The following is a 72,089-nucleotide window of genomic DNA, read 5'->3' as shown; positions in this document are numbered from 1 at the left end:
GCTTACGTGTACTCTCGTCGTTTTCAGGTTCCCGCTATCGAAGCGGTCGAAAAGCGCGAAAGACGTTCTGGCAAAAGACTTTTTCCGAGGAAAATTTTGACGCAGAGGGGGTTCCCCCTTCTAGCCCCTGAGGGAGGGTCGGGCTTTGCCGAGGCAAGGCTGACCCTTCCTTAATAGTTAGACTTTATTTGTGTATGTAAAGAAAAAACGAGGTATAAGAATGACTCGAAACATCTTAAGGGTAGAAGCGACGTAGCTGTTGGATGTTCCAAGCGTTGTTGTAGACCTCGCCTTGATCGTTGGCCAGCTTGTATGTTCCGAGCTTCAAAATCTTGGCAATGATGAACGGCCCTTCCCAGGGAGGAGTAAGCTTGTGGCGTCCTCGGGCATCCTGCCGCAACCGAAGTACCAAGTCTCCCACCAGGAAGCCTCGGGGCCGAACCCCTCGGGCGTGGTAGCGTCGCAGAGACTGTTGATACTGCACCGAGTGTAGTAAGGCCACGTCCCGAGCCTCTTCCAGCTGGTCCAGTGAATCTTCTTGGCTGATCTGGTTGCTTAGGTCTTCGTACGCCTTTGCCCTTGGGGAACCGTATTCTAAGTCTGTGGGTAAGATAGCCTCGGCCCCATAGACTAGAAAGAACGGCGAGAAACCCGTGGCTCGGCTCGGCGTCGTCCTCAGACTCTAGACCACCGAGGGTAGCTCTTTCATCCACCACTTGTCGAACTTGTTGAGGTCGTTGTAGATCATCGGTTTAAGTCCCTGCAGAATCATACCGTTGGCACGCTCCACCTGCCCATTCGTCATGGGGTGAGCTACGGCGGCCCAGTCCACACGGATGTGGTGGTCCTCGCAGAAGTCCAGGAACTTCTTCCCAGTGAACTGTGTGCCATTGTCCGTGATGATGGAGTTCAGGACCCCAAAGCGATGGATGACGTTTGTGAAGAACGCCACCGCCTGCTCGGACCTGATGCTGGTTAGGGGTCGGACCTCGATCCACTTGGAGAATTTGTCGATGGCGACCAGCAGGTGCGAGAAGCCCCCGAGTGCCTTCTGCAAGGGACCAACGAGGTCCAGACCCCACACAGCAAATGGCTAGGTGATGGGTATTGTCTGCAGGGCCTGAGCGGGCAGGTGCGTCTGTCTTGCGTAAAATTGACACCCTTGGCAAGAGCGTACAATCCTGGTGGCGTCGGCCACCGCGGTCGGCCAGTAGAAGCCTTGTCAGAAGGCGTTTCCCACGAGGGCTCGAGGTGCTGCGTGGTGACCGCAAGCCTCCGAGTGTATTTCTTGCAATAGCTCCTGTCCTTCGGCGACGGATATGCATCGTTGGAGAATGCCTGAGGGGCTACGGTGGTAGAGCTCCTTTTCATCACCAAGTAAGACGAATGACTTGGCGCACCGCGCCAGTCGCCGAGCTTCGGCCTTGTCGAGGGGTAGCTCTCGTCGGTGGAGATATTGCAGGTACGGGGTCTGCCCGTTTCGATTTGGCGCAACCCCATTCCGCTCTCCCTCGACACGCAGGGCCTCACCTTCGGCGGTCGAGGGTACCTCGGGCTGGGCCGAGGCCTCCTCGGGCTCGGGCGTGTCGTCGATCTTGACGGAGGGTTGATGTATGTCTCTGGAGAAGACATCGGGGGGAACCGTTGTCCGCCCCGAGGCTATTTGTGCCAGCTCATCCACAGTCTCGTTGTACCGTCGAGCGATGTGGTTGAGCTCCGGCCCGTAGAACTTGTCTTCCAGGCGCCGAACTTTGTCGCAGTAGACCTCCATCTTCCGGTTGCGGCAGTGGGAGTTCTTCATGACTTGGTCGATGACAAGCTGCGAGTCGCCACGAGCGTCGAGGCGCCGAACCCCTAGATCGACGGCGAAGCGCAGCCCGTTAACCAAAGCCTCGTACATGGCCACATTGTTTGACACCGGGAAATAGAGGTGCAGCACGTAGCAGAGATGTTTCCCGAGGGGTGAGATGAAGAGCAGGCCCGCACCGGCTCCTGTTTTCATCAACGACCCATCGAAGTACATGGTCCAAAGCTCGGGTTGGATCGGAGTTGTTGGCAATTGGGTGTCGACCCATTCAGCCACGAAGTCCGCCAAGACTTGGGACTTTATGGCCTTCTAAGGGGCGAACGAGATTGTTTTGCCCATGAGCTCCACTGCCCACTTTGCTATCCTACCCGAGGCCTCTCGGCACTGGATGATCTCCCCTAGGGGGAAGGATGACACCACAGTCACCAGATGAGACTCGAAGTAGTGTCGCAACTTTCGCCGCGTCAGAATTACTGCGTACAGTAGCTTCTGAATTTGCGGGTAGCGGATCTTGGTCTCGGATAGCACCTCACTGATGAAGTAGACCGGCCTTTGGACGAGCAGTGCATGCCCTTCTTCCCGTCTCTCGACTACGATCGTGGCGCTGACCACCTGAGTGGTTGCGGCTACGTAGATCAAGAGGGCTTCTCCCGCAGCGGGGGCCCCAAGATGGACGCGTTTGTAAGGAGCGCCTTTAAGTTTTCGAGGGCTTCCTCGGCCTCGGGGTCCAAGTGAAGCGCTCGGACTTCCTTAAGAGACGGTACAAGGGTAGGCCTTTTTCGCCGAGGCGCGAGATGAAGCGGCTCAGAGCCGCAAGGCATCCCATGACCCTATGTACTCCTTTCAAATCTTTGATAGGCCCCATGTTGGTGATGGCCGCGATTTTCTCCGGGTTGGCCTTGATGCCCCGCTCGGAGACGATGAACCCCAGGAGCATGCCTCGGGGGACTCCGAAGACACACTTCTCGGGATTGAGTTTCACGCCTTTCGCGCTCAGACACTTGAATGTCGTTTCAAGGTCGGAGAGGAGGTCGGAGGCTTTCCTCGTCTTGACTATGATGTCATCGACGTAAGCCTCGACCGTTCGGCCGATGTGCTCTCCGAACACGTGGTTCATGCACCTTTGGTATGTTGCACCTGCATTCCTCAAGCCAAATGGCATAGTAGTATAACAGTACATGCCAAAAGGTGTGATGAAAGAAGTCACGAGCTGGTCGGACTCTTTCATCTTGATTTGGTGATAACCTGAATAGGCGTCGAGGAATGACAGGGTTTTGCACCCAACAGTGGAGTCCATAATTTGATCGATACGAGGCAGAGGGTAGGGAACCTTCGGACATGCCTTGTTTAGACCAGTGTAGTCTACGCACATCCTCCACTTCCCACCTTTCTTTTTCACATGCACAGGGTTAGCTAGCCATTCGGAATGGAATACCTCTTTGATGAACCCTGCAGCCATCAGCTTGTGGATCTCCTCGCCTATGGCTCTGCGCTTTTCTTCGTCGAAACGGCGCAGAGGCTGCTTTACGAGTCGGGCACCGGCTCGGATATCCAGTGAGTGCTCGGCGACATCCCTCGGTATGTCGGGCATGTCCGAGGGACTCCACGCGAAAACTTCGGCGTTTGCATGGAGAAAGTCGACGAGCACTACTTCCTATTTGGGGTCGAGCTTGGAGCCGATCCGGACTTGCTTGCAGGCGTCGTTGCTGGGGTCGAGAGGGCCGGACTTAACCGCCTCAGCCGGCTCGAAGTTGCCGGCGTGGTGCTTCGCATCAGGCACCTCCTTGGAGAGGCACTCCAGGTTGGCGATGAGGGCCTCGGACTCGGCGAGGGCCTTAGCATACTCCACGCACTCCACGTCGCATTCGTACGTGTGTCGGTACGTGGATCCGACGGTGATGACCCTGTTTGGGCCTGGCATCTTGAGCTTGAGGTACGTGTAGTTGGGGACAGCCATGAACTTGGCGTAGCACGGTCTCCCCAGCACCGCGTGGTAGGTCCCTTGGAACCCGACCACCTCGAACGTGAGGGTTTATTTGCGGAAGTTGGAGGGAGTCTCAAAATAGACGGGCAAATCGAGCTGCCCGAGGGGCAGGACGCGCTTTCCGGGGACGATCCCGTGAAAGAGCGCCGCACCGGCCCGGATCGTGGACAGGTCGATCTCCAAGAGCCCGAGGGTCTCAGCGTAGATGATGTTGAGGCTGCTGCCCCCGTCCATGAGGACCTTGGTGAGCCTGGTGTTGCCGATGACGGGGTCGATGACGAGCGGGTACTTTCCTGGGCTCGGCACGCAGTCGGGGTGGTCGCCTTGATCGAAGGTGATGGGCTTGTCGGACCAGTCTAGGTAGACTGGTGCCGCCACCTTTACCGAGCAGACCTCCTGGCGCTCCTGCTTGCGGTGCCGAGTCGAGGCGTTCGCCACTTGCCCACCGCAGATCATGAAACAACCGTGGACCTCGGGGAACTCTTCTGCCTTGTTGCCCTCCTTCTTGTCGTTGTCTTGGCCTTTGCCATCTCCCGCCGGTGGCCCGGCCTTATGGAAGTAGCGCCGAAGCATGACGCATTCCTCAAGGGTGTGCTTGACGGGACCCTGGTGGTAGGGGCATGACTCCTTGAGCATTTTGCCGAACAGGTTGGCCCCTCCGAGAGGCTTCCGAGGGTTCCTGTGCTCGGCGGCAGCGACAAGATCTATGTCGGCGGCGCCGCGCTTCGCTTGCGACTTCTTCTTGGCCTTCTTCTTCATGCCCCGCTGGGCGGATGCCTCGGGGACGTCTTCCTGTTGGCGTCCCTGAGGCTGCTTGTCCTTCTGGAAGATGGCTTCGACCGCCTCCTGGCTAGAGGCGAACTTGGTGGTGATGTCCATCAACTCGCTCACCTTGGTGGGAGTCTTGCGGCCCAGTTTGCTCACCAGGTCGTGGCAAGTGGTGCCGGCGAGGAACGCCCCGATGACATCCGAGTCGGTGATGTTGGGCAGCTCGGTGCGCTGCTTTGAAAACCGTCGGATGTACTCTCGCAGGGATTCCCCTGGCTGCTGGCGGCAGCTTCGGAGATCCCAGGAGTTCCCAGGGCGCACGTACGTGCCCTGGAAGTTTCCAGCGAAGGCCTTGACCAGGTTGTCCCAGTTGGAGATCCGCGCAGGAGGCAGATGCTCCAGCCAGGCCCGGGCGGCGTCTGAGAGGAACAGGGGGAGGTTGCGGATGATGAGGTTGTCGTCGTCCATCCCTCCCAGCTGGTAGGCCAGCCAGTAGTCCGCAAGCCACAACTCCGGCCTTGTTTCCCCTGAGTACTTGGTGATGGTAGTCGGGGCCTGGAACCGGGTCGGAAATGGCGCCCGTCGTATGGCCCGGCTGAAGGCTTGCGGACCTGGTGGTTCGGGCGAGGGGCTCCGATCCTCCTCACTATCGTAGCGTCCCCCATGCCTGGGTGGTAGCCTCGGCACACCTTCTCGTCGAGGCAGGCTCGACGGTCACGGCGGTGGTGCTCGTTGCCGAGGCGACACGGGGCTGCAGGCGTCGCGTCCCGCGTGCGCTCGGTGTGGACCGAGGCCTCCCGCATGAGTCTGGAAGTCATTGCGCGATGCTCCGGGGGGCACCCTTGCCTTCGGGAGGCAAAGCTTTCGGCCCATCGGACCGCGGCAGCCTCCAGGAGATTCTTGAGTTCTCCCTGGATACGTCGTCCCTCGGTGGTGGATGGCTCCGGCATTGCTCGGAGTAGTATCGCCGCTGCAGCCAGATTCTGGCCGACCCCGCTGGAGGCCGGGGGCAGCCTTGCCCTGGCATCGTCAACGATACGGAGCTGGACGTCCTGGGCCTGATGACGCGCTTCTCCGGCGAGTGCTCGGCCTGCCCACTCCTGCTCGATGTTTTGCCGGAGCTGCACAAGTTTCCCTGCTTCCTCGTCGAGCTTGGCCTGCATCTCGCGGATTTGCTCAAGTTGTGTGTCCTGACCCTTCGCAGGGACTGGGACCACAGCTAGCTCCTGCAGGATGTCTGAAAGGGAATTAGGCTTACACCTTTTTTCCTAATTTATTTTGGTGGTTGAATTGCCCAACACAAATAATTGGACTAACTAATTTGCTCTAGTCTATAAGTTTTACAAGTGCCAAAGGTTCACAATAAGCCAATAAAAAGACCAAGAAAGGGTTCAAACAAAGAGAGCAAAAGACATCCCGAAAGGCACCCTGGTCTGGCGCACCGGACTGTCCGGTGTGCCACCGGACAGTGTCCGGTGCACCAGGGCACTCGAGGCTGAACTCTTCACCTTCGGGAAATTCAGAGGGCGCTCCGCTATAATTCACCGGACTATCCGGTGAGTAACCGGACAGTGTTCGGTGCAGACCGGACTGTCCAGTGTGCCAGCGGAGCAACGGCTACTTCGCGCGCAATGGTCGACTGCAACCGCATTCAATGCGCTACAGTGCGCGCAGAGGTCAGAGCACGCGCGGGAGGCGCACCGGACAGTCTACAGGACCTGTCAGGTGCACCACCAGACAGCCCAGAGTGTGACACTATGAAAATCATTAAATGAAAATAATACATTTAGTTAATAATGATATTTATGGTAATTAACTTTCTCTTGAGTGTTCGTTATTTATTTGCCTTTGAAATGATTTTTGAATGCTCATGATTGATTTTGAATATTGAATATCATTTCTACTTAAATGGAAATCCAAATAAATAATATGATAATTACTAGTTCAAAAATAACTATTTTATTTATAAATAATTTTAGGTTAATTGTTATGAATTTTATGGTTATTTAAAAGTGTATTTCGAAATTAGAAAAGAAAGTAAAAAACGAAAAACCCTAAACCTAAACCCAGCCGTTTTGGCCCATGAAGGCCCATTAGCGCCCCCTGACCTAATCCTAGCGCCGCTACCTTCTCTCCTCCCCCTGCTCCCACTCAGCCGCCACCAGGGACTCCCTCTCCTCCTCTCTCCTCTAGCTTCTCTCTCTTCTCCCCTCCCTGCTTCTCTCTCCTTGGCATCTGACGCCCGCGCTTCCAGCCACCAAGAACCGTGCCGAGCAGCGCCCTGCCCAGCCGCCTGTAGGTGTTGCAACCCCGGCCGCCCGCGCGCGCGACACCGAGCGCCTGCAGCCTCGTCGCGCAGCCTGAGCCGGCCGAGCCCCTGCGCGCAGTCGAAGCCGCCAGCAGCCGTGACAAGGGAACCCGACCGGCCCTGCTCATCCGACCACGACTCCGACCCCGCGCGAAGCCCAAGTGCCGCATATGTTTCTTCACCGCGTCGTAATGAAGTTTAATGAAGCTGTTACTCTCTCCCACGTCCTCTCGCTCCTTCAATGGAGGTAATAAACGCCATTAATGGCTTTGAAGCCGACCGACACCGTTACTCCCTCCCCTCGACGTCTCTCTACCTTCCACTCTCTATAAAAGTCCAGCCACGCCATGGAGCACTCCCTCCCCAGCCGAACCCTCTCCCTTTCTCCCACCTGCTCGCCAGAACTCGTCCACACAGCACCCCGGCACCCGCAACAACGCCACGTACCCGCCGTCGAGCCCCTGCTCGCGCTGTTCCCAGCTCGCCGTCGTGAAGCTCATCGCCGGACCGTCCGCAGCCGTACGTCGTTCGTCATCCGTGGAGCCTCGCCGGAGTTCGCGCCCCACCGTCTGAACGCATCGCCGGAATTACGCCGCCCACCATCGACGCGACCGCGTAGCGCACCAAATGGACCATCCGCGCATCGCCATCCGAACGCCTTGCCTCACCGCGACCGAATCCCTCCATGCACCACAAGGTTGAAGACAAACCCGAAATATTTATGTTCTAAATCATGTTTTGAATTTATTTATAGATCTTGTGAATTATTGTTGTAATTTGGTGATTCGTATATGATTGTAGAGATTTCGTTTTATACGTGTAGTCAAAATCGAACCCCGCGACAATGCTTTAATAGGTGTATGATTTTATAATTTTAAAAATGAGCACGGTCACTATTCACTAACTTAGTGATTTTCATACTAGAAATGTTTATAATTAATTTCGCTTTAGTGTGTGGAGCGATAATTAGTTAGTATTGATATAAGAAATTGAAATAGGAACTAAGCCACGTATTTTCGGACGAATGAAAAATGTATAGATTTTACTATTCATAATAAATGAAATCATAAGTATGGCACTTAAGTACTTAGAATTAGTAAGACATTTATTTATGTAATAATAACCATGATTATGTTATTAAAAGTCTCATTTAGTAAATTACAATTACTTCTTAAAATATTAATGTTAAAGGAATTAAATAAACAATTTTTAGTATACGTATAATTTCTATGTAGGAAGAAAGAAAGAAAACCGAAAGGATAGAATTTTATAATAATGTTAGAATAACCTAATTAGGCACCCATGCTTTTCTAATAAAGAAATTGATAGTTATGTTGGTAAATATAGGTTTCTTATTAAAGAATTAGATAATTTGTTTCTAACTTTAAAATGACCCTTTTTAATAGGTATCATGATTTTGATTCAACAAGGTTCGTTATAGATGTTTAAGTATAGCCGTATTAAATAGAAACTTAAAAGTAATATGTCATATAACTTTTCTAATAATTATATAATGGCTTAATTAAGTGCTCTCATCGTCATAACTAAAACAATAGTTAATAACATACCAATGAATATAATATTCATTTTAAATACCTAGGTCATATGTTTCTAAACTAAATGTAAAGATAAATAATAGAGTAATTATGTTCTCTCATAACCTAGTTAATTAGATTTATATTTGTTTACAACTGGTTATATAGGCTTAGTTAATCATTTAATCAAAATTAGTTCATATTATTTATATATGTGTCACTTAGTTTTTCCTAAAGAATAAACTAAGGAAATTAGTGTTCATGTTCTTTAATAATAATGTTAGTTTGTATACTGTTTTGTATATAGCTTTCTTAATAAAATATATGATATGTACTTTCTAATAAAAATAAAATATAATTGTTGTTCGTTGTCTTTTACATAAAAGTTCATTAAAGCATATATCATAACTTTCCATAAATAGGTGTTTAATAATGATCTTTTCACATAAAACCTATTTAGACTTATATCTTAATTTGTCTTAAGTGAAGGTTTAACAATGAATTATAATACGTTCCATAATGCTTCTAAGATTAATAACATGTTTCGTAGCCCATTAATCTTAGATATAACTTATATGTGTTCTAAAAGGTTAAAAAAATTAATATCGTTATAACGTGTTTTAATCGTCTTATAAACCCTTAATCTGAGACGTATCACATATGGCGTTTTATAAAAGATTAATTTGGTGAACCAAATATTTGTATATTTTAATTAATATATTTTAAGCTCATGTCTTGTTTTATAAAGTATAGATCACACCTTTTTGAAAAGAATATCTTTTTATTATAACCCTTGCGACGTTTTTGAAAAGCAAACGCTCTTTTCGTTAGGCTTTATTTTAGCTTTACGTATGGTGAATGCTGTATGTTATTGAGTGGTGTTTGTTCTTCTTGTTTGTTTGTGTGATATTCAGTGGTTGATCTAGTAGTTAAGAATCAAGATCTATTCCTATCCGTGGAAGAACCTCAAGTTTTCAATAAGCAAGGCAAGTGGACTTCTCCCTCTGCATACTCTGTTTGATCCCAAATAATACATTTAATAAAGTTTACTCTTTTGGATATATATGCATAATTTGACGGGTTACCTATTTAGATAACCTTTCCAACCTTATTCCTTGTTAACCTGGGATTATGATCTAAGCAAGTAGCTATGCTATTGCTACAACTCTAAATTTATGCAGTCACTCCCGCTTATGATATTGATGTTCCAAATGGTAAGTTTACTTTATTGTTGTTAACCTGATGGTTAAACAAGATTATTGCATATTAATTGGAACATAGAGTGACCACCCGGGAAAACAGTGCTACCATGAGAACTATCATGGCTCTGGTCTTGGCTAAATAACTAGGGAAGTCTTATGTTGAGTGCTGGTCGTGGTCGACAGGAACGGGGGCATCTGGCAAGCTCTTATAGTTCCGGCTCAGGCAGATTGGATACGGGCATAGTTCTCAAAGCTTTACCTTGTAGTCTGGACTATAAGTTGGTTACGGTAGGTGTGCCTTATGCAGTTTGACCATTTAAAGCATTTGCGTAATGAGGACTCTAGGGAGAAGCCTCGTAGTGAGACCCTGGTCATTCACCTCGGAAGTGAATACGGGTCTAGCTAACCCAGGCTAGAAGGGAATCGTGACTCATGGGTAAAGATGCGCCACCTCTGCAGAGTGTAAAACTGATATATCAGTCGTGCTCACGGTTATGAGCAGCCTGGACTCCTCACATGATAATTGAACTTGAAGATGGAAATAAATCGAGATCCGATGATCTACCAATGGTTTGCTTAAGTGGTTTCACTTAAGTGTTTTTGAAATACTCATATACCTTTGCTTAATGGGAATACTTGTGATTCACACTTATTAGTAAGACATGTGTTGTTAATAAAATGTTGACCAACTAAAATGCTTACTGCTCAACCTTAGCCTCACCTTGTTAAACCTGCATTAGTTTTCCCCCACATGCTGAGCCCCGACCATAAGTGAGCTCATCCTTGCTTAATTTTGATCAGAAGTTGCAGATGAAGTTATGATGCTGAACTCCATGGATGCTAGTCTAGTGATACCCCCGGTCATCTTCCTGTGGATGGATGTCCTTGTTTCGCTGTACTTTGATGAATAAAGGTTAAGACATTATGTCTGTTCGAAGTGTAATATGTTAATATAATCGTTATTTACGCTTTTATGCATTGTTCTTTTGATATATTACACTTGTGACGTCAACATATGTGTGGAAATAGATCCTGGCACACATATGCTATGCACCCAGCTCTGCCCCTTGGGAAACGGGTGTGACAGAAGTGGTATCAAAGCAATGTGACCGTAGGTCGCTAGATTAGTTAGAAATGGAAAGCCCAGTCAGTCTTTCAAAGCTAGATATATTTTCCTCCATTAAAATTTACTTTATATTAAAACTCGTCTCTTTTATTTTCAACTCTTCTAGTCTGATTTTGGTCTATCAGAAGACTCTACTCGGAAGCACTACAAGATGATCAAGTTAGGATTGTGGAACTTGAAGTGAAGTCTACCGGAAGGAACCCTTTAGAAGCTATGGAAGATGCCCCATTCTCTGTCTTATCCCCGCCCCGCAAGAAGTTTCGTTATAGATCTCTTGGATCTATTACCATTCTTCTTGGTTAGGTTGAAAGGATAGTTCTATAGTGCTAAGTTTTCGACTAGATCGGTAAGGACGATGTTATATTATAGTTGTTTTCTAATCCATAATATTGTTATATAACCCTTGATTTCTTCTACTCTTGTTTTCTTGCCATTGTATTGTCATCCTTGGACAATATCTACCTTGATATATTGAACCCTTTGTCTCTCTACTTCTCTCCTTGATAACGCTTTCTCCCTAACTCACTTTGTACCCTTGGTTGTATCAATTATCCTCACTTTAATTGTTCATGGTTATCTTATTTCACTCTTAGCCACCAACAAATATGTCTTGTCTAATCCCTTGCTATTTCTTACCTGACTCCTTGACCTTATAATATCTTTCTTATTCCAAACCTTGTCTCACCTTTTGTTTGGTTGAATGAGTATAATTGGATTGTGTTGTGCTGGTATGTTTGAATTCATTGTCCTTTGTGTTCATGTATGATTTGCTTCTTGAAATGATTGTTGGTGTATTGTGTGACTTTTGTCCACAATGACATCAGTTAGCTAGGTAAAACCTTAGATAGATGGGTTTTCTCTGCTCTCTATAATCTGTCTTTGCTCAACCCTTTCGTCCCTTCCATTCTTTCATACCCATACAGATGTCAGACCTTGGAATGTCAACTACAAGTGATGTCACTAAATGCAAAGAATGTGGTGTGTTGGCAAGTCAAAACAACACTCTAAATAAAGCAGCTGATGAACAGACATTGAAGACCCAAAAGGATGCACAACCAAACCAACAGACAATTAACCCTGGAACCTGTTGTTGTTGCGAGTATTATGGAATTCCTTGTCGCCAGATCAGTACAAACGAAAGTGAAACTACAAAACAGAAGAACCGGATTTTGTTTTCTGGTATAAAAAGACAATGGTCTCCCCAAGAACAACTAATAGCAGATGCACTATCAAACGATGAATTGTCAGGTATTCCAAAAAGGAAACATCACAAGAATGCCCAGCCCTAAGAAGAAACACATGAGTGTTACATTAATGGATGGACTATTACGTGCACACAGTTTCAGCCTCATCGTCACATCAGGTCCAAGAAACGAAAAGGGAAACATGGAAAAAGTCAAGAGATAACTTCAAGAAAAGCTTGCTATCAATGTGGACGTGAAGGTCATTACTTCCGTAATTGTCCAGAAAAGAGTTCACTACAGATCACCTCCGAGATGAAGCTATCTCAGTCTTCAGACATGGAATATGAACAAAAATGCAGAGAAACTTCTACCAACAACATAAAGACAACTCCACCATGTAACTTATCAAGTCGTGCTTGCTTTGGCTGTGGTGATACCGGCCATCTTGTTAATGGTTGTCCTAAGAAGGATGTGGAGATCAATAAGGTCCAAAAGAAAAGACAACACCCTCAACCTCATGCATCAACAAAGAATAAACAACAGAAAGAGACCACAGGAAAGATAAGTTATGCAGTGACAGGAACCATTCTAAGTGATAATGCAGTAATTTTTGGAACACTGGTCATTCACACAACCATCGCCACCGTGTTGTATGATCCTCGTACAACACATTCTTTCATCAGTGCCCAGTTTGCAACAAAGTATGGTATCTTTAAGTGTCCCTTGAGATCAAGGAAGACCATCAGTGCACCTGAAAGGAAAATGTTAGTAAACTACATATGTCCAAAAGTAAGTGTTAAAATCAACGGGATAGATTTTCCAGCTGATCTCCTAGTCATAGAAACAATGGGAAAGGATGTGATTCTTGGAAAGAATTGGTTACGAAGAACTAAAGCAGTAATCCAACATACTGAGAGAACCATGTGTTTGGAAACCCCATCTGGAGAAAGAATAGTAGTTGAAGATAATCGACCTCCAGCCCTGAAGATTGGTACATCTGACAAGGAAGAATAATATATCATTTAGCTAGAAGGAGTATGTCTCACGAAAAAAATGTCAAGGTGTTGCCCCTTTCAAGATTTGTAATCGTGCTAAGTGATATATGAATAGATTTGGAGAATATCTCGCACCTATTGTGTTTTGCCTCTTTATAAAGAAAATAAAGTATGGTGTCATCTACTATATGCAAACATTGTGATGCTCTATTCTAGTTACCCTAAAGTCCCGCTCAAGTCTTTGTCTCAAATTGTGCTCAAAGAAATACTGTTGGATCAGAAAGATGATTTGGATATCATGCTCTGAAATCTATAAGGTTCAAAAGATCTTTGTTAAGGAATATAACACCTATAAACTCTCAAAGTATGATGAAGCTAGTAGAAATCTAAAACCATCTTTGTTCCTTAACTAATCTTATATTGGAAATCAAAAAGTTGTGTTCGCCCTTCATCTTAATGTCATACAAGCTTCTTATGCAGTCTGTCTCACTAACTCTTTTATCCTCTGACTAGATGATGAACCCCAATGGAAATGAAGTAAATGGTGCCAATGACAATATTCCTACCTTAACAGCTATGAACGAGAAAAATGAGTCACCGAGATATTCGATGAATGGAATGAAGAACAACAAAAGGAATAGAAAAATGTTTGGATACATGATTAGTTCACCTCAACCACAAGCAAAAGCCCCGAAACACATGGATACTCAAACAGAAGAATCAAGTCAGGCTCAGCTATATAAGATACAGACACCCAATCAACCTTCATCCCCTGTTGGTCAAGTAAAGTTGACTCGTGAAGAACTCAAAGCAAGAGGTGCTTGCTACTACTGCAAAAATGAAGGACATCTTATTCGTGATTGCCCCAAGAAGCGTCTAGACCGACTAGAGAAGAAAGCTGCCAAGCATGACCTAAGCAATAGTTCAGAAGACCCACCATTTTATAAGTATGATGATGAAGGTCGCTTAATTAGCATTCATTGCGGAACAAAGAAGTAAGGAAGCTCCTTATGTTTGGAGGAGTTCAATAAGAACTAAGAACTTACAAATAAACCATGTATCTCCTTTGCTTTCGTGCTAGCCTTTCTTAATCTCGAGGACGAGATTTTTTTTAGAGGGGTAGATTTGTGACACTATGAAAATCATTAAATGAAAATAATACATTTATTTAATAATGATATTTATGGTAATTAACTTTCTCTTGAGTGTTCGTTATTTATTTGCCTTTGAAATGATTTTTGAATGCTCATGATTGATTTTGAATATTGAATATCATTTCTACTTAAATGGAAATCCAAATAAATAATATGATAATTACTAATTCGAAAATAATTATTTTATTTATAAATAATTTTAGGTTAATTGTTATGAATTTTATGGTTATTTAAAAGTGTATTTCGAAATTAGAAAAGAAAGTAAAAAAACGAAAAACCCTAAACCTAAACCCAGCCGTTTTGGCCCATGAAGGCCCATTAGCGCCCCCTGACCTAATCCTAGCGCCACTACCTTCTCTCCTCCCCCTGCTCCCACTCAGCCGCCACCAGGGACTCCCTCTCCTCCTCTCTCCTCTAGCTTCTCTCTCTTCTCCCCTCCCTGCTTCTCTCTCCTTGGCATCCGACGCCCGCGCTTCCAGCCGCCAAGAACCGCGCCGAGCAGCACCCTGCCCAGCCGCCTGCAGGTGCTGCAACCCCGGCCGCCCGCGCGCGCGACACCGAGTGCCTGCAGCCTCGTCGCGCAGCCCGAGCCGGCCGAGCCCCTGCGCGCAGTCGAAGCCGCCAGCAGCCGTGACAAGGGAACCCGACCGACCCTGCTCATCCGACCGCGACTCCGACCCCGCGCGAAGCCCAAGTGCCGCATATGTTTCTTCACCGCGTCGTAATGAAGTTTAATGAAGCTGTTACTCCCTCCCACGTCCTCTCGCTCCTTCAATGGAGGTAATAAACGCCATTAATGGCTTTGAAGCCGACCGGCACCGTTACTCCCTCCCCTCGACGTCTCTCTACCTTCCGCTCTCTATAAAAGTCCAGCCACGCCATGGAGCACTCCCTCCCCAGCCGAACCCTCTCCCTTTCTCCCACCTGCTCGCCAGAACTCGTCCACACAGCACCCCGGCACCCGCAACAACGACACGTACCCGCCGTCGAGCCCCTGCTCGCGCTGTTCCCAGCTCGCCGTCGTGAAGCTCATCGCCGGACCGTCCGCAGTCATACGCCGTTCGTCATCCGTGGAGCCTCCCCGGAGTTCGCGCCCCACCGTCTGAACGCATCGCCGGAATTACGCCGCCCACCGTCGACGCGACCGCGTAGCGCACCAACTGGACCATCCGCGCATCGCCATCCGAACGCCTTGCCTCACCGCGACCGAATCCCTCCATGCACCACAAGGTTGAAGACAAACCCGAAATATTTATGTTCTATATCATGTTTTGAATTTATTTATAGATCTTGTGAATTACTGTTGTAATTTGGTGATTCGTATATGATTGTAGAGATTTCGTTTTATACGTGTAGTCAAAATCGAACCCCGCGACAATGCTTTAATAGGTGTATGATTTTATAATTTTAAAAATGAGCACGGTCACTATTCACTAACTTAGTGATTTTCATACTAGAAATGTTTATAATTAATTTCGCTTTAGTGTGTGGAGCGATAATTGGTTAGTATTGATATAAGAAATTGAAATAGGAACTAAGCCACGTATTTTCGGACGAATGAAAAATGTATAGATTTTACTATTCATAATAAATGAAATCATAAGTATGGCACTTAAGTACTTAGAATTAGTAAGACATTTATTTATGTAATAATAACCATGATTATGTTATTAAAAGTCTCATTTAGTAAATTACAATTACTTCTTAAAATATTAATGTTAAAGGAATTAAATAAACAATTTTTAGTATACGTATAATTTCTATGTAGGAAGAAAGGAAGAAAACCGAAAGGATAGAATTTTATAATAATGTTAGAATAACCTAATTAGGCACCCATACTTTTCTAATAAAGAAATTGATAGTTATGTTGGTAAATATAGGTTTCTTATTAAAGAATTAGATAATTTGTTTCTAACTTTAAAATGACCCTTTTTAATAGGTATCATGATTTTGATTCAACAAGGTTCGTTATAGATGTTTAAGTATAGTCGTATTAAATAGAAACTTAAAAGTAATATGTCATATAACTTTTCTAATAATTATATAATGGCTTAATTAAGTGCTCTCATCGTCATAACTAAAACAATAGTTAATAACATACCAATGAATATAATATTCATTTTAAATACCTAGGTCATATGTTTCTAAACTAAATGTAAAGATAAATAATAGAGTAATTATGTTCTCTCATAACCTAGTTAATTAGATTTATATTTGTTTACAACTGGTTATATAGGCTTAGTTAATCATTTAATCAAAATTAGTTCATATTATTTATATATGTGTCACTTAGTTTTTCCTAAAGAATAAACTAAGGAAATTAGTGTTCATGTTCTTTAATAATAATGTTAGTTTGTATACTGTTTTGTATATAGCTTTCTTAATAAAATATATGATATGTACTTTCTAATAAAAATAAAATATAATTGTTGTTCGTTGTCTTTTACATAAAAGTTCATTAAAGCATATATCATAACTTTCCATAAATAGGTGTTTAATAATGATCTTTTCACATAAAACCTATTTAGACTTATATCTTAATTTGTCTTAAGTGAAGGTTTAACAATGAATTATAATACGTTCCATAATGCTTCTAAGATTAATAACATGTTTCGTAGTCCATTAATCTTAGATATAACTTATATGTGTTCTAAAAGGTTAAAAAAATTAATATCGTTATAACGTGTTTTAATCGTCTTATAAACCCTTAATCTGAGACGTATCACATATGGCGTTTTATAAAAGATTAATTTGGTGAACCAAATATTTGTATATTTTAATTAATATATTTTAAGCTCATGTCTTGTTTTATAAAGTATAGATCACACCTTTTTGAAAAGAATATCTTTTTATTATAACCCTTGCGACGTTTTTGAAAAGCAAACGCTCTTTTCGTTAGGCTTTATTTTAGCTTTACGTATGGTGAATGTTGTATGTTATTGAGTGGTGTTTGTTCTTCTTGTTTGTTTGTGTGATATTCAGTGGTTGATCTAGTAGTTAAGAATCAAGATCTATTCCTATCCGTGGAAGAACCTCAAGTTTTCAATAAGCAAGGCAAGTGGACTTCTCCCTCTACATACTCTGTTTGATCCCAAATAATACATTTAATAAAGTTTACTCTTTTGGATATATTTGCATAATTTGACGGGTTACCTATTTAGATAACCTTTCCAACCTTATTCCTTGTTAACCTGGGATTATGATCTAAGCAAGTAGCTATGCTATTGCTACAACTCTAAATTTATGCAGTCACTCCCGCTTATGATATTGATGTTCCAAATGGTAAGTTTACTTTATTGTTGTTAACCCGATGGTTAAAAAAGATTATTGCATATTAATTGGAACATGGAGTGACCACCCGGGAAAACAGTGCTACCATGAGAACTATCATGGCTCTGGTCTTGGCTAAATAACTAGGGAAGTCTTATGTTGGGTGCTGGTCGTGGTCGACAGGAACGGGGGCATCTGGCAAGCTCTTATAGTTCCGGCTCAGGCAGATTGGATACGGGCATAGTTCCCAAAGCTTTACCCTGTAGTCTGGACTATAAGTTGGTTACGGTAGGTGTGCCTTATGCAGTTTGACCATTTCCAGCATTTGCGTAATGAGGACTCTAGGGAGAAGCCTCGTAGTGAGACCCTGGCCATTCACCTCGGAAGTGAATACGGGTCTAGCTAACCCAGGCTAGAAGGGAATCGCGACTCATGGGTAAAGATGCGCCACCTCTGCAGAGTGTAAAACTGATATATCAGCCGTGCTCACGGTTATGAGCAGCCTGGACTCCTCACATGATAATTGAACTTGAAGATGGAAATAAATCGAGATCCGATGATCTACCAATGGTTTGCTTAAGTGGTTTCACTTAAGTGTTTTTGAAATACTCATATACCTTTGCTTAATGGGAATACTTGTGATTCACACTTATTAGTAAGACAGGTGTTGTTAATAAAATGTTAACCAACTAAAATGCTTACTGCTCAACCTTAGCCTCACCTTGTTAAACCTGCATTAGTTTTTCCCCCACTTGCTGAGCCCCGACCATAAGTGAGCTCACCCTTGCTTAATTTTGATCAGAAGTCGCAGATGAAGTTATGATGCTGAACTCCATGGATGCTAGTCTAGTGATACCCCCGGTCATCTTCCTGTTGATGGATGTCCTTGTTTCGCTGTACTTTGATGAATAAAGGTTAAGACATTATGTCTGTTCGAAGTGTAATATGTTAATATAATCGTTATTTACGCTTTTATGCATTGTTCTTTTGATATATTACACTTGTGACGTCAACATATGTGTGGAAATAGATCCTGGCACACATATGCTATGCACCCGGCTCTGCCCCTTAGGAAACGGGTGTGACACAGAGGCCCCACAAGTCAGAGCTCCAACGGTCGAACCCCAACGGTCTGCTGACGTGGCTGGCACACCGGACAGTGTCCGGTGGCGCACCGGACTGTCCGGTGCGCCATGCGACAACACACTTCCAACGACCATTTTTGGTGGTTGGGGATATAAATACCCCAACCACCCCACATTCAATAGCATCCAAGTTTCTACACTTCTACACCTTACAAGAGCTATAACATTCAATACAAGACACACCAAAGAGATCAAGTCCTCTCCCAACTCCACACAAAAGCTTTAGTGATTAGAGAGAGAGATTTGTTGTGTTCATTTGAGCTCTTGCGCTTGGATCGCTTCTTTTCTTTCTCATTCTTCTTGAGACAAACTCAATTGTAATCGAGGCAAGAGACACCAAACGTGTGGTGGTCTTTGCGGGAACTTTGTGTTCCAATTGATTGAGAAGAGAAGCTCACTCGGTCTAAGTGACCGTTTGAGAGAGGGAAAGGGTTGAAAGAGACCCGGTCTTTGTGACCACCTCAACGGGGAGTAGGTTTGCAAGAACCGAACCTCGGTAAAACAAATCATCATGTATCGCTCTTTATTTGCTCACGATTTGTTTTGCGCCCTCTCTCTCGGACTCGTTTATATTTCTAACGCTAACCCGGCTTGTAGTTGTGCTTAAGTTGATAAATTTCAGATTCGCCCTATTCACCCCCCCTCTAGGCGACTTTCAATGTCAACACGAGAAGTAGGCCCAGGGGGATCGTCATCCTCCTGCGTACCGAGGTGGTTGCCTTCATCGTGACCCCCTAGATCGACGTGGAAACATTCGCGACTTGGGCCACAACCTTCATCGTCAAGGCTGTGACCATCATCGGAGCAATCGGAGAGGCAGTAGTCACATGCGGTCATGAGGTCTCGCATGGCACTAGGATCACAGAGCCCGGAGAAATCCCAACCAGAGTCGGGCTCGTCCTCTTCCTCGGAACACGGGGGCCCGTAGGTTGAGACGGCCGTCAGTCGGTCCCAAGATGACCACATATGTTACCCCGGAAGGTTAGGATATGCCTTTATGAAAGCGCTCACCAAAGCGGGGTCGCTTGGTGGATCGAAGCTGAATCTAAAAGGCACAGGGTGGAAAACGGACGGTACCTCTTGGTTGACGGACGGTGACGAAGTCGCGTCGGGGACGGACTGCACCGTTATCTCAGGTACGAGGCTAACGCCCAGGAAGCCCTTCACGAGTGTGCTGGCGTCATCTGTCCGCTTGGGGTTGGCATGTTGCGGGGAAACGACATCCATCGTCATCTCATGCACGAGGACAACGCCCGACATGTCCCCCGCTGGGGCGTCGGTGTCGTCGACTCGCTCGACAGCCGACGAGGCGCCGCCTCCTGCATGGCCACGATTGCCCCGTCTCCTTCTGCAGCGAGGAGAGTGGCGAGACAAACCCGGATGCTGCTCCTCCGCCACGGGGGGAAGACGTCGTTGAGTTCGCCGCCGCCGGGCGAGCTGACGGTCGTCGTTGTCGCTGTCGCGCTGCGGGGGGAGGAGTACCATGTCGTAGCTGCCGTCGAGGGACATGAACTCGAGACTCCCGAAGCAGAGCACCGTCCCGGGCTGAAGAGGTTGTTGAAGACTACCCATCTGGAACTCAACGGGAAGTTGTTCGTTAACACGCAGCAGGCCCTTACCTGGCGTGCCAACTGTCGGCGTTTCGACCCCGGGGGGGTCCCTAGACCGACGAGTAAATTTGTCGCTGCGTGTCCCAGCCCAGATGGGTTGGCGCGAGATGGAACACAAGGGAGAAACACGACTCGTGTTATCCCGCACCAGGGGGGTGCGCTCATAGTAGGGGTTACAAGCGTTCGCGAGAGAGAGAGAGAGAGTGAGCCAGTTCGTCAGCTCGTTCTCCCGCGCGACCCTCTCACATGAAGGCCCTAGACCTCTCTTTTATAGATGCAAGGAGAGGGTCCAGGTGTACAATGGCGGGTGTAGCTAGGTGCTAACGTGTCTGGCAGGGAAGTGCCTGAGCCTGTGTACATGCCAACGTGGCTGTCGGAGAAGTGCTTGAGTCCTGCGTAGGCGATAACGTGGCCGTCGGAGAAGTGCTTGAGCCCTGTAGAAGCACAGCTGTCGGTGCTGCTAGGATCTTGCTGACGTCTCCTTGCTTCCGTAGGGGGCTGAGAACCACCGTCGTCATGGACGCACGCGGGGAGCCATCATTACTTGTTACCGGGGCGAGCCAGATGGGACGCCGGTCTTGTTCCCCCGTAGCCTGAGCTAGCTAGGGGTAGGGTAATGATGTATCCCCCATGGTGCGGTTGGTCCGAGCCCAAGGTCGGGCGAGGCAGAGACTTCTCCTGAGGCCGAGGCCGGGGTCAGGCAAGGACGTGATTCCTCCCGAGGCCGAGGTTGAGGCCGAGCCTTGGGGTCGGGCGAGGCGGAGACCACCTTCCGAGGCCGAGGTTGAGGCCGAGCCCTAGGGTCGGGCGAGGCGGAGACCTCCTTCCGAGGCCGAGGACTAAGGTCGGTCGAGGCGGAGTTTTCTGTTGCGCCCCAGGCTGAACTTGGCTGTTGTCAGCCTCACCCTGGTGGGTGGCACAGCAGTCGGAGCGGGGCGAGCGGCGCTGTTTTCCTGTCAGGTCGGTCAGTGAAAGGGCGAAGTGACTGCGGTCACTTCGACCTTGCCGACTGAAGCACGCGTGTCAGGATAAGGTGTCAGGCGATCCTCGCATTGAATGCGCCTGCGATACGGTCGGTTGGAGAGGTGATTTGGCCAAGGTTGCTTCTCGACGAAGCCTGCTCGAGTTGGGCCTCGGGTGTGCCGAGGGTGCGCCCACTGCCTGAGGAGGCCCTCGGGCGAGACGTAACTTTGTCCGGGACTATAGTTCCCGCCCGAGGCTGGGCTCGGGCGAGGCGAGATCGCGCCCCTTGGGTAGACGAAGCCTTGACCTGAATCGTGCCCATCAGTCTCTGCAGGTTGTGCTGATGGTGGTTACTAGCCGTGTGTAGGAGTGTTGGGGGTACCCCTAATTACGGTACCCGACAGATACCAATTGAAATTCGCCTAGAGAGGGGTGAATAGGCAAAACCTGAAATTTATAAACTTAAACACACACTAAGGCCGGGGTTAGCGTCAGAAACAAATCCGAGTGCGGAAGATTGTTTCTCTTGCCACGAGTTGCTCAAATGATGCGGATGACGTTTGGGAGCAAACTCAAATTAATATTGGCAAGGAAACTTTAGAGAGAGGAAATAGGGAAAACAAATCAAATGGATATCAACACAAGTGGACACGGTGATTTGTTTTACCGAGGTTCGGTTCCAAAGAACCTAATCCCCGTTGAGGAGGCCCCAGAGGCTGGGTCTATTTCAACCCTTTCCCTCTCTCTCGAACGGTCACTTAGACCGAGTGAGCCTTCTCCTTAATCAAACAGGTCACTAAGACCCCGCAAGGACCACCACACACTTAGGTGTCTCTTGCTAGATTTACAAACACTTAGAAATAAGAATGGGAAGAAGAGAAGGCAATCCAAGTGATATGAGCAATAAAAGAACACAAAAGATCCTCTCACAAGCCCTTAAGCACTAGAGTTGATTTTTGAAACTTGGAGTGGATTGATTGCTTTGATTGTGTCTTGGAGTGTTGGACTTTGCTCTTGCAATGAATGAAAACTTTAGAATGCTTGTATTTTTTGAATGAGATGGTTGGGGGTATTTATAGCCCCTAACCACTTCCTAGCCGTTGGCTGACTTTGCTGTCGATGGGCGCACCGGACAGTCCAGTGGTGCACCGGACACTGCACTGTTCATTGTCCGGTGCACGCAACGTCAACTATCCGATAGGGTTTGGAGCAGTTGAGCATTGGTGTCTTCTGTCCTCAAGCGGCACCGGAAAGTCCGGTGGCACACCAGACACTGTCCGGTGACCTCTGACTTTGCTGCTCTGACTCTGCGCGGCACTGTTCATCACTGTTTATCTATGCAGTTCACCATTGGTGCGCAGGGAGCCGTTGCTCTGTTGGCTCACCGGACAGTCTGGTGCACACCAGACAGTCCGGTGAACTATAGCGGAGCGCGCCTGGTGAATTCCCGAGAGTGGTTGGTTCGATTGCGCCTGGGCCTAGGGCACCAGACACTGTCCGGTGCGCCATTTTTCAGCACACTCTAAGTCCTTTGCTCCAAATTTGATTGTGTCCCCAACTGAATTTCTTTCTTGGTTTATGTTGAACCTTATGCACCTGAGATAAATGACATCTTGACAAACTAGTTAGTCACGTGGTTTGTGTTGGTCGTCGACCACCAAAATCGATTATAGGAAATGATTAGGTCCATTTCCCTTTCACTCTCCGTAAGGACCTGTTCGTTGAGTGACCACCCGGGATAATAGTGCAACCATGAGGGTGGAATGGGACGCCCTTAGCTGATTAATTAGATGAACCTGGGGTGTAGTTGGCTTTGCCTAAGGACCGTCAATGGGGGTCGGGGCGTAGTGCTCGCTCTGCCAAGGGGGGTGCAGAGGTTCATTCGATTTGGTTTTGTTAGTCACCCACCTTGGGGAGGTATACTGCGTTTGTACGACTGGCGAAACCTAACGAGCAGCTATACACCATGGGAGTCTTTGTAAAAGGCTACGTAGTGTATCCCTGGCCATTCACCTCGGTAGTGAAGATCGGGTTTGTACAATCCAGGCTGGAAAAGGGATCACGACTCATGGGTAAAGTGTGCAACCTCTGCAGAGTGTTAGAAACTGGTATATCAGCCAAGCTCATGGTTAAGTGCGGCCTTGGGATCCTCTTTGATTAGAAGACTTTGGATACTTTTATGATGATGTTTAATGATTATGGTTATAATTATGATATCTGGTATGTCCTCTTGGATGGAGTACCTTTGGGTAATAAATGGGTTTATTACTAAAACTTGGCTCTACTATTAGTAATAAATACTTGACCAACTAAAAGCAACTGCTTAACCTTAACTCCACATAAAGCTAGTCCACTTTAGCCAAACGGGACATTTGCTGAGTACGTTGATGTGTACTCACCCTTGCTTTACAAACCACCCCCACCCCAGGTTGTCCCCACTGTATTAAGTGCTTAGTAGGAGATGTTGGCAACATGGAGGACTTTGAGGAGTTTCAGGACTACGACGAGTTCTAGTTTTTCTTAGTGGCAAACCCCTAGTCAGCTGCATGTGTAGGCCTTATCTACAATGTTTCGTATTTCCGCTCTTTGATGATATTAATGACTATGCTATGTATTAGACTCTATGGATGTCTTCGACATCTTGATGTAATAAAAGTACATTTCCTCTATTTACTTTGAGCAATGTGTGATGATGTCCAATTATGTAATCACTGTGTACGTGAGTTTCTGATCCTGGCACATACATGGTTCACATTCGGTTTGCCTTCTAACACCGGGTGTGACAGCTATCCTCATCGTCATTGGGATCCATGGTGGCCTAGAATCGAGCCGATGTCACCGCTATCAAACTCTGACAGCTAGGCTTTGAAGGAAATCATTGGGGATGAGGAGAGACACAAAGGAGTCAGATAGCCGAGTGAGAAGTGAGAACAACCGTCTAGTAGATGAATGGCAATTGTGGTAATTTTCCTCAACTTACTATGGGTAGTGGGTCTTTTGTCAAAAATAAGCTAAAATAAGCACCCTTTGAGTAGCTTATGGGATTATCATAATCTCAAGTACTAGATTATATAATCCTATCACATAAGTTGCATGTTTGTTTCCCCGCTAGCTTATTTATGTTGGATTATATAATATAGATAGATTATAATCCCAAGCAAACATGGCCATAGTCTAAATCTTAATGATCATATTGTGTAAAATGGTACATGCACACATGAACTCACTGAATACATGGTGGGAGAATAAATGACCTTGGGTTTGAAGAATATGAAATTGAACCTTGAGTACCTAATTGCATTCTCCATGTCCTTCCATGTGTCCTCCAGACATGCAATAACCATCCACTGCTTTGGAGTCTGTGGGAGCAGAATTGTTTTCACGAAAACCCGACATTGAGGGTATATGTCATCGACGAGATTATACCCATGGTTATACTTTTGGCCATTTATCGTGAAATTCACATTAGGTGCTTCACCCTTGAACACATTAGTGAACGTTGATGAATGGTTGAGCGTGTGTCACATCGTTGTTTGATCCCCACCACCCAAAAAAACATGCTAGATCCACAAGTTATACGAGGCAACCGTCTTGAGCATAATTGCCAGGGATCCAAAGCCCCCTTGTGAACTGTTCTCTCCATCTAACGGGACAGTTCCTCCACTTACAGTGCATGCCATCTATACTCTTTATCATACCAGGAAATCCCCTTTCCTCCCCCTTAGCTAACAGATACCTAAGGTCATCAACAATGGGACAACGACTGTTCTCTACCCCAAAACATACAATAACACCTCTACATAATAGTCCAAGACACTCTAAGACGGTATTTTCTCCCATTTTGATGTATTCATCGATGGAGTCAACAACGCTACACAAGCATGTGTTTTGGTGGGGGAGAAACTACTATGGTTGAGTGCATGGTTTGAATAGTGGGTAGGGGGAGTGCTCACCCAACCTATCTAAGACGTGAAGGAAGAGACTCTTCAAGATGTGATACCTTCGATAAAAATAAAGTGGCATGTAGACATATGGGTCATTGATGTAGTCTTGCATCAACCGGTCGTGGCTAGATATATGATCGCGGTTGATGTATCTCTGATGTTACCTTGGTGGCCTCCTCGACGTGGAAGACTCGGAGGCAAGCTCTATCGCCTGTTGCATTACAGTTTCCTGCAAACAACTTAAACAACTCTTCTTTGACCATGTCAATGTGCGAGCTGGACGAATATATCTCAACAATGTTTGATTCGAATAAAAGGAGTGTGAGAGGACTATGAGGATGTGGTAGAGAAATTCAAAGTGTGAGCGATGTGAATGAGCTCAAGCACTTCTATATTCATAGACTAAGTTTCAGTTTTTTCTAATTTTTATGTTTTTATGAAATTTAAAGTTGAACGAACCAGTCAAAACACGCCATGTGACACTAGGTAGTCGATATCAACCAGTGCCACAACAGTTTGATCGAGTGATCGATCCATATCTACTGCACGATTAAGTCTAATTAGTGTATGATTCGTTCCTTTTATGTTATACTCCATCTATCATAAATAAAATCCATTTTAGCATTTTAATTGGATTCATACAATAATTGTTATATATGTTTTGTATATGTGTCTAGATTCATCATCATCTAACTGAATGTAGACATAAAAACTAAAAGCTAAAACTAATACTATTTTGAAACGAAGGAGATATTAAACATTTACTAATCATAAATTAATTAGGTTTAATAAATCTATCTTATCATTTAATTTTCATCTATGTAATTATTTTTATAATTAGACTATATTTAATACTTATATTTAATATTCAAATATACACTGCTCGAGTAAATCAAACACCACCTAAGAGCATCTCCAAGAGACTAGCTAAATAACTTGTCAAGCTAAATTTTAGGTTAAGTAAAATAATTTTCTAATAGACTAGCCATCTAATTCGTCAAGTTATCCGACTCTCTAAATTAGTCTTTTCGCTAGCTAAGTTTGGCTAGTCATTTCGGCTATCGAAACTAAATTGGTTGTTGGAGAGTTAATGAAATATATGGAGTGTAATCTTTATTTTATGAAGAGGTAAATCCCTTGGAGTTGCTCTGACTACGGAGGCAGTACTTTGGCCAAAAGAAGTCAAATTGGCTTGAGCCGAGGTTCAGCCGTTCAGGTCGCCGACGCCGCGCACGTCCCATCCGATGGCTGCCGCAGTCCACCTCCGGCCTCTCCACTCGTTCGCCTTCCCTCTCCCCGCAGTGAAGGCCGCGCCCAGCTGGCTCCCGCTCCAGGCGAAACCCGGCGCGCGGAGGACGGGCAGCCGCGTTGCTCTGCTCGTCCCCTCCGCGTCTGCCCCCGCGCCAGCGTCTCCATCTCCCTCGGGCAAGGATGGCACCACTGCGTCGGCTGCGACAAAGTGGGTGGAGTGGATCCCGCGCGCTGCGGCAGGCGCTGGGTCGGCAGTGGGCCCCGAGCAGGTGCTCAGGCTCATCTCTGGCGCCGCGGCCACGCCCATCTGCCAGTTCGTTGACAGCCCGCGAACCTTTCTCCATTCCGTCGACCCGCGCGTCAAGCTGGTACGTGACATCTGGCGTCCCCGCTTACCCCTACACGCGTACTGGATAAGTGGATAGGCTTACCATGCGGTAGGAGTGGGCGGGGAGGGTGCATGGGTGGTGTTTGTGGGAATGTTGCCGCGAGAGTGAAGCGATAAATAGAATGCGAATGTGTCAATCTATCTGTCAGTGCCCCGTTGCTGTGCTAAAGCTATCGTGATTGGGATGCAAATCAGTGAATGGATTGTCGAGGAGGGAGGCAGGCAAACATTCCCAGCTTGTTGTTTTATTCATTCTCAGCAACTGTGCAAACGTGCGTATTCTCTAGCTGACCTTGAGTCCTATAGGGGGGTGATTGATTCGCTTCATATGCCTCAGCTGGTGGGATGCAAGTTTGTGCTGTTTGGTTTCCTATACCGTTTTTTGGGCCTGGTTCGCGGGATGCAAAAGAGGCCTCTACTCTGCAGATACACAGATTTTAGGCGTTTCTGGGGACCTAGTCTTGCTGGGTGCAGGTGCTTACTCAGCTAATGATGATATTAATATATAATGAGTAAATATCAAGTGTTATTAATATGTTTTAAAAAGTTTAAGACATACAATGATAAAAGAAGAAATTTAAAGAAAGTACTTATACAAAATAAAAACCATAATCATAACTTTGTATTATTTTTTTATTTCATGCAACATATCTTTATATGGACAACCAAACATCATCTCTTCTCATTTAGTCTAAGTATGTACAATTAACCAAGCATGATAGTATTGCATGTGCTCAGCCTGTCCCCTAGGGCCTGGCTCTCAGATACGAGCCAGACACTGCTTGTCCACGAACCAATTACCCCCATGAAACCAACTCCAGCAGACTCCCCCTCCAGATCCCCATTTAGCATGACACACAGCCTGCCCAACAGCAGTCTACGGTTCTCTGATATGGCCATATCATACTACCAACTTTTACCATACCAGTTTTCAGTTTTTCTGCCCCTTTTCTGTATTAACATAAATTTGACCAAAGTTTAAAGATGAACTGAATAATTTGTGGTTTTTGACCTGCTAAAATTAAACAATTCATATCAGTGTTATTAAAACTACGTTTAAACGATGTTTAAACTACGTTTAAATGTCAAAACTCTAATTAGAGTTTGAAATCACGTTTTAGCGTTTTGGCGTTCTAAACTGTAAAACGCAGTGTTTTATGCATTTTAGACCATTAACTATTTTTGGGCCCAGTCTATTAGTTGCTTTTGGGGTTCAATCCAGCTCATGGGTGAAGTTTTGGTAAGCCACTAACCTCTCTGTTTTGGTATTTAACTTCATATTATTGTCCGAAATTATGATATATTGGTATTTTTCCTATGTTGTTTAAAACTACGTTTAAACAAAGTTTAAACGTTTAAAAGTCAAAATTTCACCCATGAGCGTTCCAACGTTTTATCATTTTAATAACCTTGATTCATATACTTCTTTCTGTAGGTGTGGCTCTTGTCCCTTGTTGTCCTACCAGCCAGGTCAAATATTTATATGCGGTTTGGTTTGGTAGTATTCCTGGCCCTTATTTCAATGTGGGTTTTACCAAATCATGTTTGGAAGGTATGATTTTATATTCCATCGAACTTTATTTGCAGAGAATTTATTTGTGCTTAGCTAGCGAATTGTGGTTTCAATTGTCTTCTATTTGTTTCGAGTTTTCGTATGATGCTGATACATGTCGCATATAGCATAACTTTACATAGGTAGTTGCAGCTTATGGTGTTTGGTACGTCCATTCGATGTGTTAGTATCTTTAGTCTGATGCAGCAAAGCTGTGATGTCTGGCTTTAACTTCATCCTTGGTTGCACATTCGTTGTAATGCAGCTGTTCATTTTCCTTCTAGGATTCAGCTAATTATTTAGCACTTTGCTCAGTGGTTTTTGTTCCATCGTATGTTCAACTTTTATTGTGGGATGTGCTTGTTTCTACTACCTGTAAACAAAACCACATTCTCTGTAGGATCAACTTGGAAGGGTTACTCTTCTTTCAGGATTCATATTCATCATGCTGGGATTTGGTGCTGATGGTGCACCTTCATTAGTCCAGATGAGAACGCCTCCACCTTCTGTTCTAGGCATACCGAACATTCCTTGCTCCACAAGTGGGTATTCTTACACAATCTTGAAACTGGGACCACTGCAATTTACAAGGAAAGGCCTATCATTAGCAAGTACTTCAGCAAGCCTCTCCTTTGCAGTATGTCCTTCACTTACAAGTATTTTAGGCAAACTCTTTGGCTTAATCCTTCATTATCTTACACTTTTTTATGCCTTTTGTTTACACCCAACAAATCACACCTGATGGAGAGCACACTGTAGAGTGACTTGGTTTGCACATGAAACTATATAATATGCACTCCCAAATTTGTTGTTTGTATGCAGATATTCCAAAGTGCAAGTCTCTGCTTGACAACAACCACTCCTGAGCAGCTTGCTTCTGCTTTGTGGTGGTTTATGAGTCCACTGAAGCATATCGGTGTGCCAGTGCCTGAGATAATACTTACATTACTACTCTCATTGAGGTTTATCAATTTAGTATTTGATGAGGCAAGTATTTTGTGGTAACCACAAAGTACCTTTTCTTTCTGTCTAGACATATACTCTGCTATTTGAGATCTAACTTTGGAGCCTGATATTGTTCACATATCCAACCAGGTTCGCAACTCAGCTCTAGCGATTGTAGCACGCCGGATAAATTGGAAAAAGCTGACAGCTATGGAAACTATAGATAGTAAGTACCTTCTACATACTGGAAAAAAACTTCCTGCATTTCTAACCAATGGCTTTAAAAGAACTGGTTAAACACTCCCAGAAGGCCAGAACCCAAACACTCTAGACCTGCTAGTTGCTTGTGAGGAGCAGGAATCAAAAACTAGTTTATCGTTGGTTAATATTAATAGTGAATTGCCCACCTCCCTCCACCAGCTTAAGCTTTTAGGTTGAATTGATTGGTGCATGCAATTCAATATGGTCCAAAGGTCTCGAGTTTAAATTCTGGTTAGTGCAATTAAATAAAATAATCGTTGCTCGCTTCTATTTCATGTCCGAGGCCTGAGAGAGGCTCGACGTATAGGGGAATGTTACAAGTGAATTTTCCATCTATCCATCACCTTAAGCTTTTAGGTTGAACTAGTCGGTGCATGCAACTCAATAGTTAATATTGTTGTTTATTCTTATCAATGCACCTGAAATTAACCTACACTGTCCAAAATAATTTAGCAGTAGACTTGCAGTATATGATCTCTTAAGCAACTAGTGAGATGTTTGTGTTCCAGTCTTTCAGCATTGATAATTTTTTCCAAGTAATCTATTCTAGTGATAAGATTGGGGGAAGAATGAGATGCCATGCATTGCTAAAATTAAAAGCAATCCAGTCTTTTAGCCAGCCACTGGGGGAGTTCCCTCTCACGGGGGCTCATCGGCGGCCGGTGTCCTCTACGGCGGGGTGGATGGGTCGCTGTTCCACGGCAGCAGCGTTCCGCCCCCGGTGTCTAGGGGCCAGTGCTCGTCCCCGCCAGCAGCACCACCGACAGCACCCGCGGCATCCGATCCCCTGCCTCCACGATTCTACAAACTGGAGTTCACAACATACGACGGCACTGCTGACCCTGTAAATTGGCTCAATCAATGTGAGCAATTTTTTCGGGGCCAACGCACGCTCGCTTCCGACCGCACATGGCTGGCCTCATACCACTTGAGGGGCACGGCCCAGACGTGGTACTACGCCCTCGAGCAGGACGAGGGCATGCCGACGTGGGAACGGTTCCGGGAACTCTGCCACCTGCGTTTCGGGCCGCCAATACAGGGCAGCCGACTTGCGGAGTTGGGCCGGCTTCCCTTTCAGTCCACGGTGCAGGAGTTCGCCGAGCGCTTCCAAGCGCTTGCGTGTCACGTCGACAGCGTATCCTCGGTTCAGCGGGCGGAACTCTTCGTCGGTGGCCTTCCCGACCACATACGGGTGCAAGTGCAGATGCACCATCCACGGGATCTTCAGACCGCCATGTACTATGCTCGCACATTTGAGCTATGCACGGCGGCCGCACAGCCGGCTCCGACATCCCGCCCCACGCGACACGCCCCTCGCCCGGCCCAGCAGCCACCGGCACGTGCGCAAGTGGGGGGGGCAACCTCCTGCAGCGGCGCATACACCTCCAGGGGGCGCCCCTTTCGTCGGCTCACGCCGGCGGAGATGCAAGAGCGACGCCGTCAAGGGCTGTGCTACAACTGTGACGAGCTATATGTTCCGGGTCACGTGTGCCAGCGCCTCTTCTATTTGGAGTGCGGGGACTACGTCGTCGACGAGGGCACGCCCGCGGCTACCGATGACGCAGGACTGCAGGCTGCGTCCGTCCAGGACCCTGAGGCCGCCATTGCTTTTGTGGTCTCCCTCCAGGCACTCGCAGGCATTCACACAGAGAGCTCCATGGTGCTTCCGGTGATGGTCAAGGGGGAGCGACTTATGGCTCTGCTGGACACCGGCTCCACGCATAACTTCCTCCAGAGTGCCACCATGAGTCGTTTGGGGCTAGTACCCGCCGCAGGGGAGCACCTCAGGGTCACTGTCGCAAATGGTGACAACCTTCGCTGCGCCGGGGTGGCTCGCGATGTGCCCATCTCCATCGAGAACGAGCACTTCTCCATCACGTGCGTCGACCTCGACTTGGGTTGCTTCGACTTCATCCTCGGCGTCGACTACCTGCGGACCTTAGGGCCCATCACTTGGGACCTCGAGGCCATGATGATGGCATTCCAGCACGACGACCACCGTGTATTGTGGCGGGGCATCGGGGGTGCCGACCCTCCTGATCCTCGAGCCTCCGTAGCAGCGGTGGTAGCCGCAAGTGACCAGCAACCCATGCTGGACCGACTTCTTCTTCAGCATGCCTCCACATTCGAGGAGCCCCGAGGCCTGCCGCCGGCCCGACCATACGACCACCGCATCCATCTGCTCCCGAGAACAGCACCGGTCGCCGTGCGACCATACCGATACCCCCAGCTGCAGAAGGATGAGCTGGAGCGCCAGTGCGACGCCATGCTCACCCAGGGGATTATCCACCCTAGCAATTCGCCATTCTCGGCGCCGGTACTCCTTGTTCGCAAGGCGGATAAGTCCTGGCGCTTCTGCATCGACTACCGCGCCCTCAACGCCAAGACTGCCAAGGACAAGTTTCCCATCCCCGTCGTGGACGAGCTTCTTGACGAGCTCCATGGAGCTCGCTTCTTCACCAAGCTCGATTTGCGCTCGGGCTATCATCAGGTGCGGATGTGCGTCGACGACATCGCCAAGACGGCGTTCCGCACTCATCATGGCCACTATGAGTTCCTAGTGATGCCGTTCGGGCTTTCCAATGCCTCGACGACATTCCAGGCCTTGATGAACGACGTCCTACGGCCGTACCTAAGGAGGTTTGTGCTCGTCTTCTTCGACGACATTCTTATCTACAGCTCGTCATGGGCGGAGCATCTGCAGCAAGTCGCCATCGTCCTGAATGAGCTTCGGGCGCACCAGCTCCACCTAAAGCGCTTGAAGTGCTCATTCGGGGCGCCTTCGGTGGCCTATTTGGGCCACGTCATCTCCAAGGACGGTGTGGCCATGGATGTCGCCAAGGTGGCGACAGTCACCTCGTGGCCAACACCGCGCTCCGCCCGGGGTCTCCGTGGTTTCCTGGGCTTGGCCGGTTACTACCGGAAATTCATCCGGGACTTGGGCCTCATTGCAGCGCCCCTGACACGTCTTCTGCGCCGAGACGCCTTCGCATGGGATGAGGAGGCCGCGGAGGCCTTCCAAGCGCGCCCTCACCACGGGGCCAGTCCTCCAGATGCCCGACTTCGACAAGGACTTCATGGTGGACTACGACGCCTCCGGCATGGGGTTCGGCGCCGTCCTACACCAGGGCGCCGAGCCTCTCGCTTTCTTCAGCAGGCCGTTCGCCGCTCGCCGCCTCAAGCTGGCGGCATATGAGCGCGAGCTGATTGGGCTGGTGCAGGCAATACGCCATTGGCGCCCTTACTTGTGGGGGCGTCATTTTATTATTCGTACTGACCATTACAGCTTGAAGTTCTTGCTGAACCAGCGCTTGTCGACCGTGCCTCAGCACCAATGGATCAGCAAGCTCTTTGGCTACGACTTCGACGTCATGTACCGTCCAGGACGCCTCAACGTCGTAGCAGACGCCTTGTCCCGCCGCGACACTGAGGAGGGCAGCACCAGCTTCGGGTCAGCCTTATGCGTGCGCTCGGGGCCGTCTTTCACCTTCATCGACGACATCCGCCGTGCGACGTCGCACGGGGACGATGCTAAGGATGTGCGCCGGCGCTTCGAGGCGGGCGAGCTGCAGGGCCCATGGCGCATCGACGACGGGCTACTACTCCATGGTAACCGCATCTACGTGCCGGGCCATGCTGACCTGCGCCACCAGGCCCTCTCCCTGGCCCACTCCGCCGGCCATGAGGGCATCCAGAAGACTCTACATCGCCTACGAGCGGATTTCTACATCCCCGGCGACCGTGCATTGGTGCGGGACTTGGTGCGCACCTGTACCACATGCCAGCGCAATAAAACGGCGACATCGCAGCCGGCAGGGCTGTTGCAACCGTTGGAAGTGCCCTCGCAAGTGTGGGCTGATATCTCCATCGACTTCATTGAAGGATTGCCCAAGGTGGGTGGCAAGTCGGTGATCCTGACGGTCGTCGATCGCTTCTCCAAATATGCACACTTCATCGCGCTCGGGCACCCCTACACTGCGACAACGGTCGCTCGAGCGTTCTTCGAGGGCATTGTTTGTCTACACGGCTTCCCCTCCTCCATCGTCAGCGACAGAGACCCCGTCTTTACGGGGCACGTCTGGCGCGACCTCTTCGGGATGGCAGGCGTGAAGCTGCTCATGAGCACCGCCTTCCATCCACAGACGGACGACCAGTCCGAGGTGGTCAACAAGGTGCTCGCTATGTACCTGCGCTGCGTCACAGGCGATCGACCCCGTGCGTGGGTCGACTGGCTCGCGTGGGCGGAATACTGCTACAACACCTCCTTCCACACCGCTCTGCGAGCCACCCCCTTTGAGGTGGTCTACGGTCGTTCCCCGCCGCCCATCCTGCCCTATACACCAGGGTCAGCGCGGACAGAGGCGACTGAGACTCTTCTACGCAGTCGGGACGAGATACTTGCTGAATCTCGTCAACGTCTTCTTCAAGCCCAACAGATGTCCAAGAAATACTATGAAGCCAACCACCACGACGTGGAGTATGCTGTGGGAGACTGGGTTTGGCTGCGCCTGCTGCACCGAACGGCGCAGTCCTTGAACCCCCGTGCCAAGCGCAAGCTTGGGCCGCGCTATGCGGGGCCATTTCAAGTGGTGGAACGCATCGGCAGCGTCGCCTACCGTCTACAGCTTCCGGACGGGGCGCGCATCCACGACGTTTTCCATGTAGGGCTGCTGAAGCCTCACCATGGCGAACCTCCAGCAACTCCGGCCTCCCTTCCGCCGGTCATGGATGGACGCATCCTCTCGGGGCCGGAGCGCGCCCTTCAGGCGCAGCAGCGCCGGGGCGTTTGGCGCGTGCTGATCAAGTGGCGCGGCCTCCCTGAAGACGACGCAACGTGGGAGACAGTCGACGAGTTCAAGGCGCACTACCCAGACTTCTAGCTCGAGGACGAGCTGTTTGCGCAGGCGGGGAGAGATGTTATGACCGGCCGCCACTATAGGCGCCGGGCAACAGCATAAAGCATGTAGATAAGGATTAGAAGATAAGATTGCATGCAGATAAGGATTAGAAGATAAGATTTGTTAGAGAGAAGATAGGGATTAGAAGATAAGATTTGTTAGAGAGAAAAGAGGAGATCTATCTCATTAGATAAAGACTAGAAGGGAGTATAAATAATTGTAAGCACCACTCTATAGATCAAGCAGGAACAAGATTGTTCCGGCTTCCCAGAGGGAGCCGGGAGATTACTGTGACCTAGCTGCCCCTTTCCTCGCGCCTCTCTCCTCTCACGCGCAGTGAACACGGCGCCCCGCCGCTGTGCATTGCGCCTCAAACCCCGGCCACTAATCACCCACCACTACAACCTGCGATCAATCCGGGAATCCGCCCCGATTCCTATCACCTACACTGTCCAAAGTAATTTAGCAGTAGACTTGCAGTATATGATCTCTTAAGCAACTAGTGAGATGTTTGTGTTCCAGTCTTTCAGCATTGATAATTTTTTCCAAGTAATCTTCAGAGAACAAAAGAAAGACCTGCATATGGTCTTCATAGACTTGGAGAAGGCTTATGACAAAGTACCTAGGAGTGTAATGTGGTGGGCCTTGGAAAAACACAAAGTAGCAACAAAGTACATTAATCTTATTAAAGATATGTACACTAATGTTGTGACAAGTGTCCGAACAAGTGATGGAGACACCGATGACTTTCCAATTAACATAGGACTACATCAAGGGTCGGCTTTGAGCCCTTATCTTTTCGCTTTGGTGATAGATGAGGTCACAAGGGACATACAAGGAGTTTTACCGTGGTGTATGCTTTTTGCCGATGATGTGGTACTTATTGAGGAGAGTAGGAGTGGTGTTTCTCAAAAGTTGGAATTGTGGAGGCAGACGCTGGAAGCAAAAGGTTTTAGGCTTAGTAGGTCTAAAACAGAGTATATGAAGTGTGATTTCAGTGCCATGGGGTATGAGGATGGCGATGTTAGTCTTGATGGGCAAGTGGTACCCAAGAAAGACACTTTTCGTTACTTAGGATCAATGCTTCAAAAGGAGGGAGACATCGATGAGGATGTCAGTCATAGAATTAAAGCCGGATGGTTGAAGTGGCGACAAGCTGCGGGTGTCTTATGCGACCACCGGGTGCCACACAAACTAAAAGGCAAATTCTACAGGACAGCAATCCGGCCGGCTATGTTGTATGGAGCAGAATGTTGGCCCACTAAAAGACGACATGTCCAACAACTAAGTGTGGCAGAGATGCGTATGTTGCGCTGGATATGTGGCCACACAAGGAGAGATCGAGTCCGGAATGATGATATACGAGAGAGAGTAGGAGTGGCGCCAATTGAGGAGAAGCTTATGCAACATCGCTTGAGATGGTTTGGACATATCCAACGAAGACCTGAAGAGGCACCAGTGCATATCGGAATAATTAGGCGTCCCGAAAATGTGAAGAGAGGTAGAGGTCGACCAACTTTGACGTGGACAGAGGCTGTGAAGAGAGACCTGAAGGAGTGGAATATTGACAAAGAGCTCGCCGCAGATAGGAAGGGGTGGAAGTGTGCAATTCACGTGCCAGAACCCTGATTGATAGTTTCGCTTTTCCTCCTTAATCGTTTGACCTTTTCTTGTGTCCATTTTAGATCTTGCTGGTCCTTGTGGGTTTTATCTCTTTTATGTGTTTCCCCGTTTCGTTGTTTTCGGTTCTCCTTTGCCTTTGTTTCCCTTTTCTGTTCTTTGGGGGTTGAGCTCTGAGGTTTTCATACGGGGTTTCATCTCTAGCCTACCCCAACGTGCTTGGGACAAAAAGGCTTTGTTGTTGTTGTTGTTGTAATCTATTCTAGTGATAAGATTGGGGGAAGAATGAGATGCCATGCATTGCTAAAATTAAAAGCAATTTAGTAGGCTATCTCAAAATGCATACATAGTTTTGAAAACTAAGTTCATAGTGACCAAAACTATATTTCTGCAGTACCTTTTACTCCATTTGTTTATTTTTACATGTTGTATTAGCTTTGTTCTATGTCAAACATTTGTACCTTTGACCATCGCTTTTAAAAACTTTATATAAATTCATGACACATGATTTATATTTTTAGATTAACTGTGATAAATACTTTCATAATATATAACTTGTAAGTTGTATGTTGTGAAGTTATAACATTTTTTTAAAATATGATTAAAGATTGTAATATTTAACTTAAGACAAAGCTAATGTGACATGTAAAAACAAACGGAGGGAATATGTTGCAATTCTTCTAGTTCTGTTGTACTCATTCTATGCATGAGATCTTATATGACAGGAGTCTTGGACTACAATTAATTGCTTTTACATGATATCTGTATGAAAACATTAACTGTAATATCTTATGTGCAACTGTAGTTTTCTTCAGCTATGTCCAACGGATATTTAAAAATATATTTGATCATGCGGAGCAAATATCCAAGGTTAGTTTTTTCTTTCCTTTTCTCTTTTTGTTTTCACTGACTTGAGTTATAATAAATGCATTGTGAGTTGCAAATTCCTAAAAAAGGTAATTTGCTGAACATAGCCCCCGGTTTTGAGTTAGGTATGTATTTTGAGCTGCTGTGCAAGACAAATGACTTTGAAACTGTTAAATACAAGTGGATCGTCGTCTTCCCTTCATTAGTTTAAACTTTTGGATTGAACCGATTGGTGCATGCAACTTAATATGATATCAAAGTTAGAGGTCTTAATTTTGAATTTTAATTAGCGCAATTAAATAAAATAATTGTTGCTCGCTCTTATTCAACATTTGAGGCTTGAGAGAGCCTTGACGTGAGGGGGAGTTGACGTGAGGGGGAGTGTTAGAATATAAGTGATTTTTTCACTTCTCTCCATTAGATTAATATTTTGGATTGAACTGGTCGGTGCATGCAACTCAATAGAAACCAAAACTATTTGTCCCGGATCAAATAAACTTTACAAGTGACGGTAGGATGATACTGTTCTAAATGCGAAAGGGCCTATAGCCGAGTTGGTTAGGTGGTCTGAGTCACACTCCTCATGTCATGGGTTCGACTCCCCATTTGAGCGAATTTTCAGGCTATGGTTAAAAAGATCCCCTCGTCTGTCCCACGCCAAAGCACAAGTCTAAGGCCTGACCCTAGTTGTGGTCGTTCTCACATGGGCTACGGTGCCGCTGTGTATGAGTGAGGCAGAGGTTCGGGGGTTTTATCGACCTGCATGAAAAGGTATTCTTCTTAATATAATGCCATGGGGGGCGGTCTTACCTCCGCAGGCCGAGTTTTACTGTTCTAAAAAATTGCATTAGATCCATGGAACAAGGAATTGCCTTAAATGTACAGGTTTGTTAACTCTTGCTGATATTGGTTCCTGATGCAACCATAAATCATGCCTGTATTTGCTAGCATTCAACTATGTGACTGGCTGGTCCATCTCAAAGTAGAACCAATTATTTACATGAAGCACACGCTAGTTATTTTTTCTAAGTTTAACTGGACACTGGCCAAACTAGTTAGGGATCGCACAATTGTGTTGCACTGTTGGAACATGTCAAGACTTGTGTATAGATCACATACCATCTCACCTTATTGACCTGAAGTTAGCACATTGTGGTAGACGAGAAAACACAAAAAGGATACATAGTCTGAATGAAAAGAAAAGCACTCTTCCAATGATATTGGGAGCTCACAAAAAGTGTGAAACTTGATTATATTGCTCTGATGCTCAGGGCGGTTCCTGACTTTTCAGGGCCCAGTGCAAAATTCGATATGGAGGCTGATGGAATAAGTCTTGAGCATCTAGAGGACAGCCTGCTTTTGACTGTCCTCTGTAGTCCTTTAGCATCTAGAGGACAGCTTGACTGTCCTCTGTAGTCTCTTTAGCATCTAGAGGACATCAGTCGCTTTTTGACTGTCCTCTGTAGTCGCTTTAGCATCTAGAGGACAACAGTCGCTTTTGACTGTCCTCTGTAGTCTCTTTAGCATCTAGAGGACAATCCTGTTGTGTAGTGTGTGTGAGAAGGTGTGGTAGTGCAGCCCCTAGGGCTATAAATATGTGTCCCCAACCCCTCTAAGGGTATGGCATTGTGCAGTGTTTGAGGAAATAAACAGAAAATTGCCCCAACTCATAGTGTCATCCTCTTGATGAGAGTTAGAGTCCCCTTGCTTACAATTGGTATCAGAGCCAAACTATCCTGTAGCCTAAACATCTCTTGCTCATCTCCTTCCCGCGTCTCTCCCCACACTCAGTCGGCAGCAAGAGCTCCAACTGTTCCTTCCTCTCCTGCTCAGACGAGCAACCTTTCGTCTGAGACAGCCTCTTCCACACGCAGCGACCCCTCACTAGCCCACCATGTCCCTACGCTCGGTCACTTCGAGTGCACGGCGCCAGCAGGAAGCCGAGGTCGCCGCGGCACAAGAACGAGAGCGAGCAGCAGCAGCGGCTGCAGCGACAGCGGCGAGGGCAGCACGGTTGGCGGCGGCGGAACTGGCAGCGGCGAGAGCGGAAGTAGAAGCAGCGGAGGCGGCGGATGCTGCACGTGCGGCGGCAACAGAGCTCGAGGTTCTGCGCGGCAGTAGAGCTGGCAGCTCTGCTTCTGTCGACGACAACACCGACGAAGAGCTCAGGCTGGCGAGGGAAGCAGCGCGAGAGCAGGCGGCACAGTGGGCAGCCGCGCATCCCCATGGGGGCGCGCGTGGCGGCAGCCCGGATAGGCGCCGACGCGCTGACGGCGCTCCTAACGGGGGCGCACGCGGCGGCAGCCTAGACGGGCGTAGACGCGCCGGCGGTGCTCCCGGCGGCGGCGACCGAGTCAACGGAGATCGCGGCCTCTACAGGCGGCGCAGTTCTCCCTCCCCGGATCGGTACCATGGTCGCCGCATGGCCCAGGCCATTGTCAGGGACATCGGTCCCGGCGGTGGGTGGCCTACCCTCACCAAGACCAACTACGTCGAGTGGGCCGCGGTGATGAGGGTACGGCTCCAGGTTCGCCACATGTGGGAAGCAGTTCGTTACGACGACGTCGACTACCATGAGGATCGGCGGGCGCTGGATGCCCTCATTGCTGCAGTCCCGCCCGAGATGCAGTTTCCGCTTTCCCAGAAGCGGACTGCCAAGGAGGCCTGGGATGCCATCGCTGTGACCCGCATCGGCAGCGATCGTGCCCGCAAGACCACACTGCAGGCACTTCGCAAGGAGTGGGAGAACCTGGCCTTCAAGCCAGGTGAGGATGTTGATGACTTTGCTCTCCGCCTCAACACTCTGTTGCAGAAGATGGTGCAGTTCGGCGACGACACCTACGATGAGGAGAGAGCTGTTGAGAAGCTTTTCCGTTGCATCCCCGAGAAGTACAGGCAGATTGCTCGCTCAATCGAGTCTCTGCTAGACCTCTCCACGATGACGATCGAAGAGGCGATTGGTTGCCTCAAGGTGGTCGACGGCGACGAACCACAGGCTCTCTCTGGGCCTATCACTATCGGCGGGAAGCTACATCTCACTCGGGAGCAGTGGGAGGCCTGCCAGGGTGACAAGAAGGGGGAGTTCTCCTCGACACGAGGCCGCAAACGCGGCAAGCCGCGCAAGGCGCGTGGAGGCGCCCAGGCCGGGGCGCGAGGACATGCTGAGGGTGGTGCACGTGGAGGTGCCCAAGGCGGCGCCGTCGGCAACAAGAAGCCGGCACGAGACGACGGCTGCCACAACTGCGGCAAGCTTGGCCACTAGGCCAGGGATTGTCGGCAGCCACGACGTGGCCAGGCCAACGTCGCACAGGCGGAGGCGGAGGAGGAGGCCCTGCTCCTGGCACATGCAAGCATCGAGCCATCACCAGCGGCACCGGCCGCAGCGGCACTCCTCCACCTTGATGAGTCGAAAGCACGCGCTTTCCTCGGTGACGGCTCCAACAAGAACATGATCGAAGGATGGTGCCTCGACACCGGCGCCACTCATCACATGACCGGCCGACGAGAGTTCTTCACCGAGCTTGACTCTAGCGTCCGAGGCTCCGTCAAGTTTGGGGATGCCTCCGGCGTAGATATCAAGGGCGCCGGCTCAGTCGTCTTCACCGCCGCGTCTGGTGAGCACAGGCTGCTCACCGGAGTCTACTACATCCTCGCGTTGAGGAACTCTATCATCAGCTTGGGACAGCTGGATGAGAACGGTTCGCGCGTGGAGGTCGAGCACGGAGTCATGAGGATCTGGGATCCCTCTCGTCGCCTTCTTGCCAAGGTATGCAGGAGTCCAAATCGGCTATACATCCTCAATGTGAAGGTAGCACAACCTTGCTGCCTTTCTGCTCGTCGAGACGACGGGGCATGGCAGTGGCACGAGCGCTTCGGGCACCTTAACTTCGAGGCCCTGAAGCGGCTCAGTGCCAAGGAGATGGTACGAGGCCTGCCGTGCCTTGACCATGTGGAGCAATTCTGCGATGTCTGCGTGCTGACAAAGCAGAGACGACTCCCCTTTCCCCAGCAGTCGAGCTTCCGAGCCAAGGAGAGGCTCGAGCTCGTGCATGGGGACTTGTGTGGCCCGGTGACACCACCCACACCGGGAGGACGACGCTACTTCCTGCTGCTCGTCGACGATCTCTCCCGCTACATGTGGGTGATGATCCTTGGCAGCAAGGGAGAGGCTGCGAACGCCATCAGGTGTGTGCAGGTCGTTGCGGAGGCGGAGTGCGGCCGCAAGCTGCGCGTGCTGCGCATCGACAACAGCGGCGAATTCACGGCGGCTGAGTTCGCGTCGTACTGTGCGGATGAGGGCGTTCAGCGCCACTACTCCGCGCCGTACAGCCCACAGCAGAACGACGTCGTCGAGTGGCGCAACCAGACGGTTGTGGGGATGGCTCGGGCTCTCCTCAAGCAGAGAGGAATGCCAGCTGTCTTCTGGGTAGAGGCGGTGGTGACAGCGGTTTACATCCTCAACCGCTCGCCCACCAAGGCTCTCAATGGGATGACACCGTACGAGGCTTGGCATGGGCGCAAGCCGGCGGTCTCTCACCTACGGGTCTTCGGCTGCCTCGCGTTCACCAAGGAGCTTGGCCACATCAGCAAGCTCGACGATAAGAGCACCCCGGGGGTGTTCAATGGCTACGCGGAGTTCTCAAAGGCCTACCGCATCCTTGACCGAAGAACACAGCGTGTGCGCACGGCGCGCGACGTAGTGTTCGACGAAGGGCGAGGATGGGCGTGGGACAAGGCGGTGGACGATGGCACGACTCCGACGTACGACTTCACCATCGAGTACGTCCACTTTGAGGGAGCTGGGGGAGTAGGCAACTCCTCTACGAGCTTGTCTACCCCAGCCCCCAAGTCTCCACCGACTCCAGCGCCACACTCTCCAGCTCTTGCTACAACGAGCTCTTCACCACCACACACTCCAGCCACGACTCCGGCTACAGCGAGCTCTTCGCCACCACGTACTCCAGCACCGACGGTACCCTCTCCGGGAACGTCCTCTCCGACACCAGCTCGTGTCGAGCACGACCCAGTGGAGCTCGTGACCCCTCTGTCCCGCGACGAGGAGCACGTCGACGCGTGCTACGACGGCGAGCCGTTGCGGTATCGAAGGGTGGAGGGCCTTCTCATCGACCCGTCGGTGCCAGGCCCTGCATCTCGCATTCTGGCAGGAGAGTTGCATCTTGCATGCGACGATGGTGAGCCTCGGTCTTTCGCGGAGGCCGAGAAACATGCGGCTTGGCGTGCCACGATGCAGTCGGAGATGGACGCGGTTGAGACGAACCGCACCTGGGAGCTCGCTGATCTCCCTCATGGTCATCGCACGATCACCCTTAAATGGGTGTTCAAATTGAAGAGGGATGAAGCCGGCGCCATCGTCAAGCATAAGGCTCGCTTGGTGGCACGCGGTTTCTTGCAGCAGGAGGGGATCGACTTCGACGATGCCTTCGCCCCTGTAGCACGGATGGAATCCGTGCGACTCCTCGCGCTGGCAGCCCTGGAGGGCTGGCATGTTCATCACATGGATGTCAAGTCGGCGTTTCTTAACGGCGACTTAAAGGAGGAGGTCTACGTACACCAGCCGCCAGGTTTTGCGATCCCTGGCAAGGAAGGCAAGGTGTTGCGCCTGCGCAAGGCCCTCTACGGCTTGCGACAGGCACCAAGGGCGTGGAATGCCAAGCTGGATTCCACGCTCAAGAGGATGGGCTTCATGCCAAGCCCCCACGAGGCGGCCATCTATTGGCGGGGCAATGGAGAAAATGCCCTGCTGGTGGGTGTCTACGTCGACGACTTGGTGATCACCGGTGCCAAGGATGCAGAGGTGGCAGCGTTCAAGGGAGAGATGAAGGCCACCTTCCAAATGAGTGACCTGGGGCATCTCTCCTTCTACCTGGGGATTGAGGTGCACCAGGGCGACTCCGGGATCACACTTCGCCAGACCGCCTACGCCAAGCGCATTGTTGAGCTGGCTGGGCTCACCGACTGCAACCCAGCTCTCACTCCGATGGAGGAGAGGCTGAAGCTGAGTCGCGACAGCACGACGGAGGAGGTGGATGCTACACAGTACCGGCGTCTTGTGGGGAGCCTTCGCTACCTCGTCCACACACGGCCAGACTTGGCATACTCCGTCGGCTACGTTAGTCGGTTCTTGCAGCGACCGACGACGGAGCATGAGCAGGCTGTGAAGAGGATCATCCGCTATGTTGCGGGGACTCTCGACCACGGTCTCTACTACCCGAGGTGCCCTGGGGAGGCACACCTTGTCGGGTACAGCGATAGCGACCACGCCGGCGACATCGACACCAGCAAGCGGGATCCTCTTCTTCCTCGGCAAGTGCCCCATCAGCTGGCAGTCGGTCAAGCAGCAGGTGGTGGCCATGTCCAGCTGCGAGGCCGAGTACATAGCGGCGTCCACTGCTTCGACTCAGGCTCTCTGGCTGGCTCGACTGCTCGGTGATCTCCTCGGGAGAGACACTAGAGCGGTGGAACTCAGGGTGGACAGCCAGTCCGCTCTGGCATTGGCCAAGAACCCCGTGTTCCATGAACGGAGCAAGCACATCCGGCTGAGATACCACTTCATCCGAGACTGCTTGGCAGAAGGGAGCATCAAGGCGCGCTACATCAACACCAAGGATCAGCTTGCAGACCTGCTCACCAAGCCCCTTGGGAAGATCAAGTTTGTTGAGCTTTGCTCCAGGTTCGGGATGACCCAACTTTCTCACAAGACGACGCCCAAGACTTAGGGGGAGAATGATGGAATAAGTCTTGAGCATCTAGAGGACAGCCTGCTTTTGACTGTCCTCTGTAGTCCTTTAGTATCTAGAGGACAACTTGACTGTCCTCTGTAGTCTCTTTAGCATCTAGAGGACAACAGTCGCTTTTTGACTGTCCTCTGTAGTCGCTTTAGCATCTAGAGGACAACAGTCGCTTTTGACTGTCCTCTGTAGTCTCTTTAGCATCTAGAGGACAATCCTGTTGTGTAGTGTGTGTGAGAAGGTGTGGTAGTGCAGCCCCTAGGGCTATAAATATGTGTCCCCAACCCCTCTAAGGGTATGGCATTGTGCAGTGTTTGAGGAAATAAACAGAAAATTGCCCCAACTCATAGTGTCATTCTCTTGATGAGAGTTAGAGTCCCCTTGCTTACAGAGGCCCCATCCACACACAAATATATATAATTATACATATATTATCGAATATTTGACGTATAAAAATTATTATGCACTGTTTTGAAGTTTATAAGATAACAAATGTAAAATATAGCCAAAAACACTTACTTGTTATCTGATATCATTAAAAATATCTTCTAACATTTTGTTATACAAAGTCATCGCTTATATCATTGAGATCAATCTCATCCAACAACTTTTTTTCGATATATATAGAATTGCTAAGCCATTTAACCTCTCTTGAGTTATTGTTGACCATAAATTGTTCAAAAAAATATTTCAATTTTAAAAAGCTTCTCTCTACCGATGCAACCATCATGTGTATAGTAAATAATACTCTCTCTATATCAAAATAGAATTCGTTTTGCTTATTTAGTGGATTCATCATCATCTAGCTGAATATAAATATAAAATCAAGAGCTAAAACAAATACTATTTTGAAACGGATGGAGTATTCGATAAGTAACTGAGACATTAGTTTAATAATCTAAACGAGACTGGTCGATAGCGCATCACTCTTTACGTATTTGTGTCTAGAATAGATAGGTTTAACAGGAAAATGTGCTAGCGTCCAGTGACTATGGGGCCCTATGTTTTTGGGGGCCCGGTGCGGCCACACACTCCGCACCCTTTCAGGTACGGCCCTGCTGATGCTTAGCATTTTTACTTTTTGAGGCACTTGATTTTGTTTAGAGCATATAATAAAACTACAATTGTCAGGGCCTAAGGAGGCCCACGGAGGGGCTGCGGTAGCAGCAGCGATGGGCCCTCTAAGGAGGATTAGATAAGGATAGTTAGAGATAAGATTAGTTGAGATTATCTAGTAAATTAGTTGAGATTATATAGGAATGTTATCAGTTAGTAGTTGTTGAGAGTTTTTAGGAGAGTTTTAAGGAGATAAGGATCTCTAGCTAGATAGGGACGGCCAGCTGACTTATTTATGTAATCAATGAATGAGAAATAAAGTAGGCAAGAATTAGAAGGGAGAAACCCCCCTCTTGCTCGGCCGTGGGCAGAGGCCCCGCCCGGCGTCTTGTGAACAGTAACCACGAGTACTGTTCACGTATGAATAGTACCGCACCACCTCCATCAGCAGCCCCAACCATCGAATTCCCTATCTAATCCCTCACCGATCTAGCGACCATAACATCTGGTATCGGCTAGCTTGGGTTTCGATCTGATCCCATGGCTTCTGCTGCCAATTTCGCTGCGTCATCCTGGCAACCGACATCCCCATCTCCATGGACTGCGCCGCATGTCACCTTCGTCACGCCGTCCTGGCAACCGACATCCCCATCTCCATGGGCTGCGCCGTATGCCACCTTCGTCACGCCATCCTGGCAACCGGCGTCCCCATCTCCATGGGCAGCATCGCCTGCCAATTTTGTCACCACATCCTGGACGCCGGCGTGCCAATCTCCAGGGACAACGCCAAATTTTGTCACATCATCTTCGTTGACGGCATCTCCGTCCCCATGGGCGACGCCACTAGGGGCAGCCACGACTCAGCAATCACTAGCTCCATCGATGGGGGACTTGTGGACCAACGTAAGGGCTGATCTCGCAAAGATGCAAGCCACGCTCCAGAAGGTTGAGCAAGGGCTGCTGCAAATCAAGGTAGCAGTGCAACATGAGCAGCACCGGCTGGCGTTGTCCGCACGGCTCCAGACGTCGGCGGCTGTGGGCATACAAGCTGCTGCTCGTGGCTTCCTTGCACGACGGAGAGCGCGGGAGATGCGCCGGCAGATGCTCGAGGCAGCCTTGGTCACGGTTGACCTCGACACACGGGGGCGCGACCTTGCCCTGTCGGACGACCATCAGCAGCGGCATCGGGCCGCTATCTCCAAGTGTGAGCATGGTACGTGTCCCGCGGGCGACGGACTTCAACTCTACGGCAGCGGCGGTAAGGCACCCCCCTCGTCATCGGCAAGGGCGCACTACTTAGCGCCACCACATTCCGCTATCGGCCGCCATGAGGGCGCCTTCGCTGGTTATTGTTGCGACCTATTCCAGGTGCCCGTCCATGTGCTCCCCTTTCGTCAAGATGACGTCCATGGGATCCAGGTGGCTGCACACGCACAAGTCCAATGCGCGGAGGGTATCCGCCTTATCTTATGGGGTCAACAAAAAATTCAGATTCGGAATAATAAGATAAGCCGAGATGTAAAAGGCTTGTCTTCTAGGTGTCTGGTTTTAGGTCAAGTAGACTCGGTATTTGAGCACTCGTCATGCTGCAGCTCGAGGACGAGCTGCTTGTCCAGGAGGGGTGTAGTGTCAGGGCCTAAGGTGGCCCACGGAGGGGCTGCGGTAGCAGCAGCAACGATGGGCCCTCTAAGGAGGATTAGATAAGGATAGTTAGATATAAGGTTAGTTGAGATTATCTAAGAGATTAGTTGAGATTATCTAGGAAGGTTATCAGTTAGTAGTTGTTGAGAGTTTTTAGGAGAGTGTTAAGGAGATAAGGATCTCTAGCTAGATAGGGACGGCCAACTGGCCTATTTATGTAATCAATGAATGAGAAATAAAGTAGACAAGAATTAGAAGGGAGAAACCCCCTCTTGCTCGGCCGTGGGCAGAGGCCCCGGCCGGCGTCCTGTGAACAGTAACCGTGAGTACTGTTCACGTATGAACAGTACCGCACCACCTCCATCAGCAGCCCCAACCATCGAATTTCCTCTCTAATCTCTCACCGATCTAGCGACCATAACAACAATTGTGTCAAATTTATACACATTTGATTGTTCCAGATATTTAATTTTGAATTTTGTCTTATTATGCTCTTATTTGTCCAGGCAATGGTAGCTCGAGGATTTCGTGGTAATCCAATCAATCACAAGATCTACTTTCTCACAGAATCATCATTTGGAATTGCGGATTTCTTTTCGTTGCTTTGCCTATTGGTTGTAGTGAGCTTGGCTTCCTTTTCTGACCAATTAGTTTGATGGTAACAAAAAGGTATTCATGGATATCCACCTGTTTAATTTTGTTTTGGTGATAACAAGAATGTTGTGGAAATGAGCTAGAGTATGATCCTCCATTTGAAACTGGTGCAAAATATCATACTAAGGGCTAGTTTGGAAACTTAAATCTCATTCGGGATTCCTAGGGATTGTGTGGAAAAATAGCTCATTTTTCTCTCAATCTCTGGGAATCCCAGAGGAGATTTAAGTTTCCAAACTAATCCTAACATGACGTTCCAAGCAGGTGAGTTAGTTAATGTGCTTTTATCTAAAGATGAGATGTCAATGTCTATTGTTTCTGAATAGTTTTTTTTTTGTGTTTTCCATCATTTGTAGGCAGAACATGTCTTGGATATTTTTGCGAGGCAGATAATCACGGAAAAAGCTAAAAGCACACGTGAACTGTTTGATGATGTTTGTTGAGTTGACCCTAGTTAGAAAAAAAACGTGAGCGAATATCATTGAAAGGAAATTGTGTCCGCAATGTATCCTTGTTGAAATGGAATTGTGTTCCCAATTGTAAGTAGTATTAGGTCTATCATAAGTCAAACTTTTCTAGCTTTAATCGAATTAACAGAAAACTGTAGAAAATATGTACAGCATCAAATAAGATTCATTGTATCACGCACCTGCATGAAACATATTTTAATGATGTATTATATATATATATATATATATATATATATATATATATATATATATATATATACTTTGCATGTTAATATATTTTTTTATGAACTTGATAAAAACTAGAAAGTTGAGTTAGGATAACTAAAACTTACAATTTAGAATAGTAAAGTAATTAGGAATGTGCGAATAAGCTAACAGTCAATTTTAGTCCAGTTTCGAGTGCATGAGTTATTCTATCAATTATTTTTATTTGACCAATGCTACGACAAAATAGTCGGAGGTATAAATTGCTCAGAAAAGTGATGTTCATGCTAACTGTGAATTCGAATCAGTAAAACAAACATTGAGGTTAGAACGAGATGGAGATAATTGAGGCTTGGTGCGCGCCGCAGGGGATGAGATAAAACAGGGGATGTAAAAAACAGAAGAAAAAAAAACAGGTTGGAGCCGAATATAGTCCCTAATCAAAAGTATAGGCCCCAATTTGGAGGCTACTGCTGGAGTTGCTTAATCTTAACATAGTCCTAAGCACATCATTCTCAATAGGTTCTGCAATCCGTACAACTTCCAAATATGTTTTAATTGATGATGAACTCTATTGTCGAATTGTCAACGATGTCCTACTTAAATGCTTGATTCAGATGATGCTATATTAGCTATGGTCAAAGTGCATGAAGGGATTTATGGTACTCATCAATCGACTTCAAAGTTAAAATGGCTATTAAGAAGATTCGACTTCTATTGGCCCGACATGTTAGATGATTGTTTTAAATACTACAAAGGGTGTAAGTATGTCAGAAGTTCGCCGATCCGCAGCTAGTCCCGACACCTGAACTACATCATATTATCAAGCCTTGGCCCTTAATAGGGTGAGGTTTGGACTTCATATGAGAAATTCATCCTTCATCATCAAAGGAGCATCAATTTGTGTTGGTGGCCACAGACTATTCCACCAAATGGACTGAAGCCGTTGCTCTCAAGAACATGACACATAAAGAGGTAATTGAGTTTATAACTGAGCATATCATTCATAGATTCGACATTCTCCAAACTTTGACTATGGACCAAGAGGCTTCTTTTATGTCAAAGGAGGTGCGTGCGTTTTCTGAGTTATATAAGATCAAATTGCTCAATTACTCTCCATATTATGCTCAGGTGTAATACCCAATTTGTAAAAGTTAATATAAAAGGAGAAAAGTTATTTCCTTTATTTATATGTGTGTTGTATCTACTTTCCATCACATGTGAAACCACATTTTAAAAAAACAAATAATTAATAATAATAATAATAAAACATACAACAAAATATGCATCATGTTGGCTTTTATTTGTATGTGTATTTAATAATAATAAAAGTCACCAATAGAAATGAATTCATATCCAAAGTTGAGAATTAATGACTAACTAGAATATTTGTATGTGCCTTCCTCTCAACTGCGCCACTGATCTGTGGGCCACCGCTGTCAGCTCCTTCTCCTTCAACTAGCTGCCCGTAACAGACACCGTGCGCATCGCGCGCTCCACCGACCGGATCTCCCCCTCTTCTTCGGGGCTCTCGTGGTGGATATCGTCGGTGGGACCTGCTCCAGCCACGGGACCTCCTTCCACACGCGTGGGGCCGGATGGCCAGTACTGACCTCCCCGCGGTGATGGCGGAAATGGCGGAGCTCACAACTAAACTCTGGAAATCGCTCGACAGGCGAGTGCCTTTCTCGCAATATATGGTTTCCATACCCTTCGCGGACCGCTCAATTCACCAGTGCCTCGACCATATCCTAGTAAAACCGCCCCTTCCCATATTCTCCCTCTTTGACGCGAGAGAGATTTTGAGAAACAGAATGAGCGCAAGAGCCATCGCCATTGCGCTTGAATCTTCGACGGTGCTCCGACCTCATGTCTGACCATGAGGGTTCGCCATAACGCCACCGTTGATGTACAAGTGGATGCGTTAGATTCGATTTGTAGGGAACGTTTGATTCTTTTGATCCAAGCCGTCCAATGTTTGTTGAACGCATGGGATCGCGTTTGGCCATGATAAAATCGTGATCGTTGATCCCAGATCTGAGGGCCGTGGACTCATACCGTTTCGGCTAATAAATGTTCTAATCTAGGCCATCGGCTGTAGATCCGATGGCTCACAGTCGTTAATACCCCTTCGGCCAGCACAATTGCTAAAGAGCCCCTGGAATATCTGTGAATGAACCCGCAGTCCACTCGTTTGGGCTCTGAGTCCTGGAATATTTTGCGCAGAGCCCCTTATGCTTTTTAGTTATTGATGCCCAATCCAGAGGAGGTTAGAAATAGAGAAATTAAATTGTAAATAGATTTTAATAAGTGCTAGAGTTTGTAAAAATCATAGAAAATTCATTTTAACTCCAAATTAACCCATTTCAGTTTTCAAAATTTTATAATATTATTCTATATCACTTAGAGTCTCTGTTTTGACATGAAAACAGTAAAAAAAATTATTCCTCACTTAATCCTATTTCTAGCACATAAAATCTTTGGAAATTCATATCTTAAAATCTATAACTCCAAAAATTATGATTCCTGTTCCTAGGTTTTATTTTAATGTGTAGATTATTACTGTTTATTTTTTTATATGTTTGGTGTGATGTTAATTTTCTCTATATATTGTGCTTGTTTGTATTGTGGCGAGTAGAAGAACCTAATAGTGAGGATCCTGGTGACCAACAGATAGAAGTTGCTGAGCAGAAGCTCATTGAAGGCAAGTTGTGCCCTTGATTCACTTTTGTTACCCAATAATGTTCTTTATAATCATTTACCATGCATAGGTTCAATTTTGATGGGACCCAATAGGTCACCCTAGATTGTTATTCCATTTTACCTTGTTATCCCTGAATCACATGGGTAGTTTTGCTATTACTTTACATGGTATTGGGATAATACTTCATTATATCCATGTTCCAATTCTTTTGTTATTCTATTTATGTTCATGTCAAGATCATTAATGTTAATTGGAACATGGAGCTTAACTTGAGAAACACGTGCCACCACAAGGGTTTAATGGGACGCCCTTGGCCAACTAACTAGGAAAGCTAGTGGAAGACTACTTTACCCGAAAGGGGCAAGGGCAGTAGGGGATTGCATGCAAGGAGGTTCTCGGGTTGATTTTGCTGCGATGGCGGTCAGACGGGGGATTCTTGCAAGTTCTCTCCCCATAAACTGTAGCGGGTTTTCGAAAGCTAGTGGAACTTTGTAAAGGCCTCATAGTGGATCCCTAGCCATTCACCTCGGTAGTGGCTAAGGGTCTAGCTAACCCTGGCGACATGGGATACACGACTTGTGGGTACAGGGTACAACCTCTGCAGAGTGTAAAACTGGTATACTAGCCGTGCTCGTGGTCATGAGCAGCTCAGGACTCTCTGATGATTAATTTATGGAACTTAAATTCAATTTTGTCATTTGCATTGCATGGGATTATTTATTAATTTTGTTCTATTACTTTTATTAAGGTTTGGTATCTACTTACATTTAGTAATTGCTAATAAAACTTTGACCAACTTTAAAAGCAATGCTCAGCTTTAAACCCCTATTGTTGATCAGCCTTACACTTAACATGAGCTCCCACCTTTGGACCTTTGGTGAGTTCGTGTCACATTATTCCCTACAACTTGTTGAGCGATGAACATGTGTGAGCTCACCCTTGCTGTCTCACACCCCCCACAGGAGAAGAACAGGTGGTTCAAGTGGAGCCACGTATCGAGGAGTTCGATTCGATCTAGGTGGTGTCTCCTAGTTGACTTTCTGGCGCCAAGGATGGATTTTAGTTCGATCCATATTTATATTTTATTTTGTAAGACTTCCGCTATGTAATAAGTACTCTGATTATTGTGACATTTATCTCTAGACACTCTGTTATTATATATGTTGTCTTTTTTGGCGCATGTATGAGATGCACCCGGCTTTGTCCCTTAAAACCGGGTGTGACAGAAGTGGTATCAGAGGAAATGTTGACTGTAGGACGAAACCTAGATAGAAATGGACAAAACCCTTACTTACATACTTACCTTACTCTGATTCATTCTATACTTACCTTATCTTGATCCTGTGTCACCTTTTGTTGTTCTACTCTGATTACACTTATCTTTTCTACTCTAAGACAAGATGGATTTCACACCTTGGAATCCTACATTTATGAACTTTTTTTTGAGATAGGAAACCCAAGACAAAATTAAAACTATTTTCTCCATTAAAAAATGTTGGTTGATTGTTCTGATGATCAATGCCTGATTTGCTTCTTTGATTGATTGAAATAGTATAGACGGGCATCTTAGCATGTACCACCATAAGGTAATGAATTAACTTTAGTAGGTGACACACTAATCTACTTAGCTAATAAATCCCCCGCAGTAACATTTCTCGTAAATTACTCGCCTTGTCTACAATTCTTCCTTTCTTACCCTGTATTTCTAACCCAGATGGGCTACCCTATAGTGTTAGAAGAGAGCACTATAGACGTGATCCTTGGTATGTCATGGTTAAGAAAGGCAAAGGCAGTTTATACACTATGCTGAAGGAACCATATAACTCACCAGTTCCAAAGGACAAAGATTTGAAGTTGAAGTAACTACCTGTGGGATTACGGGGAGGCTACGCTAGCGCAAAACAAAAATTTTCATCCCCATAATACCAAGAACTACTGCGGTTATAGGTCATGGAATTACCACTAGACGCGCAGAGTAGCGGAAGACGTCTCGATGTAGACGAACGCGTCGAGCAGTGCCGTGCAGTCGCCGGCGTCCTTCACGTCCTCGCACGGTTCGTCCAAGTGCTCCAGATGTAGCACCTCCGAGGTATCCACACGTACAGGGAGGAAGCGCCGCGTACCGAACTGCTAGGTTCGCGACGGCGGCTTGGCGAGGGCGAGAGGTGGGCGGCGGCTGTTAGTTCGCTGGTGGCGAATTAGGTTATCCTTAACCGCGCCCCCGCCCCTCATTATATAGGCGTTATGGTGGGCTTCTGACGCCGAGGCCCATCATTAACCCTAAAGCCCAGTCTAATTTTGGATCTAATCCGAATTAGGCTTCCTTCCCCTTAAGTGTGTGACCCTATAGGTTCACGTACAAATAGACATAGGCCGAGTACTCTTACTTGGCCCAATAATTGACAGCGGCCTCTAGCAAGACATGTCAACTCCTATGTGTACGTAAAGATCATATCAGACGAACCATTGCGACATTACGTACATGTTGTTCCCTTTGTCTCACGATATTTGGTCTGGCTCTAAGCTGACCTCTCTTTCTCGATACTGTGAATTGGAATCCTTTCAATGGTTAACTCTTAACCCTAGCACGGCCATGCATTTCTTGATCCAATCACTCGAGGGGCCCAGAGATATCTCTCTCACAAAGAGAGGGACAAATTCCATCTTGACTGACCACGCCTCATAGCATGCTTCCTGACAAACCCAAAACTACCTTTATAACTACCCAGTTATGGGATAGCGTTTGATAGTCCCTAAGTAAGTCAATTCACATCTTGAGAACATGCGACAATCTCAGGTCTAAGGATACAGTATTCATGTTGCAAGAAGAGAACTATATTACAATATCTCACGTTGGGTCGGTCCAGCCTCATGTCATACATGCACCCACATTATTAGTTTAACATCTCCATGTTCATGACTTGTGAAATGTAGTCATCAACTAATACATGTGCTAGTCATCGACTCTGACTAGGGACATCATTTAGAATAACCATATAAGTAAAGAATCTCACAAACAATTCACATAATTGCTAATCAATACAAGGTGCCTTCCATGGATATTCAATTAAGCAATATATATATATCATGGATACAAAGAAATATGCTCATCTCTATGATTATCTCTAGGGCATATTTCTAACAGTCTCCCACTTGCACTAGAGTTAATCTAGAAGATATCTAATACCCATAGATCTCACGTGTGCCTCATGCTTAGGTTGTGGAAGAGGTTTTGTCAAAGGATCAGCAACATTCAAATCCGTATGTATTTTGCATATCTTTATCTCACCCCGCCTAATGAATTCCCGTATGAGGTGAAACTTCCGCAGTACGTGTTTGTTTTTCTGGTGGTTCCTTGGCTCCTTAGCTTGCGCAATAGCCCCATTGTTGTCACAGTAGAGGTTCAATGGGCTAGATGCATTAGGAAACACACCAAGCTCGATGAGGAACTTCCTTATCCAAACACCTTCCTTCGCAGATTCAGAAGCTGCAATGTACTCGGCTTCTGTTGTAGAATCAGTCACAGTCTCCTGTTTGGAACTCTTCCAACTAACAGCACCACCATTTATTGTGAACACAAAACCTGATTGCGATTTTAACTCGTCTGGGTCAGTTTGGAAGCTAGCATCGGTGTAACCAGTTACAACGAGCTCCTCCTTACCCCCATATACCAGGAACATATCTTTAGTCCTTCTTAAGTACTTAAGAATGCCTTTTACCGCTGTCCAGTGATCCTCACCTGGATCAGCCTGGTATCTACTCGTAGCACTTATAGCGTATGAAACATCTGGGCGTGTACTTATCATGGCATACATGATTGAACCAATTGCTGAGGCGTATGGTACCTTACTCATGCGCTCCCGCTCATTAGCCGTTGCAGGACATTGCAACTGGCTAAGGTGTTTACCATGTGACATAGGTATGAACCCTTTCTTGGACTGTTCCATGTTGAACCGTTTCAAAACCTTGTCAATGTACGTATCTTGACTTAATCCTATAAGCCTCTTTGACCTATCTCTATAGATCCTTATGCCCAAAATATATGCTGCTTCCCCTAAGTCCTTCATAGAAAAACTCTTTTTCAGTGAAGCCTTGACGGACTCCAGCATAGGAATGTCATTCCCAATCAATAATATGTCATCCACATACAAGATCAGAAATACAACAGCGCTCCCACTTTCCTTCTTGTAAACACAAGCTTCTTCTTCATTCTGATGAAAACCAAGCCCTTTGATCACTTCATCAAAACGAATGTTCCAACTCCGAGATGCTTGCTTCAACCCATAAATGGATTTCTGAAGTTTGCATATCTTTCCAGCATTGATCGGATCGACAAAACCCTCGGGCTGTATCATATACACGTCCTCATCTAGGTTTCCATTAAGGAAAGCTGTTTTGACATCCATCTGCCAAATCTCATAATCGAAATATGCGGCAATAGCTAGAATGATCCGAATAGATTTAAGCATCGCTACTGGCGAGAATGTCTCGTCATAGTCAACTCCTTGAACTTGTCGAAAACCCTTTGCAACAAGTCGAGCCTTATAGATGTGAACATTTCCATCCATGTCTTTCTTCTTCTTATAGATCCATTTGCATTCTATAGGTCTAACACCATCAGGCGGGTCAACCAAGTTCCAAACTTGATTTTCTCCCATGGAATCTATCTCGGATCTCATGGCGACATGCCATTTCTCGGAATCTGGGTCCATCATCGCTTCTGAATATGTTGCAGGTTCGTCGTTGTCTAACAACAACACTTCCCCATTGCCCAACAATAGCACTTCTCCTCGTGCCTCGCGAAGCCTTGCTGACCTTCGTGGTTGTGGTGGTGATTCTCTTGCCATAGACGTCTCAACTTGTTCTGCTACATTAGCATCACTTGTTGAATCTTGTCCCACTGGCTCATCCTGAACTTCTTCAAGATACACCTTTTGTTTACTTTTCTCTCTTTTGAGAAACTCTTTCTCTAAGAACACACCGTTCCGGGCGACAAACACTTTGCCCTCTGACCGGTGGTAAAAGTAATATCCTAAAGTTTCCTTTGGATAACCCACGAACATGCACTTGTCCGATTTTGGAGTGAGTTTATCCGACTGTAGTCGCTTGACGTAAACCTCACAACCCCAAATCTTCAGAAAAGACAAACTGGGAGTCTTCCCAGTCCACATCTCATATGGTGTCTTAACTACGGACTTAGACGGTACCCTATTTAGTGTGAAAGCTGCTGTTTCTAGAGCGTATCCCCAAAACGACAAAGGTAGGTCCGACTGGCTCATCATTGATCGAACCATATCCAATAAAGTCCGATTACGTCGCTCAGACACGCCATTCCTCTGAGGCGTTCCAGGCGGCGTAAGCTGTGGAACAATTCCACAACTCTTTAGATGATTGCTAAACTCATGACTCAAATATTCACCACCACGATCTGATCGCAGTGCTTTAATTTTCTTGCCACGCTGATTTTCTACTTCATTCTGAAACTCTTTGAACTTTTCTAAGGATTCAGACTTGTGTTTCATTAAGTAGACATACCCATATCTACTAAAATCATCAGTGAAGGTTATGAAGTATTGGAATCCTCCCCTAGCTGTCGTACTCATTGGTCCGCACACATCAGTATGTATGAGTTCCAATAAATCTAATGTCCTCTCCGGTAAACCCGTGAAAGGCGCCTTGGTCATCTTACCAAGTAAGCAAGCTTCACATGTCTCGTATGATTCAAAATCAAACGAAGTTAAAAGCCCATCAGAATGAAGCTTCTTCATGCGATTCTCACTTATATGACCCAAACGACAGTGCCACATGTAGGTAGGACTTAAATCATTAGGCCGAGGCCTTTTAGCACTAATATTATAGATAGGTGCATCATCAAGATTTAAAATGAATAACCCATTCATAATGGATGCAAAAGCCACAAACATGCCATTCTTAGAGATCACACAACCATTGTTTTCACTCGCAAATGAATAACCATCCTTCATCAAACATGAAGGAGACATAATGTTTCGACTCATACTAGGAACTAGATAACAATTATTTAACTCCAAAATAAATCCTGATGGGAGGTGGAGTTGCATCGTCCCGACGGTCAACGCAGCAACTCTTGCATTATTGCCTACCCGGAAATCAACTTCTCCTCTTTTCACGCTTCTACTTCTTATCATTCCCTGCATCGAATTGCAAATATGGGCAACCGATCCGGTATCAAATATCCAAGAATTAATATAAGAATCAGCAAGAAAAATTTCTGTAATGTGAATAGCAAGTGTACCTGCTGCGGCTGTACCCTTACCGCCGCGATCCTTAATAGAGGTCAAGTACTGTTTGCAATTCCTTTTCCAGTGACCAAGTTCTTTGCAATAAAAGCACTCTGCATCTGCAGCTGGTCCAGCCTTGGGCTTTTGATTGGGCTTGGATACTGTATCCTTTCCCTTGCCCTTCTTCTTTTGAGACTTACCCTTCTTCTTAAAGTTGGGTTTGTTTTGGACCGCCATCACATGGCCGCTGCTGCCAGCACTTTTCTTTATGTCCCCCTCTGTAGTTTTCAGCATGCCACATAGTTCATTGAGGCCCCTCTCCGCCCCATGCATATGGTAGTTCGTGATGAAGTTTCCATAGCTGGGCGGAAGAGATGCCAAAATGAAGTCAGTGGCCAACTCTTGGCTTATTGGAAAGCCTAGCTTCTCCAACCTCTGACTGTAACCAACCATTTTGATTACGTGTGGCCCAACTGCTGCGCCTTCTGCTAGCTTGCATTCCAGAAAGGCTTTGGACACATTGAACCTTTCAGTCCTAGCCTAAGTCTGGAACATATCCTTGAGCGCCACGATCATATCGTACACCTCATGGTTTGTCTCAAACTGCATCTGGAGCTCAGGCTCCATGCAAGCAAGCATTAGGCAACTTACTTCAAGATTAGCATCCATTGCTTTCTTGTAAGCGGTTTTAGCTGCGGCAGTTGCATTTTCACCAGGATCCTCTGGCAGTGGGGTGTCTAGAACGTCTTCCTTTTTTTCAGCCCTGAGAACAATTCTCAGGTTACGGATCCAATCCGTATAGTTTGTTCCATTTAACTTATCCTTTTCAAGAATCGATCGCAAAGTAAATGTTGGTGTGCTAGGTGCCATTTATCTACAACAAAATAATACAAAATACTAAGACAAAAATATCCATGACAGAGTAAATCATATTAAACATTTAATAGTCTACTCCCACTAAAATCAATATCCCTCTATTGATACTTAGTGATTCAGAATCCACAACTAACAAGTCTACTAGTGAGCTTTAGCATCACCGCTAGAAGACAAGGTAGATCGGTAAGCAACTCCTTGCTAATCATATCATATATATGACTCCTGTTGTTGGGTGACATCTCTATGTCTCGGCTCCCAACCTTATGCCTCAAAGTCCTTAACCATTAAGTTGACTTTGTTTAAGTTAACCAACCCTTTCTGCAGTTCGTATCCGATACAAACCTATCTAGTCAAGGAAAACTGGTGGCACCCTAATTTCATAGACCCACCACCAATTGTACAAGACTTATGATAGTGCAAGGTTTGGAGAGGCATTAAAGCTTAAACATTTATGAGGGATCGTCCTACTTATAACATCGCACGCAAGGACATATATGCAATATAAACAAGTAGAACAATAAGAATGGCATTCACACAACAGTTGTGATTCGGTATGGCTTGTTTTCACATGGTGATCTCCATCTCCAATAATCTGTCCATCACGATGATCTCCATCTCCATGATATAGGTATGCCATCCTCCAGGTGATGAGTCCTTCAAGACCTATCTAACGTATGCTGGTAAACAAATTACATATACGCTTTGGATCATCACATGTTGACACGCAGGTCATTACATTAAATTTGGACAATACATGTGGCTCCAGCCGTATTGCCCTGGTCACGACACGCAGGTCATGAATATTTTGTTAACATGCATCACATACACATAATAGCCATACCGATCACATGTCCTGCAAAAACAGGTTAGACAAACACGTTTCTATACGTTCGCCACTACAACAGATAGCCACGGCGGTCCCGCTGGCCGGTCAGCGGGCGGGGGGTCGAGGGGGGAGCCGCCCCCTGCGGGTCTCAGGGCAGCGCCCTGAAAACCTCACAGGATTCCATGCATCGTATGTATGGAAATTCCACTGGAAATCTCATGCGGTTGATCAAATCAACCCAAATCCGAGACTTTCGACCCGAAGAAGATTACACTCATGACGTCGATCTATTGCGTCAATCTGCTGGTTGTGTACGCAGTTAGCCCCGATGGTGATTCCAGCCGGTAGGGGCAAGTCGCGCATACAACAGAGAAGGACGAACTGATCTCTCCAGTCATATCCGATGTAATCTACTTCAACCCTTTATTACCAATTGATCTAATCAAACCGTGCATCAAGTAGATCCATCACATGAACCTAGATCCATGACCTATAACCGCAGTAGTTCTTGGTATTATGGGGATGAAAATTTTTGTTTTGCGCTAGCGTAGCCTCCCCGTAATCCCACACTACCACCATCAGACTAGCAACATTCTTAGTAGATGAGAAGTTTGTGGGTGACAACATCCGTGCAGTTAGGGATTTTTCGGATGTCTTTCCAGAGGAATTACCAGGGATGCCACCAGATAGGGAAGTTGAGTTTGTCATTGATCTCTTACCTGAGACTACTCCTATTTCTAAACGACTATACATGATGTCTTTAGAAGAATTAAAGGAACTTAAGAAGCAATTAGCGGAATTACAAGAGGCTGGGTACATTTGTCCGAGTTCCTCACCTTGGGGAGCGCCGGTTCTGTTTGTACAGAAGAAAGATGGATCACAAAGGATGTGTGTGGATTATAGATCCCTTAATGATGTTACTGTGAAGAACAAGTATCTGTTACCCTATATTGAGGATTTATTTGATCAGAGGAGAGGTGCTAGGATATTCTCGAAGATTGATCTCCGATCGGGTTATCACCAAGTGAAGATTAGGCCATCGGATATTCTCAAGACGGATTTCTCGACCTGATATGGTTTATATGAGTTCACCGTTATGTCATTTGGACTAACTAGTGCACCAACCTATTTTATTGATCTGAAGAATAAGGTGTTCATGATCTGGATAGATTCATCATGGTTTTCACCTACGATATTTTTTATTCCAAGAGTGATAGTGATCATGAGGAACATCTGAGATTGGTGCTACAGAAGCTACGAGATAATCAACTCTACGCCAAGTACAGTAAATGCGAGTTTTGGATTGGTGAGGTGCCATTCCTTGGACATATCATTTCTAATGGCGGAATATCAGTGGATCCTGCTAAGGTCAAGGAGATTATGGAGTGGAGCGTACCCACTATAGTTACTGAGGTCCGGAGTTCCATGGGAGTTACAAGATACTATCGAAGAATTATTGAAGGATTTTCTAAGATCGCTAAGCCTATGACCTCGCTTCTAGAGAAGGGAAGAGAGTTCAAGTGGGACGAGAAGTGCCAAGATAGCTTTGACCAATTAAAGAAGAGAATGATGTCGCCACCAGTGTTGGTTATGCTAGATCTACAGAAAGGATTTGATATTTATTGTGATGCATGTGGCCAAGGATTGGGATGTGTGTTCATGCAAGAAGGACATGTGATCACCTACGCGGAAACATGAATTGAACTACCCAACACATGACGCATGACTTAGAACTGGCAGCCGTTATGCATGTGCTTAAGATTTGGAGACATTGTATTATGGGAACCAAGTGTAAGTATACACAGATCATAAGAGTTTGAAGTATATATTCACTCAGAAGGATCTCAACCTTAGGCAACGCCATTGGTTGGAGCTTATTAAGGATTATGATTTGGAGATTCACTATCACCCGGGCAAGGCAAATTTGGTTGCAGATGCCTTGAGTCGAAAGGAGCATGTTCATTCAGCTGCTGTTGCCTAGCTACCCGATGAGATTGTTGAGGATTTCAGGAGACTTAACCTGGGGATAGTTGCTCACACGGAAGGAGTTACTATTGATGTGGAATCTACCTTGGAGCAAGAAATCCACAAAGGACAGATTGGTGATGCTAAAATACAAGAGATTAAGGATCTTATTACGGAAGGTAGAGGTCTAGAGTTTACGGAGGATGAGCAAGGCACCATATGGTTCAAGGACAGGATATGTGTTCCTGATATTGAAAGCCTTCTTGAGACTATTTTAAAGGAGTCCCATGACTCGGATTATTCTATTCATCCTAGGAGTACCAAGATGTATCAGGATTTGAAGCAGAGATACTGGTGGTATGGATTGAAGAGAGATGTGGCTGCACATGTGGCTATGTGCGATGTGCGTCAAAGAGTTAAGGCTAAACACCGGAGGCCAGCTGGATTATCGCACCCGCTTAAGATACCCGAGTGGAAGTGGGAAGAGATTGGTATGGATTTCATTATTGGATTGCCTCGCACCCAGAAAGGATATGATGCTATATGGGTGATTATGGATAGATTGACTAAAGTGGCTCATTTTATTCCTGTAAAGACTACTTATAAAGGTTCTTAACTGGCAGAGTTATATATGGCTTGGATTGTGTGTTTACATGGTGTACCAAAGAAGATCGTGTCTGATCGAGGTTCACAGTTTACCTCAAGATTCTGGAGAAGCTTTCATGAGAACATGAGCACAAAGTTGAACTTTAGTACAACCTATCGCCCTCACACTGATGGACAGACTGAAAGGACTAACCAAGTATTGGAGGACGTGTTCAGAGCTTGTGCCCTTCAGCATGGTAGTAGTTGGGACAAGAGTCTACCTTATGCTGAGTTCTCATATAATAATAGTTACCAGGCCAGTCTGAAGATGTCACCGTTTGAGACTCTGTATGGCAGGAAATGCAGGACTCCTCTATATTGGATCTGACTAGAGGAAGCCAGTTCTTTGGACCTGAACTTATTCAAGAGGCAGAAGAATAAGTCCGTATAATCAGGGAGAACCTGAGGGTAGCTCAAACCAGGCAAAAAGCTATGCTGATAATAGAAGGAGACCACTGGAATTCGAGGAAGGAGATTATGTGTACCTCAAGGTGTCACCACTTCGTGGAATGAGGAGATTCAAAGTTAAGGGCAAATTGTCCCCTCGCTATATTGGACCATTCTTGATCTTTAGGAGAGTTGGGGAGATGGCATACCAACTCGAGCTACCTGCTAATCTATCGGATGTGCATAATGTGTTTAACGTGTCACAACTTAAGAAGTGTCTCCGTGTCCCTGAGGAACATTTACCAATGGAAGAGCTCAGTGTTCAGGATTATTTGACTTACACGGAGTATCCTATCAAGATTCTTGATACATTGACTCGAGTTACAAGGAATAAAGTGATAAAAATGTGCAGAGTGCAATGGAGTCATCATGGAGAAAATGAGGCTGCATGGGAGAGAGAAGAAGAACTACGAATAGATTCTCCCCATCCTTTCCCTAGTCCTTCCTAAATCTCGGGGACGAGATTCATGTTAAGGGGGGGTAGGATTTGTAATACCCAATTTGTAAAAGTTAATATAAAAGGAGAAAAGTTATTTCCTTTATTTATATGTGTGCGTTGTATCTACTTTCCATCACATGTGACACCACATTTTAAAAAACAAATAATTAATAATAATAATAAAACATACCACAAAATATGCATCATGTTGGCTTTTATTTGTATGTGTATTTAATAATAATAAAAGTCACTAATAGAAATGAATTCATATCCAAAGTTTAGAATTAATGACTAACTTGAATATTTGAAAATGAGAAATAATCAAGAAAAAAAAAGAGAATAAATATACAGATAAATATTTTTATCACATGATTTGAATTGGAACACTTGATATATGTGCAAGTTCACAACTGAGTTTAAATTCAAAATTCGAAATCTAAAATGAGAAAAGAAAATAAATTAAAAAGAAAAAGAAATGGAAAAATAGAAAACAGCACTTGGGCCAGGTCCACGTTTCTAGCCCACTTAACCTCCGCATCGGTGCGGCCCAGCTGCTGCTCGCGCGTCCTCCAACGGGTGGGGCCCGCGGGGCAGGCCCTTTCCCACACGGACGCGGTCCGCCTGCTAGTCCTGCGGGTGGGGATACTCTGTCAGCTGCTCCGTGTGCCTTCCTCTCAACTCCGCCACTGATCTGTGGGCCACCGCTGTCAGCTCCTTCTCCTTCAACTAGCTGCCCGTAACAGACGCCGTGCGCATCACGCGCTCCACCGACCGGATCTCCCCCTCTTCTTCGGGGCTCTCGTGGTGGATATCGTCGGTGGGACCTGCTCCAGCCACGAGACCTCCTTCCACACGCGTGGGGCCGGATGGCCAGTACTGACCTCCCCGCGGTGATGGCGGAAATGGCGGAGCTCACAACTAAACTCCGGAAATCGCTCGACAGGCGTGTGCCTTTCTCGCATTATATGGTTGCCATACCCTTCGCGGACCGCTCAATTCACCAGTGCCTCGACCATATCCTAGTAAAACCGCCCCTTCCCCTGTTCTCCCTCTTTGACGCGAGAGAGATTTTGAGAAACAGAATGAGCGCAAGGGCCGTCGCCATTGCGCTTGAATCTTCGACGGTGCTCCGACCTCGTGTCTGACCATGAGGGTTCGCCATAACGCCACGAAGGTATCCGCGACCCTTGTATCCGAGGAACACCCCTGGAGACCATGCAATTTCACCGAGGCGCCATCTCAGCCGCAGATCCGCCTTCGACCATCGACTGGAATCCCTGCGGCTCAACCCATGGTAACACGCCCTCCCTTTTGTTCGCTACCTTCTCTTTATCACGTAGCTTTGGTCAATTTGGAATTTAGAGCACCTGGGTGCCTGGTACACTTCACACCGACGATGGCCTGCCATGACCGCGGGGCACCGCCGCCTTGAGCACGGTCTGTTGGGGGCGATCGGTGCTGGCCGTTGATGTACAAGTGGACGCGTTAGATTCGATTTGTAGGGAACGTTTGATTCTTTTGATCCGAGCCGTCCAATGTTTGTTGAACGCATGGGATCGCGTCTGGCCATGATAAAATCGTGATCGTTGATCCCAGATCTGAGGGCCGTGGACTCATACCGTTTCGGCTAATAAATGTTCTAATCTAGGCCATCGGCTGTAGATCTGATGGCTCACAGTCGTTAATACCCCTTCGGCCAGCACAATTGCTAAAGAGCCCCTGGAATATCTGTGAATGAACCCGCAGTCCACTCGTTTGGGCTCTGAGTCCTGGAATATTTTGCGCAGAGACCCTTATGCTTTTTAGTTATTGATGCCCAGTCCAGAGGAGGTTAGAAATAGAGAAATTAAATTGTAAATAGATTTTAATAAGTGCTAGAGTTTGTAAAAATCATAGAAAATTCATTTTAACTCCAAATTAACCCATTTCAGTTTTCAAAATTTTATAATATTATTCTATATCACTTAGAGTCTCTGTTTTGACACGAAAACAGTAAAAAAATTATTCCTCACTTAATCCTATTTCTAGCACATAAAATCTTTGGAAATTCATATCTTAAAATCTATAACTCCAAAAATTATGATTCCTGTTCCTAGGTTTTTATTTTAATGTGTAGATTATTACTGTTTATTTTGTTTAAATGTTTGGTGTGATGTTAATTTTCTCTATATACTATGCTTGTTTGTATTGTGGCGAGTAGAAGAACCTATTATTGAGGATCCTGGTGACCAGAAGATAGAAGTTGCTGAGCAGAAGCTCATTGAAGGCAAGTTGTGCCCTTGATTCACTTTTGTTACCCAATAATGTTCTTTATAATCATTTACCATGCATAGGTTCAATTTTGATGGGACCCAATAGGTCACCCTAGATTGTTATTCCATTTTACCTTGTTATCCCTGAATCACATGGGTAGTTTTGCTATTGCTTTACATGGTATTGGGATAATACTTTATTATATCCATGTTCCAATTCTTTTGTTATTCTTTTTATGTTCATGTCAAAATCATTAATGTTAATTGGAACATGGAGCTTAACTTGAGAAACACGTGCCACCACAAGGGTTTAATGGGACGCCCTTGGCCAACTAACTAGGAAAGCTAGTGGAAGACTACTTTACCCGAAAGGGGCAAGGGCAGTAGGGGATTGCATGCAAGGAGGTTCTCGGGTTGATTTTGCTACGATGGCGGTCAGATAGGGGATTCTTGCAAGTGCTCTCCCCATAAACTGTAGCGGGTTTTCGGAAGCTAGTGGAACTTTGTAAAGGCCTCGTAGTGGATCTCTAGCCATTCACCTCGGTAGTGTCTAAGGGTCTAGCTAACCCTGGCGACATGGGATACACGACTTGTGGGTACAGGGTACAACCTCTGCAGAGTGTAAAACTGGTATACTAGCCGTGCTCGCGGTCATGAGCAGCTCAGGACTGTCTGATGATTAATTTATGGAACTTAAATTCAATTTTGTCACTTGCATTGCATGGGATTATTTATTAATTTTGTTCTATTATTTTTATTAAGGTTTGGTATCTACTTACATTTAGTAATTGCTAATAAAACTTTGACCAACTTTAAAAGCAATGCTCAGCTTTAAACCCCTATTGTTGATCAGCCTTACACATAACATGAGCTCTCACCTTTGGTGAGTTCGTGCCACATTATTCCCTAGAACTTGTTGAGCGATGAACATGTGTGAGCTCACCCTTGCTGTCTCACACCCCCCACAGGAGAAGAACAGGTGGTTCAAATGGAGCCACATATCGAGGAGTTTGATTCGATCTAGGTGGTGTCTCCCAGTTGACTTTCTGGCGCCAAGGATGGATTTTAGTTCGATCCATATTTATATTTTATTTTGTAAGACTTCCGCTATGTAATAAGTACTCTGATTATTGTGACATTTATCTCTAGACACTCTGTTATTATATATGTTGTCTTCTTTAGCGCATGTATGAGATGCACCCGGCTTTGTCCCTTAAAACCGGGTGTGACATCAGGCCAATGGACAAGCCGAACCTAGTAACATGACACTGATTAGCCTTATAAAGAAGAAGATATCTGATCATGCTAGGCATTGGCATAAGGTTTTGTCTGAAGCTTTGTGGGCTCATAGAATATCTAAACACTGTGCTACTAAAGTCTATCCTTTTGAGCTTGTTTATGGAGAGGAGGCTGTTTTGTTTCTGGAAATAAGCCGAAATTCTGTCAGGTTTGCCAAGCAGAACAATCTAGCTATCAAAGATTATTATAATTTGATGATGGATAATATTGATGAAGTAACCGACAACAGGTTAGTGGCTCTAGGAGAGATCGAGAAATACAAGATCATGGTTATCAAAGCTTACACCAAAAAGGTCAAGACTAAGTCATTTGAAGATGGAGATCTGGTATGGAAGACCGTTGTAACACCCTGAATTTGGGGGTATAAAATTTCTTGCTCATATTCACAAATTCAGGTGTTACTTCTCTTTTCTCACCTTTCCCCAATCTCCTCTTTCTCATTTCTATAGGAGAAGAGTGGTTATTCTTTTTTGTAATTATAGTTTAGTAGGCTAAACTCCAAGGGAGTATGAAATGTTGCATCATGTCAAACCCTAAATCCTACTTTTGTTTGGTGCATAATTCTTAGAAAGGCTAATTTGAAATTGTGGCTTATTTGGATTTGAATCAATTAGAGTAAATAAAAAGAAAAGAGAAAAAAAATACCAGAATAAAAGAAAAAGGAAAAGAAGCCCGCTTCCCCCGCCCCCTCGGCCTTTCGGCCCATCAGGCCCATCCCGCGCGCGCGCCTTTCCTCCCCCTTTCTCTCTCTGCCCAGGCGGGCCCGCCCGTCAGCGCGACCGCCTTCCCCGCGTCCGCGCCCGCTTTCCTCTCTCTCTCAGCTCGTGGGCCCGAGCTGTCAGCTCCTCCGTCTTCGCGTAACCGCCGCCCCGGTCCTCGCGTGCCGCGGACTCCGCGCCCACGTCGCGCGTGGAGCTCGCAACCACCTCGCCTCGGTCACTTGAGCCCAGAGCCTCGCACGCCCTCTCCCCCTCCCTCATTTGCGCACCTGCAGACCCCTCTCCCACCTCCCCCACGCTGCACACACGCCAGAGTGCCACCGCCATTAAACCGCCGCCGCCCGAGCTCGTTTCTCCGTCGCCGTTGGAGCCCCGCCGTGCCCTCTGCCACGGTGAGCTCCGCCCCGACGTCCGCAACCCGGGACGCGCTCCAATTTCCCCTCCCCCTCCCCGAATCACTCTGCCCGCGCTCACCGTCGTTCTATGCGCAGCCGCCGAGGTCCACCACCGTCGACTCGGGCTGCCGCCGCGTCTCCGTCGCCATCGAGGGATCCCCGGAGTTCGCCTTGAGGTAAGGAACCTCTCCCGCCCCCTCCCGTCCTTTCTATTGCCTCCAGTCGTGTTTAATTGCTCGTCGGAGTCCCTTAGCGCCACCGCCGAGCCGCTTCGCCGTGGGCCGCCCCCCTCCGGTGCCCCTGCCCCGACCCAGTCCCCACCGGAAGGTTCTCCGCGCCCTCCCCAACCTCCCCGGCCGTCCAGGTCGCCCCCAAGGACCCACAGAGCTCCGCGCCCCTCGTCTCCGGCGAGTTCTCCGCCGCGGGGACGAGCGCCGCCGCCTCTGCTAGCCGTAGGAGAGGACAAAGCCGGCCACCCAATCCCCGTCGTCCATCCCAGATCGAACGGCCCTGTTTCAATTAGGCCGAGCCCGACCCTAGCCGTTCGCCTGAGATCCAACGGCCCAGAGCCGTTTCCCCACACCCCGTGCTGCCCGCCTGACCCCGCCTGTCAGCCAGCCGCCCCGCGCTGCCCGCCTGGCCCCGCCTGTCAGCCAGCCGCCCTGCGCTGCCCGCCTGGCCCCGCCTGTCAGCCGCTCAGGCCGCCGCGCGCTCGCGCGCCCGCCCGCGGATCTAATCTCGGGCGTTGATCCGAGATCCAACGGCTATTAGAGCCCGATACCCCTTCGCCCGCGCTTTTTCTTAAAGAGACCCCCGCCTTTCCGCAATTTAACCCGCCGTCCCTGGATTTTCACAGTTAGGTCCTCGGACCTTTTATTTAATCCAAAATAAGTATTTAAGGCATATTTTTAATCCCTAATCTTGTAAAATTTATAACTTTGTCATATGAACTCCAAATTAGGTGCTTCAAATTGCAAAATGTTCATAATATTCTTATCTATCTATTTAAGCAATGTTCCTCTGCTGTTTCTATGTCCCAATTAATAGTTGATCATTTGGGTAAGATTAATGCTATTGGAACCCTATTTGAGATAAATAGAAGATAATGGACTTTAATAAAAGTTGGAGCACCTAAGTTTATGGATTTAAGCACCTAAGTTTAAGGACTTAAAACCATGTAATGATTTAACCCCACCACTGACTTAGACCTGGTTAGTGGATAATGAATCACTTTGTGTAGTCCTCTACCCTAGACCTAGGGAACACCAGAGTGCCAATCCTTTTCTATTATGAACTTGTGATCCCTCTGCTGCATATGTTTGGTATATTGCTTTTGTTTGTTATTTCCCAAGTGCATAGTGTGAATGATTACTTTACGTAGACAACGGGCAGTCTGTGTTTCCCGAGGAAGTTGCAGAGGAAGTCCCTGATCAGTAGTTTGGTGAAGGCAAGTGTCCTCTGACCCATTATGTCCCATCCACTTATAACTTACCATCCCGCATTACTTACTTGAAACCTAAGGATTGACTAGCTTTACACTTTACTTTATCCTTGCTGACCTTATGGGCTGTTATGGTTAGCATTCTGCTTTTGCCTTAACTTAATCAATGAACATGATGAGACTATTTATGATACTGTTATCCTGATGATGTTGATGATCTTGTGATACTCTAGGGGGCTCAGGCTGTTTCCTGAGTACCTCTCCGTAAGGACCTGTTCGTTGAGAGACCACCCGGGATAACAGTGCAACCATGAGGGTGGAATGGGGTGCCCTTAGCTAATTAATTAGAGGAACTAGAAGTGTAGTTGCTTCGCCGTCATGCCGTCAATGGGGTCCAGGCACAGTGCTTGCTCTGCCGAGGCTGAGTGCCGAGGTTCTTTCGTTTTGCTTTTTAGTCACCCTCCTGCGGGGAGAGGTACTGTGTTTATCAAACTGGAGAAACCTAACGGGCAGCTATGACCTCTAGGGAATCTTTGTAAAGGCTTCGTAGTGAATCCCTGGCCATTCACCTTGGGAGTGAATAAGGGTCTTGCAAGCCCGGGCTAGAGAGGGAATCACGGCTCATGGGTAAAGTGTGCGACCTCTGCAGAGGGTAGTGAAACTGGTATATCAGCCGTGCTCACGGTTAAGAGCAGCCTTGGGATCCTCTTTGATTAGAGATACAAATGGTTCGAGATACAATGGTTCTATTTATGATTTTGGTTCGATGATGATAAAGATGTTCCTCGGTGAGGAAATGATTCACGGGTTAGTTATTGCTAAAACCTGGCTTCACTAATAATAAATACCTGACCAACTAAAAGCAACCGCTTGAGCCTAACCCCACATAAAGCTAGTCCACTTCAGCCAAACAGGGCATTTGCTGAGTACGTTGATGTGTACTTATCCTTGCTTTACCACCAAACACCAGGTTGTCCACATTGCAACCACTGCTCAGGAGAAGACGAAGTCGTGGAAGGAGACTTCCAGGAGTTCTAAGACTACGACGAATTCTAGGTGTGGGTTGGCGGCAACCCCCAGTCAGCTGCCTGTGAAGGCCTTATCTTTACTGCGTTTCGCTAGCACTTTGATTTATCTGTTAAGTCGATGACTATGTGGATGTCTATGACTCTGTGATGTAATAAGTTAATACTCTTTTATGTTATTATTCGAGCAATGTGCGTTGATGTTCATTTATGTAACCGCTGTGTACGTGAGTTCTGATCCTGGCACGTACATAGTTCGCATTCGGTTTACCTTCCAAAACCGGGTGTGACATAAGTGGTATCAAAGCCGTGCTGACTGTAGGACCGCTGACCTAGAGTAGCACTGGTCGTACTAAGGACTATTGACCTTCCCTCTCACCTTGACCTCTGATGTTACTTCAAAAGTCGGTCACCTCGACCAACCCTATGTTTTACTACATATATATACTATATTATACCTTGTTAAAATTTTTATCTTGTTCTGTCTATGGTTTATGCACTTGTCATATTAGTTCTGTTCTTACTCTTGTGCTTACGGTGCCTTTTGTAGATGGCTCGCCTTAGACACACTGCACGTAAGTCGGTGATTCCTTTCCTGCCGTCTCGACTTGCGGAGCGTCCTCTGCGCCACACCGTGTCCGGTCAGTCGAGTCACCTGGAGAGACTGCACCACCGCCTGCGTGAGGAGCAGGAACGTCGGCGCCAGCACAGAGAGCAGCAGGGCTCTTCCTCCCCACCCCAGCAGGAGGTGGAGTCCGTGAGGCGCCGTTCCTCTGTTGCCCAGCTGGAGGCGCCCCCTGCACCACCGTGGGACGCCCCGGCTGTTGGAGGAGCTACTGGAGGAGGTCCTGGAGGAGACCCCGATGACGACGACTCAGACCACAGCACAGAGTCCTCTGAGCCGCAGGAGGCGGAAGGATGGGTCGCCCGACCCATCACCCGTGACGCCGCTCGCGGTTGTCACTTCCACGACGCACTCGACACCTTGCTGCGCCAGGCTTTCGACCGGCACACCTAGTCGATCGAGTATCGTTGTGTAGTCTACCAGCACAGTCGCGGGAGGTACCCGGACCGCTGGGAGGCTACCTGCCTAGTTCGCCGTCCGGAGGATGACCTCCGGGGTGCGGAGGCCGTTTCGGAGCACTACTCCATCTCCGAGAGGGACACTGCAGAGGCGGCTATGCAGGATGCAGCACGGCGTGCACTCTCCCAGTACTGTTCCTTGTTCGGTGGGGTGGCCGACGGTCTTAACCTTAGGTACTACCCCCGTCGTCCTACTGGCAGCACCGAGAGTGTGGTTGTCTCACCTGTTGGTGAGGATAACCCTAGGTTGAGCAGCACAGTCAACCTAGTCGCGGTGCTTAACACTGAGCTGGATCACTCTCTGGACGAGCTGAGCAGGGCTCGAACGGAGATTGCTGAGTTGCGTGCTGAGCTAGCAGAGCGCCGCCACCAGGAGGGTGGTTCTCCCGCTCCTGTTGGGACTCAGCACCCATACCGCTCGCCGCCACGTGATCACCACACTTATGGTTCCCCTGTCTGTAAGACCAGGATAGACCTAGATCCTTAGATCGTTAGCGTCGAAGTTCGTAATAATTCTTAAGTCAGATGTCTCAATCTTAGGTAGTCAATTTAGTTTGCTTATCAGTTGCTTCCATTTAGTTTAGTTTGCTTATCAGTTGCTTACATGCTTGTTATGGTGAACTTGTGCTGGATTTGAATCTTTGTAATGACTGTAGCCAACATGTGGGTTTCCCCTGCAGTTTGGCTTAGCTAGTAATGTTAATGAAGTCAGTTGTTTAGTTGGGAAACCATTTACTTCTACTTTCCTTTTTATCTGAGAAGCTGTGTTGAATCATAATGAGGATCAGTGAAGCTCCTTGTTCACTCAGTGTCATGAAGAATTCTGTATTTCCTCTTCTTATGCTGAAGGATTGTAAGATCAATGCTGATGTATGAATGTCTTCCACAGATGTCTGACAACCGGTGCCGATGCAACAGACGTGCTCAGCAAGAGCAGCATGCCCAGCAGGAGGAACATCAGAGGCAGCCTCCCCCACCACCCCCGATGACAGTGGAGCAGATGTTCTTGATGCAAACTCAGGCAGTGCAGGCTATTGGGCAGACTCTGGCAGCCATGCAGCAGGCTCAACAGCAACCCCAACCCCAATTGCAAGTGCAGATGCCCCAGATACCACGGGATAAGCGTGGCGAGTTCATGAGAGGGCACCCTCCTACCTTCGCCCATTCTGCCGACCCCATGGATGCAGAAGACTGGCTGCGCGCAGTGGAAAGGGAACTGCGCACCGCCCAATGTGACGACAGGGAAAAGGTTCTGTATGGTCCCCGTCAGCTAAGGGGAGCAGCCCAGTCCTGGTGGGAGTCCTACCTCGCCACACATGCTGACCCCGAAGCCATCACCTGGGAAGAATTCAGCGAGAATTTCCGTCGGTACCATGTTCCGGAGGGACTGATGATCGTGAAGAAGGAGGAATTTCTGGCTCTGAAGCAGGGACCCCTGTCTGTTAGTGAATACAGAGATAAGTTTCTGCAGTTATCCCGTTATGCACCTAAAGACGTCAACACTGATGCTAAAAGGCAGTACAGGTTCATGAGGGGTTTGGTGGATCCCCTGCATTACCAGCTGATGAATCACACCTTCCCCACCTTCCAGCACCTGATCGATAGGGCAGTTATGACTGAGAAGAAGCGTAAGGATATGGAAGATCGGAAGCGCAAGATGAGTGGACCCCAGTCCGGAAGCATCAGCCGTCCACGTTTCTCAGGCAGTTTATCTCAGCAAGGCAGGCCTGGTCACCCACAGGGATATCAGAATCAGAATCAGCGTCCGCATCAGCAGCAGTTTCAGAGGCAGTACCCACAACAGCAGCAGTATCGTCAGAACAGCCAGCAGGGAGGTAACCAGTATCAGAGGCAGAACAACCATGCACCTCGCCTTCCCGCCCCAGCGACAAATCAGAGCAACCAAGCAGCCCCAGCACAAGGAGGAGGCAGAGGATGTTTCCACTGTGGAGATCAAGGCCACTGGGCGATGCAGTGCCCAAAGAAGATGGCGCAGCAGCAGACCAACCCCAATGCTCCAACAAGGCAAGGTGTACTGCAGCCGGCAGCAGGTAATCGTGGCCAAGCGTACAACCGTGGGAAGGTGAACCACTTGGAGGCCGAAGCGATCCAGGATGCACCAGATGTGGCAGTAGGTATGTTCTCAGTCGAATCTCATCCCG

At 47.2% G+C, this 72,089-nt stretch overlaps 1 protein-coding gene across 2 annotated transcripts; it reads left to right on the top strand.

Annotated features, from left to right (window-relative positions):
* The first annotated feature begins 26,129 nt into the window (after positions 1-26,129).
* LOC100216748 (Protein ABCI12 chloroplastic) lies at positions 26,130-47,530 on the top strand. Of its 2 annotated transcripts, none has more exons than XR_004851742.1 (8): positions 26,130-26,614; positions 28,070-28,186; positions 28,587-28,823; positions 29,009-29,173; positions 29,282-29,357; positions 36,716-36,780; positions 46,730-47,141; positions 47,234-47,525. XR_004851742.1 is itself a non-coding variant. In NM_001143151.1 (8 exon segments), coding segments are annotated over 7 exon segments (1,185 nt in total). In that variant the 5' UTR covers positions 26,159-26,239; the 3' UTR covers positions 46,880-46,892; positions 47,234-47,530.
* The last annotated feature ends 24,559 nt before the right edge of the window (positions 47,531-72,089 follow it).

The sequence above is a fragment of the Zea mays genome, chromosome 8 (assembly GCF_902167145.1).
Source record: "Zea mays cultivar B73 chromosome 8, Zm-B73-REFERENCE-NAM-5.0, whole genome shotgun sequence".
NCBI classification, from domain to species: domain Eukaryota; kingdom Viridiplantae; phylum Streptophyta; class Magnoliopsida; order Poales; family Poaceae; genus Zea; species Zea mays.
The sequence above is the reverse complement of the archived record's forward strand: the minus strand, read 5'-3'. Positions and strand labels throughout refer to the sequence as shown.